Source organism: Sorex fumeus, unplaced genomic scaffold (assembly GCF_029834395.1).
Source record: "Sorex fumeus unplaced genomic scaffold, SorFum_2.1 ptg000070l, whole genome shotgun sequence".
Classification (NCBI taxonomy): Eukaryota; Metazoa; Chordata; class Mammalia; order Eulipotyphla; family Soricidae; genus Sorex; species Sorex fumeus.
Window position 1 is genome coordinate 3,836,898 of NW_026606127.1, and position 72,089 is coordinate 3,908,986.

General features: G+C 38.9%; 2 pseudogenes; one reads left to right on the forward strand and one right to left on the reverse strand.

Annotated features, from left to right (window-relative positions):
- Positions 1–15,920: 15,920 nt before the first annotated feature.
- Positions 15,921–16,031, reverse strand: LOC130036947 (uncharacterized; annotated as a pseudogene).
- Positions 16,032–22,619: 6,588 nt separating this feature from the next.
- Positions 22,620–22,716, forward strand: LOC130036970 (uncharacterized; annotated as a pseudogene).
- The last annotated feature ends 49,373 nt before the right edge of the window (positions 22,717–72,089 follow it).

The following is a 72,089-nucleotide window of genomic DNA, read 5'->3' on the forward strand; positions in this document are numbered from 1 at the left end:
CTGGGCCTTACGCAAACAGGATGAGAACTCTATTCAGGTTTCCAAAGAAGAATAGAAAGAGCTATGCTTGGAATATCACGTTTCACTCAAATGAGAGAAAGAATCTGGAGTTATGACATCTGTTGACGATCATGAATCAAGGACGCTGTCTCTTTTGCCAAGGTGTCGAAAATCAGATGGGCTGGTCACGGAATGAGATTTAAAGACGACCGCTGGATTAGAGCTGTTACCCACTGGATGCCACGGAATGTCAAAAGACCGCATGGCCACCCACCTACTAGATGGTCAGACTTCTTCGTCAAGATCACGTATGATCGATTTGAGGCCCTTCATGTTCCCGGAGAGAACAGATGCCATTGCGCTACACTAGCCCGTGACAGGGACAAATGGAGACATTACTGGCACCCGCTCGAGCAAATTGACGACTAACGAGAAGTTAAGTGATTAAGTGATCATGTACACTAAGGAAATCCAGACAAATAATTCTTAGCACTGACATTCTTGGAAATTTAAGTAGTAATCAGATTTTTATAGTTACGTTGTTATGATTTCATAGGCAGTGTTTCTTTCCTTAACCAACCTGGAATGTCTTTAAAAGACCAAATATAGGAACATTCTTTCATTTTTAATTTAATATAGAAAATACTGAATATACAGGTTAAATAGAGATGAATATCTTTTTCAATAGTCTCTTTGGGACACTGTGCTTTACTTGTTTTATTAGGAACTAAATGTGGTACCCTATAATCTCTAATTCCATCCCTAGTCCTCCCTTCTCTACTTGTACCAATCAAGACAAACTTCAATTTAGACCGAGTTTTCAGTAATCTCAACTAAACATTAAAGTAAAAAATAAGTCTGATCATATAATTCTGTTATCCAACAGTTGTTTAAGATGCTTACACAAATGAACAGAATATTGAGAAAGAAATGAACACTCCAAATTGTGTTTTAAGAAGGCAAAAATACATGTTGTAATTTTCCATATAAAAAAAGAAAATTAAAGTAAATTCCTTGGTAAATTCTGGTATTCTTGGAACCATGTTGCCCATAGAGTAGTCAGCTAACTAAGTCTTCATTAACTTGGTTTTCCTTGTTCACATCCCTGATATTGCTATTTTCCTCCTCAGATCCCATTCCCAGTAGATCATGTTCCCACTAGATCTTCTTGTTTCAAGCTTTGTTTTCGCCAAATTTCAAGCCCTTCCTTTTACCCTTATTGTCTCTTTTCTCATCAATTCAGACTTTTCTCCCAGCAATTTTTCCTCAGTTAATACAACTTTCTTTCAAGGGAGTTGAAGCTTGTTAGTTTTGAGAGTTGACTGGGATCATTTTCCTCTAGCCATACATTAAAGGTAGCAAAACACTTTTCACGTTTTTTTGTTCCCAGCCAGTCAACTACCCTTTCCTGGGAATATCTATTAACAGGTTCTTCTCAGGTCAGTCAGAAACTGCGTTCATTTCCCCCCATTTTCAACAAAGTATTTACTGGTACCAAACAGAGTTAGTTAAAAATATGTTCCTGTTAACATATATTTGCACTTGGGATCCATGTGAACACCTTCCACCTGGCTTTTTTTGAAGGTGGTCATCCAGTTTGCTTTTCTGGTGGCATTCTGTTTCTCACTATTCCTCTCCACAGCTAAGTGATGTGAAAGTAACATATTTAGTAAATGGTATGTTTGAAAGCTCCAGAATGAATGTGAGCCCTTTCAGCTCTCTCGGTCTTATATGTAACCTGTTCTTTGGAACCTATCTTATTTTCGTATTTTTGTTTTGAATATTATTTACAAATAATATTTAACGTATTTGAAAAACATCCACCAACTATCCCATGATGATCACCAGCTGTCCAGTTCTCTACCCGTCCCGGTTTCCTTTCCATTCATCCATCACCCGATTGAGACTCCTAGGGCCATCTCTTTCCACCAACACCTTCCCGGCTGAAGGAGAACCGGTACCTACTGCTTTGGAAGTGGTGACCTAGTGCACATGTCTTAGTCCAGTACCTCTGGCAACGCAGCCCCAAAGCCATTTATAACGTTGGTTCTTGTGTGAGCTGCAGTTAACAGCGATGTTTAGAGCAGGTTACAGGAACCAGGCACGATGGAAGACCAAGGACCAGTCCTTCAAGCTAATATAATTTGAGCTCCCGCACCAGAAATTTCCTGATAACTGGCTTGGCTACCTTGGGGAGTTTACAAATCCAAAGACTAACAGAGGCAATGGACCGCATTGTGAAAACACGCTAGTGAAGTGTCACCGTAACAGCAACTCTGAATATTGCTGGGAATAAGTGAAATGTTGCAGCTACGGGTGCTGAACAGAGGCCCCGAGGACATTGGTACTTATCTTTGCATCTCCCAGGAGCTGATCTTCAGGCTTCATGCTTCAATTGTTCTCTTGGTTTTGTCCCTGTTAAGAGTCATCCTTGAATGACTCTGAGGGCATTGATCACTCATCAGGTAGGTTTATTCCCCAGTGTATGAGTTCGAATCCCCCAGCCATCATTTATGGATAGACCACCAAAACCTTTTAGTGATGTGTCTCAAATTTGGTTATTTTCCAAAAGTGGCCAGGAGGCGTAAACACAGCCTCCATGGAAGAATTTTTACTTTTCTTCTGGTCATCTTAGACTCATCTGCCTTCCTCAGCCTATTCCAAAATTATTCTTTTAACCAAACACTGCAGATCGTGCCATTTCTCCCAATTTTTTTGTGGAGGACACCAGGTATGGGGAATACTTGATTGTGCTATGATCTTATCTCTGGATCTGTGCTCAAGTTTCAGATCTGGTGGGTCTCTGGGGACCATAAAAGACTGCAAGAAATGAACTGAGTCCTTCTCGTTTGCAGAGCAAATGCCCTGTAGGCTATAATGTTCCTCTGACCCTACCCCACTCTTCATCATACCCATGCAATTTCTCATCTGATGGGCTTTATAACCCTGGACCAAGTTTGTATTTCGTAGAGTCTTGTCTATTCACCCTTTTTCCTATCTCTAACTTCCCATTCTTTCCCATCCCATCCTTCAACCCCCAGCCACTCCCAAAAACAACCACAGTTGACAGCATCTAAAAATTCATAACTTTTATTAACAACCAATTAACTATGATGCATCTCTTTAATTTGAAAAAATATATTAGAATAAATAAAATGAGTATGGCATGTCAGTGTTTGCCTAGGAAAACCATCTGGTACCTCAAGTGGAACCTACCGTTCCAGCTACTCCCATTACGTAGCCATAGTAGAAAGAGATGTCCATCTCTTTTTCCCTCTCAATAAAGTTCTGAACTTTCACCCAAAGATGTGTGTTTGGCAGCGTTCTCACGCTCCTTCTGAGCCTTCCTTTTCATAGCCTCACGCTCTGGTCTCTGCTCTTTGGTGATGGGCTTTGACATGACTGGCTCGGGAACATTGGGCTTTCTCCATGGAATCGGTTGGAAACGGAAGTCTTGAAGGAGAAACTGACTCTGACATTTGGTTGGCAACTGCCGCTTGTCCACAAAGACAGGAGGAGGTCCCAGCTGGAGGGAAATGCCAGCTGCTATTGTAGGGATCAGGTCTAGAAGCTGTGAGGTGACGAATAGTCCGGATAGTAGGGTTCTGCAAACCTGGTCGAAATGGGTGGTTGAAATGGACTGAGCAAGTTTGGGAGAATCGACAAAAATGGAGTGTTTGACCGGGAAGAATTGGCAGTAGTTGGCTGAGCTGCATTGATAGATTCGGGCTTGGCAGGGTAAGCTGCAGCAGGATGATGTGAGGCCACAGATTGTCGTCTCTGAGGAACAGGTCTAGCTTGGGGACTCTTCATGGTAAGAAACGGCAAAGGTACCAATTTGACCTCCCAGGAGGTGGCAGCTCAGACTTGGATGGAGATGAGCGTTTTTCAGCACGGCTACTTGGTTTCTGTGCTTTGACCTGAGTTTTCTCAAGGCCTTTTCTATCCCCTGTAGCACCTAGCTATGACTTGACAGCTGAGGATGGCTTGACATCTTTAGGCTTCTTTGAGCTACTCAGGACCTGGGAGGAAGAGATACCAGGTTTTGGATCACTCTTCTTCCCCAGAGCATGAAACACTTGGACCGAATCCAGCATGTGTATGCCTAGGTAGCGGCGGGGCTTTTTAACGGCCTCTTGGAAAAACTCAGGTTGACTTTTCTTGCATTTCATCTTGCCAATGGTGGACTTTTCTTCTGCCTTGACCTTGTTCCCTGGCTGCTTACACTAATTAGCTTTCTTAGACTTTTCTCGGGTGTTTTTTGTCTTCTGCTGCTCATGCCTCTTTTTCTTCCTGATCCTGCTGGAGGCAGCTTTTTGAGATTTGCTGTTAGTTTTGGCCGTGGTCACAGGACACCTATCACTGACTGCAGCATTACGAACAGTCCCCCTCCCCCTAGCAAGCATTCTAGGACTTTTGGCTGGATTTTGGCCTTGGCTTCTCCCTCAAGAGTTTCAGAAGCCTCCTTTTTGTTCTTCCTTTCTGCATCGGAGGCCCCCTTGGTGCCACTTGAATTTTCTTGCACCTGCTTCAGAGTGATGGTGTCAGTGGTGTTCATTACCTGCAGATCTTTGCATTGTTCTAGGTCTACGGGGATCTGGTAGGTCTCGAGAGGTTTTGAAAGCCCAGTTTTCATCTGATCAAAATTCTTAACTTTTTGTTCCTGAGTTGGAGTTGGGGTCAGCGGCAGGTTACTTTGGCTGGAGATATTATGGGAACTTCCCGAAACTCTGGTGGTGGATTACTCACAGGTCTTTGAATCCTGCTACTGCAACATGGGGGCAATTCGGAAATTTGTGTCAGACCAAATGTCTTACCTGAAAGTTGTGATAACAGGGAAGTCTCTATCCCCAGGAAATTCATCACTAAAAAGGAACCAAGGAAGAAATCAGTGTCTGCGAAATGAGATATTCGGTCCACAAAACTAGTGGTGCAACAACTGTGCACCTACCAGCAATAGGCAGTGGATTGTTACTGGGTATTCTATGGATAATGGACAAGTCCTGTGCTTGAAGATTGGAGGTAAATGTTGTAGTTCTTACTGTTTGTCATGTAGTGCTCTTGTTTTTTGGTTTTCTTTGTATTTTAAGAATTTCTGTGTAAACTAACTTGAAAAATAAGAGACTTGGGAAGAGTGATAGTACATTTGTTAAGGCAATGGCCCTGCACACACCTGACCTCACTTTGATCTTTCGCATCACCTATGATCTCCTAAGCATCTTCAGCAGTGATCCCCAGCACAGATCCAGGAGTAATCCCTGAGCACTTCGGTCTATGACACAGATTCAACGTCCTCCAAACAAAAGTTTTTTTTTTTTTTAAGTAATTATAGATTTTCAAACTAATACAGCTGGAGCGATAGCACAGCGGGTAGGGCATTTGCCTTGCACGCGGCCAACATGGCCAACCCGAGTTTGATTCCTCTGCGCCTCTCGGAGAGCCCAGCAAGCTGCCGAGAGTATTCGATATGCCAGACACAGTAAAAACAAAGTCTCCAATGGAGACGTTACTGGGCCCGCTCGAGCAAATTGATGATCAACGGGAGGGCCTTTACTTTACTTTTACAAACTAATAAGTGCCATATAGAGCTTAGCTTTGTAATGTATTGTACTGTCAATTTATTCACTTTCATGAACAAATAAAAGGCCGTTAATATCATAGAATAAGAGTATGAATGAAGCACTAATTCAGCATGATATTTGTGCTGAGGTACAGATTCTAGGTTTCATGATTTGAGTCAGAATCTCTGAACCACAAGTGTATTCAGAACCTTGCTGTTCATTTATGGAAGGGAAAGTTAAAGTGGTACCATTACAATTAGAGTTCTGAAACTTCTTAAGAAAATAACAAAACACTAGTTTAAGAAATGTATTTTACTTTTAGTGTGGTAATTCTTGAGGCCTGCTGACATAGAACAGTGAAAAATGTAGCATTTCCTGCCACAGAGGCTGAGTGGGATGGGGGGTATGGGTGGTAGGAGGAATACTGGGACCGTGGTGCTGGAGAATGGGCACTGGTGGAGGGATAGGTACTCCATGATTGTATAAATGAAATCGAATCACAATAATTTGTAAGTCTACAACTGTCCCTCATGACGTTTAACTAATAAAAATTAAAAAAATGAAATAACAAGGGAAAAAATGTGGCATTCTTTTCTCTGCTCCTGACATTTCATTATAAGAAACTTAGATGTCCATTATACTATCATAACTTCCAATCTCCATTAGGAGCTCTTATGTTGAGTGTGAAAATAACATGCTGTAAAATGAGTGAGGGGAGTAAACATGAACTGAGATTTTTTTAATTTAAAAATCTCAGTGTATATGAATACCACCTCTCTACGATCAGTTTTCCTCTTATTTGACCCCAATTTTTGAATTTTCTTTCTCTTCTCTCCGTTTTCCTCACCTTGATAACTCAATTCTGTGATAGGTTGAGCAGACAGAGAGAAGTCATTCCAGAGTAGGAGTCTGGTATTTGGTTATTTGCGGGCTGAACCTCCTTGAGACCCATAACCATCTCTCGCGATGAGTTGCTGTAAGATTGGGGGCAGAGCCATTTAGCCCTGTGTATGAAATGGAGTCATAGAACAGCAGACCGGAAAGGAGAGTTCCCAGATTGCCTGGATGATAGTAATACACCTGGCTTCCTTCCTGGTAGGGAAGTGACAGGCTTTGACTCTGATGTGGAACCAGAAATGGTGTTCTTTCCACAAGACTGGCAGAAAGTGATGGGTACACAGACACCGTGTTGTTGGTATCTAGGATTTTCTCATAGCGAGCTGCCATAGATATGGAAGAGCCAGCGGTGTCTTGGTCAAGAATAGTCACAGAAAAGTCTCCCATGGAAGATTTCTCTTCAGCACTTCCTGCAATATCCCATTCCAAAACACTCAGGTAGGAAGCAGCTGAGGTGGATATATGACTCTGGTGAAACACTCCAGACAGCATTGTTGTGCTGAAATGTTGGTAAAGATAGGCACTACCCATCAGTGGTTGGAAAGAGGTGCCAGAGGCTGAGGGCAGGAGCCAAGCAGAACTACCAGCTGGAGCAGATACTCTGGAGTAGTTGCAGACACTTCCTGTTAGGGAAGCTGCATTGTTCACCACGGGAAGGGAAAGCTGCAGAGTATGTGCAGTTCCCAATACAGATGGATTTTGAAAATTTTCTGTAAGGAACAAGAGGGTGATGAAAAAAATCTGTGAGACTAATAATCTCCTTCAACACTGAGAGGAACAATATGAACTTAAAATTTAAGCCATCGAGATGCTTCTAGTACCAACAGTCAACTGAGTTTCCAAAATTCCAACAATTTGGGGTGATTCAAAGCCTGGAACTTTTTGGCACTTTGTGCATTTCGTATCGTGCTCCCAAAGTGAACACAGAACTGTAGAAGAGCCAGGTGATCATGTCTGTACCTGGATTTCTTGCTTACAGACAGTTCTCCTTACCCTAGAAATTCCTGTAGATTGCCTCCTACTGAGTCCTATGCTGTTTCCTAGAATGGAACCTTTTTCAAATTAAGAAGTCTAAGAGAAAGGAAAACATTCAGTGGACAAGAAGAATCCTGAGGCCCAGAGATGGCAAAGAGATTTCCTATATTCCAATAAATTTTGTTGGGCGGGGCGTAGGGTGGTGTAGAGTTTGGACCAACAACTGACAGTGATCTTGGGTTCTTCCTGGCTCTGCACTCTGGAGTGACCCCTTAGAACATTCGGGAGAGTGTATGCCGTGACAGAGATTCAACTGGATTGGCTGTGTACAACACAAGTGCCTTATGCCCTCCAGTACTATCTCTCTCAGTGCCTTTTGAATTTCCAGGTTACACATCCTAAAGCATGTGGACTTTTGGCCAGGACCCTGCATGATCACTACAAGTCCAGAAACCAGAAGGAAGATACCTTACATTAATTTAGACATTTGGGGTCTTTACAACTATTACCATTGTAATCATCAGGTTTCCATTTTACTTGTGCCATGAGTACCTGTTACTTACTGTTCACATACGACTTACTCTTGTGGATGCATTGAAGTTTACCCTCATTTTTGATCCACTTCAAAAATGACAACTTGAGTTTTTTCAAAGAAATGTTTTTGAAGCAAAACTTTATTTAAACTCTGTGTCTTAAACTGTTTGTCTAAAATGTAGTTATTAATAATTCTAAGAAAAATAATGCATACATGAATATAATTTTTCTATTTCATGTGATTTACATAGGAGGAAGGGTAAAGAAAACATCATGAAAAATATGTATCACATAACTGAAAAAGAATATAGATATTTATGAAATCTGGACTCCGTGGCAAGTAGCGTAGTACAGTATGTTATGGAGAGCAGACCAAAGAGTAGGCCTTGAAAAACAGTGGCTGTTATCCCAAACAAAACCAAATAAAACAGTGCAATAAGGTTATTAATAAATTTTTCCACATATACAATATGTAGACAGTATTCTATTTTACAAAAAACTTCTAGCCAAAAAATGGAATAGAAGGTGATTTTTGAGTGCACACTTTACCAGTCCATTAAAGAGAAAGGATTTATCAGTAACTACATAACAAAAAGAAAATAGGATTATGCGTGATTGTATTTCATAGACAAGAAATGTTTTAAATGAGTGAAATACAGAAAGAAGTTTCGAAAGTACAAAAAATTATTCTCATCAGTACCTTTGAATATTAACCAGCAAACAACACGTGTTTAACACAGCATAGGATTTCACTTGATCACACAAGACACAGAAAAGACCATTTAAAAAGTGATCACAAAATATTGCAAATTTACTTTCAACCCCTAGATTAGAATTAGCTTTATCAACCAGGAAAACGTTCTTCTCAATGTTTAATAAATGAGCACCAAAATCCAATAAAATATCTTTAATGTAGGAAAAATCTTAATTCACAAATATGACAAAAATGTGTAATTAGATCTGTGAGAATTGATTTTTCTTTTTCCTCTTAGGATTTAAAACAGAAGTTCACTATTATCAAAATACTTTCATGTTAGGAAGAAAAAATCACATGAAATAATATTTGTAAAGATGAGAAGCCGCTTTAACCTGGAACCTACTTACCACACAAATGAATCAAATCTCCTTATTCAAGTTAGAATATACCAATTTTTAATTTTAACAGGAGCGTGTACATGTACTTAAAACCATAACGTAATAAAAACATTGAAGATTATGTGTCTTCCACCGCCCTAGATCAGCACTATTAGCTATTTATGGGAAGCATCATTTCTGAAGCGTCTTTATACTCAAATTGTCAAGAACCAAGTACTGTGTTCTAAGAGATAATAAGGAAAAATGCCAGCAAGGATGGCTTTCTGATAATCTGCTTTACCTACTAGTACCTTTCTTTTTTGATTTTAAATCTGTGGTTCTCTTCAACATTCTGAACAAACGTTTTCCCCTTCCTTGATAATCGACGTCCCTATGCTTGCTTGCTTGCTTGCTTTCCTTCTTTCTTACTTTCTTTCTTTCGTTCTTTCTTTCGTATTTATTTCTCCGTCATCACGTCTAGCTTTCGATTGGTCTATGTTTGATGAAAGTGTTCCCAAACTTTCTTACCTTTGAGGGCTTGCCTCCCTACCCTCAGCACTCCACACCTTACTCATGCCCCATATTTTCTTATTACCTGGCTAAAATCAAATCTCAAAGATCAATGATTATTACTTTGTAATATCACTATATTTAAAATACTGAAGTATGAATACAAGTGGAGAGACCATTACAGAGAACACATACTAGTATATATTAACAGTTTTCCACAGCATTTATATTTTGTTTCTGTAAAAATACGGTATCTGATTTACTTGTTTTCAATGGATATCATGAAAAATTCACTATTAAAAGGAAAAAGAAACACAGACAATCAACACTCATATATATACATATATATGTATTTATGTATGTGTGTGTATTTGAGCTCCTAAGTATGTCTAAAATATAATGTAATCAATGAGGAAAAACACTTTGTATGTGAGAGAAAGTAAGCCAATGTCTAAAATCACACAGCAAATGTCAAAGTCAAGCTAAAATGAGGCTTATAAAATTCTACTTGAATATATTCTTTCATTACTATGTGCTGTTTTTCCTTGACTGCTAAGTTAAGGGATGATAAATCTAATGAAAAGCTTTGAAAAGTATTATTCCTTACCTGACATGGTCAGAGAAGAGGAAATACCGATGAAAGGTAGACGAGAAGAGGAGACGGTACGAGAGTACGTCTGAACACTGCAGCGGCTTAAGACCACAAGTGTTCAGTACAAACGACTGCTCACTGGTGATTGGTCATTGGTCACTCATCACTTGCCATGCTGATTCAAATTTGTTTACACACTACTACATGGGACTGCCAAGATTCTATCAGTTGGTGGTTGGTTTGGTGGGAGAATGATGTCATAAAGTAGGCAGTTGAAAGGTAGAGGCTAGCCAATCAGGAGGTCAGAATCCCAAGAAGAAGACCGGATTGGATAGAGAGCGGGGTAGAATGAAGCAGGCTAGGGAGATGGAATCCTACAAGACAGTTATAACAGTTTCACTTTCCTCAGACTCCTGTGTTAGAAAAATACTCCCATGTTACTCAAGAGCTTAGCTATTTCATTAACAAATCAAGAAAATTACTAAATAATCTTTTATATTGCACTGTTAAAGAAACAACATTTGTTATTACTAGTATATTTTAGATAACGTTCACAGCACAGCGGGTAGGGCATTTGCCTTGCAGGAGGCCAACCCTGATTCCGATTCCTCTGCCCGGAAAATTACCCAAAGTATCTCGTCCACATAGCAAAAGCCTGGCAAGCTCCCCATGACCTATTCGATAGGCCAAAATCAGTGACAACAAGTCTCACAATTTGGTGTAAGATGTTACAGGTTCCCGCTACAGCAAATAGATTAACCGCGGGAGGACAGTGCTACAGTGCTATGATTGAAAAAAATGGTGGTTTCTTTCAATATTACAAGACATACTAGGATAAATTGTAGATGAATCTAGATGTGTTAAAGTAAATCAAATGAGAAGAAATAGTAAATGCAAAGGTATTTTAATTGTACAAGACTAACAATTGTTCTCAGTTTAAAACTGTAGAAGATAAAGGAAAACATATGCTCACTTGTCCAAAATTTTACAATCTGAAAGAAAAGGACAAAAAGCAAATTAAGTGATCAAAAAACCAGCAACACCAACAAATACTGGCAATTATTATGATAGGCCAAGGATGAATGGTTTTAAAAAATTAGTGTTGTGAAATAAATCAATATTTCGCTATTAAACTTGATAGAAAAAATAAGCATAAACCATGATCATATAATGTCTATTGAAAGAAGTGTAAATGACTAGTAAACACAAGAGCAATTTTCTTTTTTTTTGAAATTTGTTTTGTTTTGTTTTGTTTTATTATGAAACACCATGAGGTATAGTTTAGACTTACAAGTTGTTGCACTTGGGTTTCAGTTATACAGTGATCGAGTACCCATCCCACCACCAGTGGCCAATCTCCACTCCCACCAATCCAAGTATCCCTCCTACTCCCCATCCCCCATCCCACCCTGCCTCTTTGGTAGGGCACTACCTTTTGTTCTATCTCTCCTTTTGGGTGCTATGACCTACAAAAGGGACATTGGGTGGCAATCCTGTTCGGTCCATAGACTAATTTCAACAGGCATCTCCCATCCTGGGCAGATCTTCCCAGCACCCTTTATTGGGTGCTCCATTCTCTATCTGCACTGCCTTTACCCCTAGAGAGTAAAGCTGGCCTCTAAGTCATGGAGTGAACAACCTGGTATTTATGACAGTTGTACTTGTGTGTTAGTGTCTTATTTTGTTACTTTATATTACCCAGATGAATGCAATCTTTCTATGTCTGTCCCTCTGTTTCTGACTCATTTCCCATAGCATAATATTTTCCATGTAGTACCACACAAGAGCAATTTTCAAGTTCACTGGTAGACAAAGAGCACAAAATAAAATGATAAATTAAAATGTCCCCCAAATTACGAGTATTGAAATATCAGGTGCTATCTTTCCCTAGCAAAGATGCTAGAAAATAGGCCTTTTAAAGTTATTTTATTGAGAAATAAATCTGTATAATAGTTAGGCAATATATAGCTTAAAGCAGTTTAATGTTCATTAAGTCAATGTCACTGTCACTGTCCTCACATTGTTCATCGATTTTCTTGAGCGGGCCCAGTTAGGTCTCCAGTGTGAGACTTTGTTGTAAGTTAGCTTTCGTGTGTGTATAAGAAAATTCAAGGATCAAACTCATAACCTCAGAAATGTGCGGCAAATATTTTACCACTGAAGCATATTTCCAAACACAGTTAATGATTTTGCTTTTGCTTCTATAGTGCTAAAAATAGAAACCAAAATTTCATACATGCAAGCCAAGTTCTTTTGTCCTGAGCTACATATCCAGTCATAAGTAAGTTAGCTTTTAAGTATTGATATTAAGGAAACAATTAGAAAAGTAGACAAATAGATATAAATGTCCACATCAATGTAATCTTAGCTTGAAAACATTACAATTATAATATCTCAATAAACAATTTATAGTAATAGAAATTGGATAATCTTCTCCATTGCCATTCTGGAGGATGTGATGGATCCATTTAGGACGTCAGAGGGCAGTCATCTTGGTCTTGTAGTTGGCGAAGGACAGGCGGGTGTTACGAATACTTTTCCCGGCTTCTGCCACATCTACCAGTACTTCTGCTCTTCTCTCTTTCAGGTCTTCCTTGATCGCATCTCTGCACTGCTTTGCGAGCTCGGATGTTAGCTTGCGGTTGCCTGAGGCATGCGCCAAACCATGCTGGCGAATTAGCTCAAGAGTTTTTGAAGAAAGGCGATTTTTTGTGCTTATCTCTCTCTTGGAATTCCTCGCCCATACATGGAGGTGCTGAACCAGTCGATCATATTCCTCGTCAATGTTGTCAACAATGGCATCTTCCCATGTTGCCGCAATAGTACCAAAGAGTTCACAGTTGGTGGTCATTCTGAGAGTTCTCTTTTTGAACTTTGTAGCCCTTTCTCCCTGCTCTGTGAAGTAGAATTTTGCACGAAGGAGACGGTGGTCCGATCCCGTTCGAAATTTTGGCACAACAGTGACATCTGTCAGGCAAAACCGTCAAGTGAATATGATGTGGTCTATTTCGTTGTGGAATCCTCCACCGGGAGACTCCCATGTCCATCGTTTAGATTCTGCCTTCTGGAACTGTGAGTTACCATGAATGGTCTTGGTCAACATGATGAACTCTGACAGTCTCTCACCCTGTTCGTTCCATTCTAGGCCATTGATCCTGATGTGAAGTTCTTCAGATGATCTTCTCGGTCCTATCTTGGCATTAAAATCACGCACAATGATCTTGTAGAAGGTGTGGTCTTCTTTATAGAACTTCTCTAGCTCCATGTAGAACTTCTCGATTTCTCTTTCATCATAATAAGATGTTGGTGCGTAGACAACGAAGATAGATGCTGGCCGACTTTGACCGTGAGTGTGGGAAGATAAAACTGCAGCTGAATCTTATGAAGTCAATGTTTATGAGAAGCAGCCTTGTTCCTGATGCCCCATTCGCTCTCAACGAAACGACCATCTCCGAAAGCATCAGGTATGTGCACCTAGTTCGAGAGGTCAACATGACAAATGACCTGGCACCCGAGCTGTGCAGGAGGAAGAGAGCGGCTTGGAATGCCTTCAAGAACGTCGAAGAAATAGCTAAGAGGATGAAGAACCTCCGGCTCTGGGCACATCTCTTTGATTCCACTGTTCTTCCTGCATTAACATATGCCTCAGAGACCTGGGCCCTACGCAAACAAGATGAGAATGGTATTCAGGTCTCCCAAGGAAGAATAGAAAGAGTTATGCTTGGAATATCACGTTTCACTCAATTGAGAGAAAGAATCCGGAGTTCTGACATCCATCGCCGATCAAGAATCAGGGACGCTGTCTCATTTACCGAGGTGTCGAAAATCAGATGGGCTGGTCACGTAATGAGATTTAAAGACGACCGCTGGACTAGAGCTGTTACCGACTGGATTCCTCGGGATGTCAAAAGACCGCGTGGCCGCCCAACTTCCAGATGGTCTGACTTCTTCGTCAAGATCATTAACGATCGGTTTGAGGCCCTTCATGTTCCCGGAGCGAACAGATGCCATTGGGCTACACTAGCACGCGCCAGGGACAAATGGAGATGTTACTGGCACCCGCTCAAGCAAATCGAAGACTAACGGGAAGTTAAGTGATTAAGTGATTAAGAATACAACATTCCTTCAAGAGAGTTGAAGCTTGTTAGTTTTAAGTGATTTCTGGGATCAATTCCCTCCAGCCATACATTAAAGGTAGCAAAACACTTTTCACGTTTTTCTGTTCCCAGCCAGTCAACTACCCTTTCCTGAGAAAATCTATTAACTGGTTAGTCTCATGTCAGTCAGAAACTGCTTTCATTTCCCCCCATTTTCAACAAAGTTATTACTGGTACCAAGCAGAGTTGGTTAAATATATGTTCCTGTTAACATATATTTGCACTTGGGATCCATGTGAACACCTTCCACCTGGCTTTTAATGAAGGTGGTCATCCAGTTTGCTTTTCTGGTGGCATTCTGTTTCTCACTATTCCTCTCCACAGGTAATTGATGTGAAAATAACATATTTAGTAAACGCTATGATTAAAAGCTCCAGAAGGAATGCCAGCCCTTTCAGCTTTCTGGGTCTTATATGTAAACTGTACTTTGGAACCTATCTTATTTTCGTATGTTTGTCTTGAATTTCATTTTCAAAAATATTTTAACGTATTTGAAAAAAATCCACCAATTATCCCATGATGATCACCAGATTTCCACTTCGCTACCCTTCCCGGTTTCCTTTCCAACCATCCATCACCACATTAACTCTCCTAGGACCATCTCTTTCTATCACAACCTTCCAGGCTCAAGGTCAATTCGTACTAACTGCTTTGGGAGTGGTGACCTAGGATGCATGTCTTTGTATGGTACCTACCACAATGGAACCACAACGTCATTTATAAAGTTGGTTCTTGTGTGAACGGCAGTTAAAAGCGATGTTTAGAGAAAGCTACAGGCAACAGGGACCATGGAAGACCAAAGACCAGCACCTCAAGCTAATATAATTTGAGCTCCCGCCACCAGAAATTTCCTGAAAGCTGGCTTGGCTAACTTGGGGAGTTTACAAATTCAAAGACTTACATAGGCAATGGACCGCATTGTTGAAACTCACTAGTAAAGTGTCACCATGATAGCAACTCTGAATATTGTTGGGAATAATTGAAATTGTGCAGCTAGGGGTGCTGAAAAGAGGGCTCGAGGACATGGTGTCTTATCTTAGCATCTACCAGGAGCTGATCTTCAGGCTTCATGCGTCAACTGTTCTCTTGGCTTTTTCCTTGTTAAGAGTCATCCTTGAATGACTCTGAGGGAATTGATCACTCATCTGGTAGGTTTATTCCACAGTGTATGTGTTCGCATTCCCCAACCATCATTTATGGATAGACCACCCAAAACTTTTAGTGATGTGTCTCAAATTTGCTTCCTTTCCAAAGGAGGCCATGAGGTGTAAACACAGCCTCTATGGAAGAATTTTTACTTTTCTTCTCATCATCTTAGACTCATCTGCCTTCCTCAGCCTATTCCAAATTTATTATTTTAACCGAAAACTGCAAACCGTGCCATTTCTCCCATTTTTTTCGAGGACACCAGTGATGGGCATACTTGACTGTGCTCTAGTCTTACTCTTGGCTCTGTGGTCAAGTTTCACATCTGGTGGGTCTCTGGGGACCATAAAAGATTGCAAGAATTGAACTGTGTCCTTCTTGCTTGCAGAGCAAATGCACTGTCAGCTTACTCTTCCTCTGACCCTACCCCACTCTTCATCAGGCCCATGCAATTTCTCCTCTTAAGGGCTTTATGCAGTCGAGTTTCCCACATTTGGGGAAATCGCAGGGGTCAGCACATCCCAAGTGCAATGGATGGGCCTCACCCTGGGAAAACCACCTACATGATCATGGTATCTCCCCTGCCCTGGACCATGTTTGTATTTCTTAGAGTCTTGTCTATTCCCCCTTTTTCCTCTATCTAACTTCCCATTCTTTCCCAGCTCCTCCTTCAACACTGAGCCACTCCCAAAATCAACCACAGTTGACAGCATCTCAAAATTCAGAACATTTATTAACAATCAATTAACTATGATGCATCTCTGGAGTGATAGCACAGCGGTAGGGCATTTGCCTTGCACACAGCCAACATGGCCGACCCGAGTTCGATGCATCTCTTTAATTTGAAAAAAAAAATTAGAATAAATAAATGGTGTATGGCATTTCAGTGTTTGCCTAGGGCAACCATCTGGTACCTAAAGTGGAACCTACCATTCCAGCTCTTACATTACGTAGCCATAGTAGAGAGAGATGTCCAACTCTTTTTCCCTCTCAATAAAGAACTGCACTTTCCCCCAAAGAGGTGTGTTTGGCATCGTTCTCACGCTCCTGCTGAGCCTTCCTTTTCATAGCCTCACTCTCTGGTCTCTGCTCTTTGGTGATGGGCTTTGACATGACTGGCTCGGGAACATTGGGCTTTCTCCATGGTTTAGGTTGGAAACGGAAGTCTTGGAGGAGAAAGTGACTCTGACGTTTGGGTGGAGACTGGCGCTTGTTCACACAGACAGGAGGAGCCTCCCGCTGTAGAGAAGTGCCAGCTGCTGTCTTGTGGGGATCAGGTCTAGAAGCTGCAGGCTGATGAGTAGGCCGGCTACTAGGGTTCTGCAAACCTGGTCGAGATAGGTTGGTTGAAATGGACTTAGCAGGATTGGAAGGACCAGTCAAAAATGCAGTGGTTGACGGGGAAAAATTGGCAGCATTTGGCTGAGCTGCATTGGTAGAGCCAGGCTTGGCAGGGTTAGCTGCAGCAGGAAGATGTGTGGCTTCAGATTTTCGTCTCCGAGGAACAGGTTCAGCTTGTGGATTCTCCATGGTAAGAAACGGCAAAGGTACCAATTTGACCTTCCCAGGAGGTGGCAGCTCAGACTGGGATGGAGATGAGCGTTTATCAGCACTGCTACTTGGTTTCTGTGCTTTGACCTGAGTTTTCTCAAGGCCTTTTCCATCCCGTGTAGCACCTAGCCATGGCTTGACAGCTGAGGATGGCTTGACATCTTTGGGGTTCTTTGAGCTACTCAGCACCTCGGAGGAAAAGATTCCAAGTTTTGGATCACTCTTCCCCAGAGCATGAAACATTTGGACAGAATCCAGCATGTGTATGCCTAGGTAGCGGCGGGGTTATTTAACTGCCTCTTGGCAAAACTCAGGTTGAGTTTCCTTGCATTTCATCTTGCCAATGGTGGACTTTTCTTCTGCCTTGACCTTGTTCCCTAGCTGCTTACACTCATTAACTTTCTTAGAGTTTTCTCTGGTGTTTTTTATCTTCTCCTGCCCATGGCTCTTTGTCTTGCTGATCCTGCTGGAGGCAGATTTGTGAGATTTGCTGTTAGTTTTGGCTGTGGTCACAGGACACCTCTCACTGACTGCAGCATTACAAACAATCCCTGCTCCCCTCAGCAAGCATTCTCAGACTTTTGGCTGGATTTTGGCCTTGGGTTATCCCTCAAGAGGTTCAGAAGCCTCCTTTTTGTTCTTCCCTTTTGCATGGGAGGTCCGCTTAGTGCCACTTGAATTTTCTTGCACCTGTTTCAGAGTGATGGTGTCAGTGGTGTTCATTACCTGCAGATCTTTGCATGATCTAGGTCTACTGGGATCTGGTAGGTCTCCAGAGGTTTTGAAAGCCCACTTTTCATCTGATCAAAATTCTTACCTTTTTGATCCTGAGTTGGAGTTGGTGTCAGCGCCAGGTTACTTTGGGCTGGAGATATTATGGGAACTTCCCCAAGATCAGGTGAGTACCTGTTACTTATGGTTCACATACAACTTAATCTTGTTGATGCATTGACGGTTACCCTGATTTTTGATCCATTTCAAAAATCATTACTTGAGTTTTTCCCAAGAAATATTTTTGGAAGGAAAACTTTATTTAAATTCTGTGTCTTAAGTTGTTTATCAACAATGTAGTTACTCATAACTCTAAGAATAATAATGCATACACGAATATAATTTTTCTATTGCATGTGATTTACATAGGAGGAAGTGTAAAGAAAACATCATGAAAAATATGTATCACAGAACTGAAAAAGAATTATGTAGATATTAATGAAATCTGGGCTCTGTAGCAAGCAGCATAGTACAGTATGTTATGGAGAACCGACCCAAGAGTAAGCCTTGAATAACAGTGGATGGCATCCCAAACAAAACCAAATAAAACAGTACAATAAGGTTATTACTAAATTGTTCCACATATACAATATGAAGACTCTATTTTATTTTAGTAAAAACTGCTAGCCAAAAAATGGAATAGAAGGTGATTTTTGAGTGACACTTTACCAGTCCATTAAAGAGAAAGGATTTATCAGTAACTACATAACAAAAAGAAAATAGGAATAAACGTGATTGTATTTCATAGAGATGAAATGTTTTAAATGAGTAAAACACAGAAAGAAACTTCGAAATTACAAAAAATTATACTCATCAGTACCTTTGAATATTAACCAGCAAACAACATGTGTTAAACATAGCAGAGGATTTCACTTGATCACACAAGAAACAGAAAAGACCATTTAAAAAGTGATCACAAAATAATGCAAATTTACTTTTAACGCCTATATTAGAATTATCTTTATCAAACAGGAAAACTTTCTTCTCAATGTTTAATAAATGAGCACCAAAATCCCATAAAATATCTTTATGTAGGAAAACTCAGAATTCACAAATATGACAAAAATGTGTAATTAGTCATGTGAGACTTGATTTTTCTATTTCCTTTTAGGATCTAAAAACAAAACTTGACTATTATCAAAGTACTCTCATGTTAGGAAGAAAAAATCACATGAAATAATATTTGTAAAGATGACAAGCAGCTTTAACCTGGAACCTACTGACCACACAAATGAATCAAACCTCCTGATACAAGTTAGAATATACCATTTTTTTTATTTTAACAGGCAGCGCATACATGAACTTAAAAACCAGAATGTAATAAAAACATTGAAGATTCTGTGTCTTCCACCGCCCTAGATAAGCACTATTAGCTATTTATGGGGAGCATCATTTCTGAAGCGTGTTTATACTCCAAATTGTCAAGTACCAAGTACTGTGTTCTAAGAAATAATAAGGAAAAAAGCCAGGAAGGATGGCTTTCTGATAAAGAGCTTTTCCTACTGGTACCCTATTGAAGGCATAGTATATTTCTAGTCCTGACATTTATTGAAGTAAAATTCTTTGACTTGCTCTCAGTGAATTATTCTCAGCATATTTCATATATATATTCTTTCTTTTTTGATGTTAAGTCTTTGGTTCTCTTCAATTTTATGTCCAAACCTTTTCCTCTTCCTTGATAATCGAAGTCCCTATTCTTTCTTTCTTTCCTTCCTTCTTTCTTTCTTTCTTTCTTTCTTTCTTTCTTTCTTTCTATCCTTCTTTCTTTCTTTCCTATTTTTTTCTCCCTCATATTGTCTTGGTGTCGATTGGTTAATGTTTGATGAAAGTGATCCCAAACTTGCTTACCTTAGAGGTCTTGCCTCCCTAATGCTCAGCACTCCGCACCTTCCCCATGCCCCATATTTTCTTATTACCTGGTTTAAATAGAAATCTCAAAGATCAATGATTATTACTTTGTAATATCACTATATTCACAATACTGAAGTATAAATACAAGTGGAGAGACCACTACAGAGAACACATGCTAGTATATATTAACAGTTGTTCACAGCATCTATATTTTCTATTTCTGTAAAAATACTGTCTCTGATTTACTTGTTTTCAGTGAATATCATGTAAAATTCAATATTAAAAGGAAAAAGAAACACAGAGAATCAAACCTCATATATATATATATATACATATATATAAATATATATGTTCGTGTGTGTGTGTATGTTTGTTTGTGTATTTGAGCTCCTAAGTATGTGTAAAATATAATGTAATCAATGAGGAAAAACACTTTGTATGTGAGAGAAAGTAAGCCAGTGTCTAAAATCACACAGCAAATGTCAAAGTCAAGCTAAAATGAGGCTTATAAAATTCTACTTGAATATTTTCTTTCATTACTACGTGCTGTTTTTACTTGACTGCTAAGTTTAGGGATGATAAATCTAATGAAAAACTTTGAAAAGTATTATTCCTTACCTGACATGGTCAGAGAAGAGGAAATACCGATGAAAGGTAGACGAGAAGAGGAGACAGTAGGAGATTACGTCTGAACACTGAAGCAGCTTAAGACCACAAGTGTTCAGTACAGACGACTGCTCACTGGTGATTGGTCATTGGTCACTCGTCACTTGCCATGAAGATTCAAATTTGTTTACAAACAACTACATGGGACCCCCAAGATTCTACCAGTTGGTGGTTCGTTTGGTGGGAGAATGATGTCATAAAGTAGGCAGGAGAAAGGTAGAGGCTAGCCAATCAGGAGGTCAGAATCCCAGAAGAAGATCGGATTGGATAGAGAGTGCGGTAGAATGAAGCAGGCTAGGGAGATGGAATTCTACAAGACGGTTATAACAGTTTCACCTTCGTCAGACTCTTGTGTTAGAAAAATACTCCCATGATGCTCAAGAGCTTAGCTATTTCATTAACAAATCAAGAAAATTACTAAATAATTGTTTATATTGCACTGTTAAAGAAACAACATTTGTTATTACTAGTATATTTTAGATAACGTTTACAGCACATCGGGTTGGGCATTTGCCTTGTAGGAGACCAACCCTGATTCCGATTCCTCTGCCCGGCAAGCTACCCAGAATATCTCGTCCACATAGCAAGAGCCTGGCAAGCTACCCATGACGTATTCGATAGGCCATAGCTAGTGACAACAAGTCTCACAATTTGTTGTAAGATATTACTGGTTCCCGCTCGAGCAAATGGATGAACCACGGGAGGACAGTGCTACAGTGCTATGATTGAAAAAATTGGTGGTTTCTTTCAATATGACAACACTTACTAGGTTAAGTTGTAGATGAATCGAGATGTGTGAAAATGTAAATAAAATGAGAAGAAATAGTAAATGCACAGGTATCTTATTTGTACAAAACAAACAGTTGTTCTCAGTTTAAAACTGTAGAAGATAAAGAAAAACATATACTCATTTGTGTCAAAATTTTTCAACCTGAAAGAAAAGGACCAAAACCAATTTAAGTAATCAAAAAACAAGCAAAACTAACAAATACTGGCAATTAATATAGGCCAAGGATGAATGTTCTTAATAAATTAGTGCTGTGAAAAAAATCAGTATTTAGGTATTAAACTTCAATATTAAAAATAAGCATAAACCATGATCATATATAAAATGTATTGAAAGAAGTGTAAATGACTGGTAAACACAAGGGCAAGACACTCGCAAATGCCTACCAGGTTCTCTCAGAGTGAGAACTGGACAGTAATTGTTGTCTTATCAACAAAATCCAGTCTCTGTATCTTGGCCATTGATGGGATTACATGGCTCCAGGGGCAGTTCATGGTTGTAACACTTAGCTACTAGGAGATGGGGGATCTGGTTGGAGGGGGCCCAGTCTTGATCTGAGCAGCCTTGGAGATCTCATCCCCCGGTTGCGCACACCTGGGTTCCTCTGTCAGATTCGTTCATGCATGAGGCTCCTTCAAGCTTGGGGAGAGTAGTCTAAAGCGTACCTATGGCTGGTTGCAGAGGTCTTCAGGTGCCGGGGCTCTGCTCGGCGCGGTGAGGGAAACTCAACACACCGCCTCCAAGGGACCCTGGTGAAGAAAGCCAGGTGTGGGGTCAGGAGACTGTCATTTTAGACATATTTGGAATTAATTTTAGATCAAAAAGTACACATCATTCTAACTACGTATGTGCTTAGTAATAAATTACTACACACTTGTTCAATCACCTAAGAAACCCCACTCTGCTCAGATAACTAGATTTTTAATTATAGGTCTGTTTTGCCTGTGTGTCATGACTGAGAATCACTATCATTAGATATGAAACTCACTATACACAAAGATGCACACAGGCTGCTTTGAGTCATCTGTGTTGTTAATGTGTGTTGGCCATTAAACTTCACTGAGACCCTTTATTCTGTCCTTTACAGGAGCCTCATAAGTGTCAACTTCCATTCAAGTTGAACTTATAATAATGTGGAATGAAATCATCAATATGATCCTCACCTCTTCCTTCAGGAGAAAAATCCTACTTATATTCAAGGTGGTCAAAGTGCAGACAACACCATCCACCTTTTCCTGGAGATGTACACGGGACTGAGGTGAGAACAGCAAAAGGCTCTAGTTTAATGGTCTTAATGAAGGTTTCAGGGAAGTGCATTAAACAGGACTCATATAACATCTTCCAAAAGAATTATTTTGTAAAACTGATGCCTTGATTATGGTAAAAGATAATATGGTAAAAACCATATTTTTCTTTCTGGGACATTAAAGTTCTAAATCTATCAAGCTGCTTTGAAATACTTTCTTTGATTAGGTACCACTGTCTGCCATAGGGTAAGTAAGGACAACACTCAAATTAATCAGAACAGAAAAAATAACTCCTACTAGGTTTGGTTACACATATACTAAAATTGAAATGATACAATGATGAGCATGGTCCTTGCACAGAGATGACATGCAAACTTGTAAAGAGTTCCATATTTTTGTTGCAAGAAGAACGAACATGGCTACTTTAAGCTAAGGCAATTCCCACAAGTACAAAAATTCTACATAAAGATAGCACAAATCCCCATAACAACAATCTCTCTCAATGTCTATCGACTAAATGTGCCAATTCAGAGGCACAGAATAGGAAGATGAATTAGAACACTGAACCCAACATTCTGATACCTGCAAGAAACATATCTGAGCAATCAAAGCAACCATGGGCTAAAAGTAAAAGGCTGGAAAACAAGTATTCAAGAAAAGAACACCTCCACAAAGCTGGAGTAGCCATACTAGTATCAGACCACATGGACTTCAGGCTAAAGGTTATAAGAGACAGTGAATGTCATTTCTGCATGATCATGGGATCTTTACATCAGAAAGAACTCACCCTCCTCAATGTAGATGCTCAATGACAGACCAGCAAAATACTTAAAAACAACTTCTAATAGACTTATAGAAAAACATTGATAGCAAAACAGTACTAGGTGGAGATTTCAACACTACTTTGTCACTTCTCAATAGATCAAACAGAATAAATCTCAGCAAGGAAATATTTTACTTAAGTGAAGGAATGAACAACCGTTGGCTTAGAGAAGAAATCAAAGAGGAAATAAAAAGGTTCCAGAAACAAATGAGAATGAGGACGCGAGCTACCAGAACTTGTGGGACACAGCAAAAGCAGTGTTAAGAGGAAAGATTATACCTCTGCCAGAATTTATCAGGAAGAAAGAAAGGGCCTACATGAATAAATTAGAGCTCAAGATTTTGGAAAATGACCAACAAAAGGAGTGCAAACTAGGCTGGAGCAAGGAAATAATAAAATTTATAGTAGAAATCAATGAGCTAGAAACCCAAAATACAATCCAGAAGACCAATAAAAGCAAAAGCTGTTTCTTTGAGAAAATAAACAAGATCAATAAACCTCTAGAAGCCTCTCAAAGAAACAGAAAGAATTCTAATAAATCGAATCAGAAATGCAAAGGGGGGTATCCTAATAGAAACTACAGAAATCCATAGGATCATCAGAGATTATTTTGAGAATCTTTGCAGCAGGAAATGAGAGAATCTTTAACAAATTGATAAATTAATGGATTCCAATTACCTCCCAAGGCTGAACCAAGAAGATTTGGAATACTTGAACCTATCACTACCAAGGAAATTGAAATGATGGTCAAAATATCCCCCCAAACAGAATCCTTGGCCCAGATGGATTCAATAGTGAAATATTTCAATCCTTTAAAGAGGAACTGCTGACAACATTTTTAAGATTTTCCAGGAAATTGAAGAAACAGAAATGCTCCCAAATAGCTTCTATGAGGCAAAGATCACCCTAATACTCAAAACAGACAGAGACACCACAAAAAATGAAAATTACAGACCTATTTCCTTGATGAATACAGATACACAGATTCTCAAGAAAATACCAGCAAAGAGAATCCAGAAACTCAACAAAATATCACACACTATGACCAAGTAGGTTTATCTTGGGGATGCAAGGATGGCTTAACATTCTCTAGTCAATCAACAGAATACACCATCTCAATAAAATAAAGATAAAAGTCATATCATCATATCGATAGATGTAGATAAAGCATTTGATGAGATCCAGCACCCATTCATGGTGAAAAACTCTCAAGAAAATGGGAGTTGAAAGTACTTTCTTCAATCTAGTCAAAGCAAACTACCACAAACCCACAGCAAGCATTATTCTCAACTGGGAGAAAACTAAAGGTTTGGAGCAGAAATCAATGAGCTAGAATCCCAGAATACAATTAGGCACAAAAGAAGTTACCCACTCTCACCACACCTATTCAACATAGTACTTGAAGTACTTGCCATAGGATTTCGGTAAAAAGAAAAGATATCAAGGGCATCCATATAAAAAAGGAAGAACTCAAGCTTTTACTATTTGGAGATAACATGATACTATACTTGGAAAATCCCAAAGAACCTACAAAAAAGCTCCTGGGAACAATAGATTTGTTTAGTAAAGTAGCATATTACACAATCAATATCCGGTAGTCCATGGCTTTCCCATATATTTCAAATGAAAGAGAAAAAAAGAGATAGAGAAAAACAATCCCATTCACAATAATACCTCAGAAAATCGAGTATATTATATTAGAATCAACTAAAATGTTAAGGAACTATACTTTGGTACTATTGCGGCAACATGGGAAGATGCCATTGTTGACAACATTGACGAGGAATACGATCCACTGGTTCAGCACCTCCATGAATGTGTGAGGAAAGCCAAGAGAGAGATAGCCACAAAAAATGGCCTATCTTCGAAAACTCTTGAGCTAATTTGCCAGCATGGTTTGGCGCATGCCTCAGGCAACCGCAAGCTAACATCTGAGCTCGCAAAGCAGTGCAGAGATGCGATCAAGGAAGACCTCAAAGAGAGAAGAGCAGAAGTACTGGTAGATGCGGCAGAAGCCAGGAAAAGTATTCGTAACGCCCGCCTGTCCTTCGCCAACTATAAGACCAAGATGACTGCCCTCCGATGTCCTGATGGATCCATCACATCCTCCAGAACGGCAATGGAGAAGATTACCATGACTTCTACTCAAATCTCTTCGATAACCATGTCCACTTGCCGACATACCAAATTACACAGGATGGATATGTCCTTCCCAAAGTTCTCCCTTCCGAAATCCGACACGCCATTTCGTTGGTAAAGAAACCAACAGCACCCTGCCCAGTCAAGGTCAGACCTGAACACCTGAAGAACCTGCCGTCAGTACTCATCAATACACTGGCTCGGCTCTTCACTCGCTACCTGTCTGAATGCAAGTTTCCGTCTCAATGGAAAACCAGCAGGACCGTACTACTGTTCAAGAAGGGAGACATCCATGACATTGGCAACTATCGCCCGATCTGCCTATTGTCTGTCATTTACAAGTTGTTCACTCGAGTCATCCTAAATAGGATTGGCAGAACACTAGATGAAGGACAACCATACGAGCAAGCAGGGTTCCGCAAAGGATTCAGCACCATCGACCATATCCACGCGATAACCAAGCTCATTGAGGTTTCTCTGGAGTTCAAGATGCCGCTGTTTAATGTTCATTGATTTAAACAAGGCCTTTGATTCTGTTGAGACGGAAGTGGTCATTGAAGCCCTAGCCAATCAGGGCATTCAAGACCAGTACATCAGGATCCTCCGTGAGCTGTATTACAGATTCACTAGCAGGATCTCACCATTCTACAAAGAAGTGATCGTTGATGTCAAGAGAGGGGTGCGGCAGGGTGATACCATTTCACCAAAACTCTTCAGTGCCACCCTCGAGAACATCATGCGACGACTGGAATGGGACGTAATGGGACTGAAGATAGATGCTCGGCAACTACACCACCTCCAATTTGCTGATGACATTATTTTAATAACACCAAACATCAGCCAAGCTGCACAAATGCTGGCCGACTTTGACCGTGAGTGTGGAAAGGTAGGACTACAGCTGAATCTTACGAAGACAATGTTTATGCGAAACAGCCTTGTTCCTGATGCCCCATTTGCTCTCAATGGAATGACTGTCTCCGAATGCAACCGCTATGTGTACCTAAGTCGAGAGGTCAACATGACAAATGACCTGGCACCCGAGCTGTGCAGGAGGAAGAGAGCGGCTTGGAATGCCTTCAAAAACGTCGAAGAAATAGCTAAGAGGAAGAAGAACCTCCGGCTCCGGGCACATCTATTTGATTCCACTGTTCTTCCTGCATTAACATATGCCTCAGAGACCTGGGCCCTACGCAAACAAGATGAGAATGGTATTCAGGTCTCCCAAAGAAGAATAGAAAGAGCTATGCTTGGAATATCAGGTTTCACTCAAATGAGAGAGATAATCCGGAGTTCTGACATCTTTCGCCGATCAAGAATCAGGGACGCTGTCTCTTATGCCAAGTTGTCGAAAATTGGATGGGCTGGTCACGTAATGAGATTTAAAGACGACCGCTGGACTAGAGCTGTTACTGACTGGATTCCCCGGGATGTCAAAAGACCGCGTGGCCGCCCACCTTCCAGATGGTCAGACTTCTTCGTCAAGATCATGAACGATCGGTTTGAGGCCCTTCATGTTCCCGGTTCGAACAGATGCCATTGGGCTACACTAGCACGCGACAGGGACAAATGGAGATGTTACTGGCGCCCGCTCGAGCAAATCGACGACTAAGGGGAAGTTAAGTGATAAATGATAAAATTTTAAGGAACTATAAAAAAAAAACCCTTAAAACTCTACTTCACGAAATAAGAGAGTATATTAGGAAATGGAATCACATCCCATGCTCATGGATTGAGAGGATTAACACTGTCAAAATGGCAATACACACCAAAGCTCTATAAAGATTTACTGCACTTCCTATAAGGATAGCCATAACATTTTTCAAAGAAATAGATTAAATACTCTTGAAACTCATACACAACAATAAACTCCCATGAAAAGCTAAAGCAATATTTGTTAAAAAGAAGAAGGGAACAGCTTCCCCAACTTGCAACCCTACTACAAAGTCGTAGTAATCAAAATATCATGATATTCAGATAAAGACAGGCCTCACATCAATGGAATATAGTCAAATATCCTGACGCTGGCCCTCAGATTATTATTACCTAATCTTTCATAAAGGCTCAAGAAATATAAAGTTGAGCAAGGAAGTCTCTTCAACAAGTGGTGCTGGGAAACCTGGACAGCAACAGGCAAAAAAAAAAAAAAATTGAACTCAGACCTCTTTATAGTGCCAGGCACAAAGTCAGATCAAATGTATTAAAAACCTCAATATCATACCTACATTCTTTTTTTTTATTTAAACTTTATTTCATTGAGTTTTTTCACTATGTCCCACCACTGTTTTCAGGCCATGTGGGTTTCATCAGAAAAATCAGCTGTAAATTTTAAGGATGCTCCTTTGTAAGAGATTTCTTTCTTTGATCTTGTTGCTTTCAGAATTTTGTCTCTGTCTAAGGTTTTGGTCATTTTGATCAGGATGTGTTGTGGGGTATTTTTATTTGGATTTCCTCTAGCTGGTACCCTTGGGGCCTCCTGAATGTGGTCACAAGTTTTCTTCAGCTCTGGAAACGTTATAGAAACAAGAGATGACTTAATAGAATACACATCTTGAGAGAAAAGACTGAAAAGTCATATTGCTTCAGGTGTGCAAACAAGGAGAGATGAACTGCTACTATAAATGATAAAACAGAGAAGTATATACCCTCACCCTCAAGAACATAAGAACTTTGCTGCTATATCATCCTCACATAAACTCTGGTTATTTAATATATCTAATCACTTTTCCCATGACAAGAATTTTTTAACCTCAACATTGATCCTAATCTTTTTAAAATTTTTTTTGTTCTTGTTGTTTTTATTTATATATTTATTTTTTTATTTTTTTAAATTGAGTCACCAATGAGATACAGATACAAAGCTATTCCTAATCAGGTTTCAGTCATACAATAATCCAACACCCATCCCTCTCCCAGTGCCCATTTTCCACGACCAATGGCCCCAGTTTCCCTCCTGTCAACTTCCCCAACCTACCTCTAGGCTCTGTGGCAGACATTTTCTTTCTATCCCCCCTCTGTCTCTCTCTCTCTCTCTTTATGTCTCTCTCTCTCTCTCTTTCTCTTCCTTTCACACTCTCACGTTTTTGCTTTTTCCAGACAAATACTTCAAAGACTTATTCCCCTCCTACATCTCATGTGAACTATCTTATAAGGAGCATGATGTCAAGTTCCTTCCTTGTCAAGTATACAAGAATGGAACTCTACTGTGGAGGGAATGTTTGCTTCCTACGACTTCCAAAAGCAAAGAAAAAATATATAACAGTGATATATTGAAACTGGCTCCAGTTTAGACATAGATTCTCAAAGTAGCACCTTTGCAGAATGGATCTTGTACATAAACTTAGATATGTACCATTTTCATCAACTTGGTCTCTAAAGGACTGATACAGGCATTTATTAGGATAGGGTCTGATATAGTATCACGGGGGTGAAGAGTAATAGACACTTTGCTGGTGGTGCTATGAGGTAACTTTATACCAAGACTATAAATGTTAATACCATTTTAAATATATGACCTTACCTATAATAAATTTTTTAAAGAAAAAGAATATCAAACATACCATCACTATCACCTATAATTCCAATGCCACCACTATCACTTGAATTTCAAGCTATCTCCAAAGATAAAAATTTCAAAACAACTTTATTATAAGCACATACCTGAATTCTTAAGATATATGGAGAAAAATGTGGGACGATCCCTCCATGACATTAAAGCTAAGGGAAACTTCTAGAATGAAACACCACTGACCAAGGAAGAGGAAATGAAGATAAACAAATGAGACTACATTAAACTAAGACGTTGCTGCAACTTAGAAAAAATGGTGACCATCATAAAAAGACAGCCCACATAATGGGGAAAAATTATTTATGCACTACCCATAAAATTAACCTCAAAATTCTGACTGCTGTATCGTTAAGAACACTAAATAGTTCCCGTGAATTTTATTCTTCTTCACATATATTTACTCTAAAATATTTTAGATTTCATTTTAAACCACAGGTAAAAAATAAAAATTATAATTTTTTTAAAATTAAAAATAACCCCTATGCATAGCCAGATGCGATCCAAAAAAAAAAAAACAAGAAAAACAAGCAAGCAAATAAGCAAGAAAGAAAGAAATTAAAAATTAAAAAATAATGCTGTTTGCAATGCTAAGGATCAATCCCAGATCATCATACAATGGAAGGCAAATGCTCTATCCCTGAGTTATATCCCTGACCTTAAACATTTAAAAAGGTCTTTTTTGATGTCTCATTGCATTTTATTTTTTAAAAAATGCTTTTCTTAGTATACCTGGTCGCCATCGTACCGCCTACTTCTTGACCTTTTCTTCACTTGTATATTTTACCTCTAAGATTCAGTTGTCATCTTATCCTTCCTATAGCCATGCTTTCCTTTGACAAACTTTCCAAGATCATGTCTGGCTTGCTTTAACATGGCATAAAATGGAAACGTTATTTTCTCTATGCTCTCACGCAAGAGGTGATGATGTTTTCGACCCAGGAGAACTCTTTTCTGGTGAGCTTCCTGGCTGTTTCTACTTGACTTCAAAATATCTAAAGGTAAGGCATCATCTTTTTGTTTTTGCATTTTTGGGTCACACCTGACGATGCACAGGTGTTACTCCTGGCTCTGCAGTCAGGAATTACTCCTCACGGTGCTTGGGGGGACCATACAGGATGCTGGGAATCTAACCTGGGTAGGCCGTGTGCAAGGCAAATGCCCTACCTGCTGTACTATAGCTCCAGCTCCACCCGCCTCCCAATAATTCATCATCTTGAGGGCCTCAGATTTTTACCTTCCATTTAGAAACTTCATCTTTACATTGACACAGTAAATTGAAACCACAGAATTGTTGAATGGCATGTTATAATGGTAGCAGCCATGAGCAAACATTGATAACCCATAAGTTGGCATGAATGAATTCTGTCTCAGAGGCTTCACTTCTAAGGATACCTGTCACTACCTCCTTTCTGTTACGTATCCCAGGATCAGAATCTAAATCAGGCCAGCAGTAGAAATTGTCCACCCAAAAGCTAGCCTTCCACTGGGATCAGAATCCTTGATGCATGTAACTTGTAATTTTTCATTCATGATTTGTTGACCTTGTTTCAGGCAGAGGCATCCAGAGCATAAACTCAGCTTTCCAGTAGTTTCCACAGGAAATCCAAATACCTAAGAATGTTATCATTTCTGACGCCACTCTTAAAGATTTTTTTTGGAATCCCACGGTAAGATACTATCATTAATGTTATAATATTACTGTTCTCCATAGTCCAGATCTCCCCAAAGAACTCTCTACCCTTCTCACTCAAAGTATAGACTCCAGTTTATCATTCTTCTGAACGTACTTCTATTTGTTTCACTCAGGTTCTCCCCTAAAGTGTACAAGTTAAGTTCATACCACTCCAAGTTCTTATTCCTAAACTACCAGAGTGGGCTTGGTCCTCAATCTTGTGTTCTTCCTTAAAGAAATACCGTACTTCCTTTCTGTATGTCACTCCTTGCTTGCTTTGTAAAACAAGTGTTCTCTCTTGAACATATATTCCATTCCACCCTATGCCTGTTTCACAAGTTTCTAAGTGTTGTTCAATAAAATCTATTTTTCTTCACAGCGGTAGGGCGTTCGCCTTACAAGCGGCCAACATGACCGACCCGAGTTCGATTCCTCTGCCACTCTCGGAGAGCCCGTCAAGCTACCGAGAGTATTCGATATGCCAAACACAGTAACAACAAAGTCTCCAATGGAGACGTTACTGGGCCCGCTCGAGTAAATCGACGATCAACGGGAGGGCCTTTACCTTTTCTTCACTGAACTAAAAATTTTAAAACACCAGAGCATTGTTAAAATCAATATTTGTATGTTTTAAACCCCAAATTTTGAAAATGAAAGGGTGTAAAGCAATGGAATCCTACTCAGTTATATGAAGTGAAATCTTCTTATTATTTGTATAGAAAAGCATAACATGAGGATAATATGTTTAGTGACATAAGCCAGGCAGGGAAAGATAGGCATCATACAAGTTCATGCATATGTGGCATATGGAGAAAACAAATTAAAAGAATAAAATGAGACAGACAAACGTCTAAAACAATATTAATATTCTATGATTTATAATTCAATTAACAATGGTTCCTCATACACATTATTACAACATGACACTCCTCATTGTCTCAAAAAATAAACCCTCCCTCTCCCCCAAACCCCCAGAATCCCTCCCTCCCAAACCCCTGACTCAACTGTGTGGATCAGTTCTCCCCATACATTGTCCTTGAACCTTTGTTGCTACCTTGCTGTGTGTCTTTACATCCCACATATGAGAAAAATCTCTCTGTATCTGTTCCTTTCCTTAAGGCTAACTTTACATGCATGATATACTCTAGTTTCATCCAATGTTAAAAATTGTATAATTTGGATCTTTTCAAAGCCATAAAAACAAACTTTAGAACTATAAGACTATTTAGTTACCAGATGGAAAGGTGTAATCAAAGTAGAAAAACTGAACAATAGTGAATGACAGAGGAGGCCTTTCAATTGTGAGTGTAATATGATACATGCATGTTGATTATCCATAATCTTAAAATTTATGAAATTCTAGTAATTCTATAATGTAATTTTAAATAATCAAAACAGTATTTAAATAATTTACATTTATCTATGATTTTGACTTATCTTTTGTGTCAAACTATCAGAAATAAAAATAATGTGAGAGAGATATGGTGTAACACTATACTTTTAAACAAGAGAAGTGCTGAAAATTTCTGTGTCTTGATGAACTGTCATATAAATTGACTCCAAAATCAAATTAATATACTCAAGGAAAAATAAAAGTCAACCGATTTAATCTTTTGCCTTCACTCAGGTTCCCATCTGCTGATCTCTGGCAGACGAAACAATTTTTATTTTATTTTATTTTTTTAAATTTTTATTAGTGAAACACCATAATGTACAGTTGTACATTTACAAATTTTTGTTCTTGGGTTTCGATTATACAATGATCAAATGCCCATTCCTCCGCCAGTGCCCATTTTCCACCACCATGTATTCCAGTATCCCTCTCACACAGATCCCCCCCATCCCACCCTGCCTCTGTGGCAGGGCATTTCCTTTTTTTCTCTCTCTCCTTTTGGGTGTTGTGATCTGCAAAAGAGGCATTGAGTGGCAATCATGTTCAGTCCATAGTCAGAATTATTATTTTCAAAGGATTTCTTGGCAGAGGTTTGGCAATCTTTGCTAGCAACCAACTCCTTTTCTTCTGCTTTTTTTTTTTTCTAGAAATATATACTTATACTCAGACTGACTAGTCATGGCACCAAATTGACAAATGTACTTGTTTTTACTTCAGATCTATTTCCTTATTATCACATATAATTAGCAGTGGATAGAAAATAACTAGCACAAAATTCGTGGGGGAAAGGGAAATGTTTATGCTTTTCTTAGTTTGGAAAATACCTGTCAATAGTATAGTGACATTCATCTAAATATGTAAACACAATGATTAAGAAGAGGTAAACCATGACTGCCATTTCAAGGAAGAACTGGCCTTCAGCAAATATCCTTGGTTTCAGAAGGATGGCTCTGGCTTGGATGGGGGGCAAACATGAGAGCTGTGAGCTACCTGCAGTTAACACATGCTCTGAGGCTATGTGGTGACACTGCTGAGAAATGTCGATAGCCCTGATTAGGTAGGGTCATGGGGGAGAATGGAATGATGACAAGAAAACAGAGCAACAGGACAAGATCATAGATTCCTTTGTATAAAAGTTTTCATCTCTAATGTATTAATCTGTGAAAAAGAGAAACAACTTCTTATCATTCTTCCTGGCAATATATTATCCTTACATAGAGCTTCAGGAAAAAACGCTTCCCTTGTTAATTATTATAGCATGAATATCTGTGAGGTATTTGAACTCTTTCTATGTATACAGTGCTGATGAATGAAACCAATCTCACTATTTAAGTATCTAAACTGCAATGTTCTCACCATTTAACTCTCTAAACTCTGATGGCTCCAAATCTTCTAAGATCAGTTTTCATCTCTTCCATTATATCCTGGCTTCTCTTCCCGACTGTCAACTCTCCCTTTCTTTCTCCCTCTCTCTACCAACTATGGTCTCCCTGCCAAAATTTGCCAAGATAAGCTTTCTTGAATTATAGACATAAGTTGACTTCTCTTTTATTTTAAATATAGGCAATTTTGATTTTCAAAGTCATTTATATTGGAGATTTGTCATACAATATTCCAATTCTAATCACACCACCAGTGTCTGCATCCCTCCACCAACAAATTACCCATTTCTCCCTGCATTCCCACCGATTTCCTTGACAAACACATTTTGAAGTTTTACTATTGTACTCTGGGTTCCATACTTATAGTAGTGTTGGCATTGGTGGTTAAGACATACACCTCAACTTTTTCATGCTGGCCTTCCTGGATCAATGCCCACTGACACCATGTAGGGGAAATATGTGAGAACAAATCATTAAGCTCCAAATTTTTCAAATAATCTTTAAACAATTCTGATCGAAATGAAAACAGTGTGAACTGGAGGGGACAACCCCCTGTCAGCCTGCAAAGTCTTTTCATTTTTCCACATTACAAAAGAAGAAATCAGTGAAGGAGGTCTGTCATTAGGCAAGTTAGGTGACCCTGCTGAGGTGTGGTCAACAGGGTGTTTTGTGCTCTTCTCTCCTTCCACCAGAAGTCCCAACCCTATGATTTTTGTCTCTTCAGTCCGCATAAAATGAAAAAAAATTTTACCACACAGACATCCATGTAATGAGCCCAGCCAAGTTGATAAAAATAAATTTCAGCAAATTCATAGGTTAGTCATGTTGGTAGAAACAAAATATCATGTTTTAATATTGAATCTGCAGGAGACACAAATTACAAACCTTTTCATGTCTCAGTTTCAATCATAGGATATTTTAACACCTAACCTCCACTAGTATACAGTTCCATTGCTAATGTCCCCAGTTTCTCTCCCACCACTCCCTCTCCCAACCCCAAACCCCACCTGACAGCCTGCTGTCTCTAAACTATGGCAGTCACCTCTCTCTCTCTCTCTCTCTCTCTCTCTCTCTCTCTCTCTCTAATCCTTTGGGCATTATGGATTGTAATACGGAGAATGAGAGGATCTCACGTTTATTTCTTTACCTACGTTCAGGACTCAGTTCTCACCCAGAGTAATCACTTCCAACTATCATTATCATAGCGGTCCCTTCTTTATTCCAAATGCTCGCCTTCAGCACTTGTGGCAAGCGTCAAACCATTGACCAGTTCTCCTGGCCTGTGTTTCTGCTATCTTTGGGTATTAGTCTCATATTCTGGTTTTTTATATACAAAAAATGGGGTAGTCCAATCAGTATACCCCTTTCCTTCTGACTGATTTCATTGAGCATGATATTCTTCCCTGTACATCCATTTATAAGCAAACTTCATGATGTGATTTTCCTGCCAACTGTGTAGTATTCAATTGTGTAGGCATACCATAGTTTCTTCTGGCTATTGTGAATAGTACTGCAGATGGTATTTCTGTTATAAATATCATGTTTAATGTAACTTACATAGGAAAATACTTCCCAGGTTCCAAACATACAGAATCCACTCACAAACACAAGTTTTTTTACTTTTTTTAAAAAAATAATTTATTATGATGCTTTCTAAAAAACGGAAGCTATTAACAAAACTCAGGGAAAGCATATTCTATTAAAGACAAAAAAATAACCTTAAGAAAGGACAACAGCTACGTGTTCTTGCTCCTCAAAAATCCAAGTGTTTCTTGATATATTGTCAATATCTTTCTATAGCCTTAAAATTCTTCAACTTCATTTCTAAACACTATTTACAGTTATATTAATTTAATAGGTGTAATCAGATTTATAGAATATTTATTTGATTCTTTCAAATTTTGCATAAACAACGTTTGAATTAACCATAGCACCGTAGCACTGTCCTCCCATTGTTCACTGATTTGCTCGAGTGGGCACCAGAAACGTCCCTATGGTGAGACTTGTTGTTACTGTTCATGGCATGTTGAATAGATCACAGGTAGCCTGCCAGGCTTTGCCATGAGGGAGGGTTACTCTCAGTAGCATGCCGGGCTCTCTGAGAGGAGCAGAGCAATCAAACCCAGGTTGGCCGCATGCAAGGCAAATGTCTTACCCACTGTGCTATGGCTCCAGCCCATATATATATTTATACATATATATGTGTATTTACACACACATATATATCTATATATTCCTCTTACACGGCTCTTAAGCTCCAACTCATATTTCTTCCTCCTCCAATTCTTTACTACCTCTCTCCCCATACTTTGGGCTCAACTAATTTCCGAGTGCCCTCAGATACATTTCTGAGGCCATGATAAAGGAATGCATAACATATACATGCAAGGAAGGCACAAAGCATATGTAGGTAAATTTCATATGGACATATAATTGTGATGACTAGTTTACAAACTGTATTCGCTTCAAGTACAGAGTTCCTCATCTCAGCAACTCTGTATTCATACTCCATGCACTGTCAAATATCCAGCTACTGTCCACAACCAAGTAACAACATTCCCCTACCCATTTCAGTCATTTAATTCCCCTCCTATAAGGACTATTTTGATGTCAGAGTGTAAAGGTTTGATTTTGCTTTTGTTTTATTCATCCATTTAATTTTTTTCTTTGTGTTCCAGAAACAAATCAAATATTTAAAAAAAATAAAGGACAGGAGGTGATATCAGGCAACAAATGAAATAGTTGATGTGGCTGAGAATCAACAAGAATCTTGCAGGTCAGTGTGAGGAAAGGAACATCCAGTTGTCCTTCCCAGCATATTTCCAAAGGGCTGGCTTGGAGTAGGGTACATGCTGGGAAGAACCGCAGGACAGTAGTAGTGTCTTGAACATATAGGGGCCTATGTTCTTCTTTGAAAATGTAATAGTATTGACCTCCATTGCAAACCACAACACCGTAAAACAAAGAAAAAGCAAAAGGGAATGCCCTGAGGTGGGGCGAGTGGGGGGTGGGAGGATCACTGGGTTCCTTGGTGGTGGAGAATGGGCACTGGTGGAGATATGGGTACTTGATTCTTGTATAAATGAAACCCAGGCACAAAGGTATGTAAGTCTACAACTGCACCTCATGGTGTTTCACTAATAAAAATTAATAAATAAAAATTAAAAAATTAAAAGTACTATCAGCTGGTATAAGAAAAAATGTAATGGTGTTGACTAGATTACATCAAGATTATTTTTTCTATAGAATGCTATGATTCATCTTTGATTCACTGATTGACACTTTGAAATTTCCCAGTTCATTCTCATTCAGAGAAGTCATTTATTTCTTCAAGTACTGATTTGTATAGGGAATTCCTCACAAAATACTTTATATAATGTATATTCAGGGACTCAATGATAATGTACTTCTTACCATTTTCAAAGAATACCAAAATACACTTTTAATAAGTTTTTCTTGGTTCTCTATCTAAAAGCTAAATGACAACAATTAGGTTTAACTCAATATTTTCTAAAGCGAATCACATTAGTACTTGAAAAGAAATTTTAATAGACTCTGAGAGAGGGGAGGAGGAAAAGTCATGGATCTATAAGGATTAGTACAAGTCTTTGGGTGTGTGGGGCATGGGAGTGTGTAGAAAAGTTGAGATCACACTCAGCTATGTGATCTAATCTCTATATATCTATTCTCTAAATTAGATACCAGCGATATAGCCACACAGGTCTATTCATATGACTATCATGTACACTTGTGAGATCCAGGGAAATAATTCTTAGCACTGACATTCTTGTAAATTTAAGTAGTAATCAGGTTTTTATGATTAAGTTGTTATGATTTCATAGGCAGTGTTTGTTTCCTTAACCAACCTGGAATGTCTTTAAAAGACCAAATATAGGAACATTCTTTCATTTTTAATTTAATATAGAAAATGCTGAATTTACATGTTAAATAGAGATGAATATCTTTTTCAACAATCTATTTGGGACACTGTCCTTTACTTGTTTTATTAGGAACTGAATGTGGTACCCTATAATCTCTAATTCCATCCCTAGTCCTCCATTCTCTACTTGTACCAATCAGGACAAACTTCACTTTAGGCCCAGTTTTCAGTAATCTCAACTAAACATTAAAGTAAAAAATAAGTCTCATCAAATTATTCTGTTATCAAGCAGTTGTTTAAGATGCTTACACAAATGAACAGAATATTGAGAAAGAAAAATTCTGCTTGAAGAAGGCACAGAATTCACTTTCTAATTGACCATTTAAAAGAAAGAAAATTAAAGTAAATTTCTTGTAATTTCTTGTAGTCTTGGAACCATGTTGACCATGGGCTAGTCAGCTAGCTAAGTCTTCCTAAACTTGGATTTCCCTTGTTCACATCCCTGATATCACTCTTTTCCTGCTCAGATCCCATTCCCAGTATATCATGTTACACCCAGATCTTGTTGTTTCAAGCTTTGTTTTCAGAGGAACCCAAATTTCAAGCCCTCCTTTCACACTTATTGTCTCTTTTCCCATCAGTTCAGACTTTTCTCCCAACATTTTTTCCTTAGTGAATACAACATTCCTTCAAGAGAGTTGAAGCTTGTTAGTTTTAAGAGATTACTGGGATCAATTCCCTCCAGCCATACATTAAAGGTAGCAAAACACTTTTCACGTTTTTCTGTTCCCAGCCAGTCAACTACCCTTTCCTGGGAAAATCTATTAACTGGTTAGTCTCAGGTCAATCAGAAACTGCGTTCATTTCCCCCCATTTTCAACAAAGTAGTTACTGGTACCAAGCAGAGTTAGTTAAATATTTGATCCTGTTGACATATATTTGCACTTGGGATCCATGTGAACACCTTCCACCTGGCTTTTATTGAAGGTGGTCTCCCAGTTTGCTTTTCCGGTGGCATTCTTTTTCTCACTATTCCTCTCCACAGCTAAGTGATGTGAGAATACCATCTTTAGTAAATGGTATGATTGAAAGCTCCAGAAGGAATGCCAGACCTTTTTAGCTCTCTCGGTCTTATATGTAACCTGTTCTTTGGAACCTATCTTATTTTTGTATTTTTGTCTTGAATCTCCTTTACAAAAAATATTTTAACTTATTTAAAAACATCCACAAACTATCCCATGATGATCAGCAATTTTCCACTTCCCTACCATTCCCGGTTTCCTTTCCATCCATCCATCACCCCATTAACTCTCCTAGGGCCATCTCTTTCCACCACAACCTTCCAGGCTCAAGGTCAACCGGTACCAACTGCTTTGGGAGTGGTCACCTAGGATGCATGTCTTAGTATGGTACCTACCGCAATGCAGCCACAACGCCATTTATAAAGTTGATTCTTGTGTGAGCTGCAGTTAAAAGCGATGTTTAGAGAAAGCTACAGGCACCAGGAACCATGGAAGACCAAAGACCAGCCCCTCAAGCTAATATAATTTGAGCTCCCCCCACCAGAAATTTCCTGAAAGCTGGCTTGGCTAAATTGGGGAGTTTACAAATCCAAAGAGTTACAAAGGCAGTGGACTGCATTGTTGAAACTCACTAGTAAAGTGTCACCATGATAGCAACGCTGAATATTGTTGGGAATAAGTGAAATGGTGCAGCTACAGATGCTGAACAGAGGGCCTGAGGACATATGACTTATCTTTGCATTTCCCAGGAGCTGATATTCAGGCTTAAAGCTGCAACTGTTCTCTTGGCTTTGTCCCTGTTAAGAGTCATACTTAAATGAATCTGAGGGCGTTGATCACTCATCTGGTAGGTTTATTCCCCAGTGTTTGTGTTCGCATCCCCCAGCCATCATTTATTGATAGACCACCCAAACCTTTTAGTGATGTGTCTCAAATTTGGTTATTTTCCAAAGGTGGCCATGAGACGTAAACAGAGCATCCATTGAAGAATTTTTACTTTTCTTCTGGTCATCTTAGACTCATCTGACTTTCTCAGCCTATTCCAAATTTATTCTATTAACCAAAAACCGCAGAATTTGCCATTTGTCCCATTTTTTTTCGAGGACACCAGGGATAGGCATACTTGACTGTACTCTGGTTTTACTCCCTGCTCTGTGCTCAAGTTCCACATCTGGTGGGTCTCTGGGGACCATCAAAGTCTGCAAGAAATGAACTGAGTCCTTCTTGGTTGCAGAGCAAATGCCCTGTCAGCTATACTCTTCCTCTGACCCTACCCCACTCTTCATCAGTCCCATGAAATTTCTCCTATGATGGGCTTTATAACCCTGGACTAAGTTTGTATTTCGTAGAGTCTTGTCTATTCATCCTTTTTCCTGTCTCTAACTTCCCATTCTTTCCCATCCCATCCTTCGACCCCCAGCCACTCCCAAAAACAACCACAATAGGCAGGATCTCAAAATTCAGAATTTTTATTAACAAACAATTAACTATGATGCATCTCTTTAATTTGAAAAAATATATTAGAATAAATAAATGGTGTATGGCATGTCAGTGTTTGCCTAGGAAAACCATCTGGTACCTCAAATGGAATCTACCATTCCAGCTACTCCCATTACGTAGCCATAGTAGAGAGAGATGTCCATCTCTTTTCCCTCTCAATAAAGTACTACACTTTCCCCCAAAGAGGTGAGTTTGGCAGCGTTCTCACGCTCCTGCTGAGCCTTCCTTTTCATAGCCTCACGCTCTGGTCTCTGCTCTTTGGTGATGGGCTTTGACATGTCTAGCTCGGGAACATTGGGCTTTCTCCATGGAATCGGTTGGAAACGGAAGTCTTGGAGGAGAAACTGACTGACGTTTGGGTGGCGACTGCCGCTGGTTCACAGAGACTGGAGGAGGTTCACGCTGGAGAGAAGTGCCAGGTGCTGTTGTAGGGAGCAGGTCTAGAAGTTGTGGGGAGACGAATAGGTCGGCTACTAGTGTTCTGCAAACAGGGGTCGAGATGGGTTGGTTGAAATGGACTTAGCAGGTTTAGCAGAACCCGACAAAAATGCAGTGGTTGACCGGGAAGAATTGGCAGCGGTTGGCTGAGCTGCATTGGTAGAGCCAGGCTTGGCATGGTAAGCTGCAGCAGGACCATGTGAGGACACAGATTGTCGTCTCCGAGGAACAGGTCGAGCTTGTGGATTCTCCATGGTAAGAAAAGGCAAAGGAACCAATTTGACCTTCCCAGGATGTGGCAGCTCAGACTTTGCTGGCGATGAGCGTTTTTCAGCACTGCTACTTGGTTTGTGTGCTTTGACCTGAGATTTCTCAAGGCCTTTCCCATCCTGTGTAGCACCTAGACATAGCTTGACAGCTGAGGATGGCTTGACATCTTTAGGCTTCTTTGAGTACTCAGGACCTGGGAGGAAGAGATTCCAAGTTTTGGATCACTTTCCTTCCCCAAAGCATGAAACACTTGGACAGAATCCAGCATGTGTATGCCTAGGTAGCAGCAGGGCTTTTTAACTGCCTCTTGGCAAAGCTCAGATTGAGTTTCCTTGCATTTCCTCTTGCCAATGGTGGGCTTTTCTTCTTCCTTGACCTTGTTCCCTGGCTGCTTACACTCGTTAGCTTTCTTAGAGTTTTCTCTGGTGTTTTTTATCTTCTCCTGCCCATGGCTCTTTGTCTTGCTGATACTGCTGGAGGCAGCTTTGTGAGATTTGCTGTTAGTTTTGGCTTTGGTCTTAGGACACCTATCACTGACTGCAGCATTACGAAAAATCCCCGCTCCGCTTTAGCATGCATTCTCGGACGTTTGGCTGGATTTTGGCCTTGGGTTCTCCCTCAAGAGTTTCAGAAGCCTCCTTTTTGTTGTTCTGTTTTGCATGGGAGGTCCCCTTAGTTCCACTTGAGTTTTCTTGCACCTGCTTCAGAGTGATTGTGTCAGTGGTGTTCATTACCTGCAGATCTTTGCATTGATCTAAGTCTACTGGGATCTGGTAGGTCTCCAGAGGTTTTGAAAGCCCAGTTTTCATCTGATCAAAATTCTTAACTTTTTGTTCCTGAGTTGGAGTTGGTGTCAGCGCCAGGTTACTTTGGCTGGAGATATTATGGGAACTTCCCGAAGCTCAGGTGCTGGATTACACTCAGGTCTTTGAATCCTGCTACTGCAACGTGGGGGCAATTCGGAAATTTGTTGCAGACCAAATGTCTTCCTCCCCAGGAAATTCAATACTTAAAAGAACCATGAAAGAAATTAGTGCCTGCAAAATGAGATATTCACTCCACAAAACTTGTGGTGCAACAACAGTGCACCTACCAGCAATAGGCAAGGCATTGTTACTGGCTATTCTAAGGAAAATGGACAAGTCCCTGTGCTTGAAGATTGGAGGTAAATATTGTATTTCATACTGTTTGTCATGTGGTGCTCTTGTTTTTTGGTTTTCTTTGTTTTTGAAAGAGTTTCTGTGTAAACTAACTTGAAAAATAAGAGACTTGGGACAGAGGAATAGTACAGTTAGTAAGGCAATGGCCCTGCGCACAGCTGACCTCAGTTTGATCTTTCGTATCACGTATGATCTCCTAAGCATCTTCAGCAGTGATCCCTAGCACAGATCCAGGAGTAATCCCTGAGCCCTTCGGTCTCTGACACAACTTCAACGTCCTCCAAACAAAAGGTTTTTTAAAAAAATATATAGATTTTCAAACTAATAAATGCATACAGAGCTTAGCATTGTAATGTATTGTACTCTCAATTTATTCACTTTCATGGAAAAATAAGAGGACGTTAATATCATAGAATAAGAGTATGAATGAAGCACTACTTCAGCATGATATTTGTGCTGGAGTACAGATTCTAGGTTTCATGATTTGAGTCAGAATCTCTGAACCACAAGTGTATTCAGAACCTTGCTGTTCATTAATGGAAGGGAAAGTTAAAGTGTACCATTACAATAAGAGTTCTGAAACTTCTTAAGAAAATAACAAAATACTAGTTTAAGACATGTATTTTACATTTAGTGTGGTAATTCTTGAGGACTGCTGAAATAGAATGTGAAAAATGTGGCATTCCCTGCCACAGAGGTTGAGTGGGATGGGGGTTATGGTGGTGGGAGGAATACTGGGAACCGTGGTGCTGGAGAATGGGCACTGGTGGAGGGATAGGTACTCCATCATTGTATAAATGAAACCAAGCACAATAATTTTAAGTCTACATCTGTCCCTCCTTATGTTTAACTAATAAAAATTAAAAGTAAATTAAATAACTAGGGAAAAATGTGGCATTCTTTTGTGTGCTCCTGAAGTTTCATTATATGAAACCTAGATGTCTAGTTAACATCATACCTTCCAATTTCCATTAGGAGCTCTTATGTTGAGAGTGAAAATAACATGCTGTAAAAGGAGTTACGGAAGTAAGCATGAACTGAGTTTAGTTAAGTTCTTTTCATAAACTTAAAAATCTCAGTGTATATGAATACCACCTGTCTACGGACAGTTTTCCTCTTTTTTGATCCCAATTTTTGAATTTTCCTTCCCTTCTCTCCGTTTTACTCACCTTGATAACTCGATTCTGTGATGGGTTGAGCAGACAGAGAGAAGTCGATTCCAGAGGAGGAGGCTGGTATTTGGTTATTTGGGGGCTGGACCTCCTTCAGAGCCATAAATATTTCTCTAGATGAGTTGCTGTAAGCTTGGGGGGCAGAGCCATTTTGACCTATGTATGACATGGAGTCATAGGACTGCAGGCCAGAAAGGAGAGTTACCAGAGTGTCTTGATGATTGTAATACACCTGACTTCGTTCCTGGTAGGGAAGTGACAGGCTTTGACTCTGATGTGGAACCAGAGATGGTGTTCTCTCAACAAGACTGGCAGAAAGTTATGGGTACACAGACACCGTGTTGTTGGTATCTAGGATTTTCTCATAGCGAGCTGCCATAGACATGGAAGAGACAGCGGTGTCTTGGGCAAGGACCGTCACAGAAAAGTCTCCCATGGAAGACTTCTCTTCAGCACTTCTTTCAATATCCCATTCCAAAACACTCGGGTAGGAAGCAGCTGAGGTGGCTATATGACTCTGGTGAAACACTCCAGATAGCATTGTTGTGCTGAAATGTTGGTAAAGATAGGCACTACCCATCAGTGGTTGGAAAGAGGTGCCAGAGGCTGAGGGCAGGAGCCAAGCAGAAATACCAGCTGAAGCAGATACACTGGAGTATTTGCAGACACTTCCTGTTACCGAAGCTGCATGATTAACTATGGAAAGGAAAAGCTGCAGAGTATGTGCATTTCCCAATAAAGATGGAATTTGAAAATTTTCTGTAAGGAATAAGAGGGTGATAAACAAAATCTGTGCGAATAACAATCTCCTTCAACGCTGAGAGGAACAATATGAACTTAAATTTTAAGCAATCAAGATGCTTCTAGTACCAACAGTCAACTGAATTTCCAAAATTCCAACAATTTGGGGTGATTCAAAGCCGGGAACCTTTTGGCACTTTGTGTATTTGGTATCGTGCTCCCAAAGTGAACACAGACATGTAGAAGAACCAGGTGATTGTGTCTGTACCTGGATTTCTTGCTTACAGATAGTCTCTCCTTACCCTAGAAATGCCTGTAGCTTGCTATCCTATTGACTCCTATGCTATCTGCGAGAATGGAAGCTTTTTCAAACTAGGAAGTCTAAGAGAATGGGAAACATTCTCTGGACAAGAAGAAACCTGAGGCCCAGAGATGGTAAAAAGATTTCATATATTCCAATAATTTTTATTGGGAGGGGCATGGGTTGGTGTAGAGTATGGACCAATAACTGACAGTGATCTTGGTTCTTCCTGGCTCTACACTCTGGAGTAACCCCTTATAACATTCGGGAGAGTGTATGCTGTGACAGAGATTCAACTGGATTGGCTGTGTACAAGGCAAGTGCGTTATCCCCTCCAGTACTATATCTCTCTCTCCCTTAGGAATTTCCATGTTACACAAACTAAAGCATGTGTTCTTTTGGCCAGGACCCTGGATGATCACTACAAGGCCAGAAACCGGAAGAAAGATACCTTACATTAATATAAGCATTTGTGCTCTTTACAACTATTACCATTGTAATCATCAGGTTTCCATTTGACTTGTGCCATGAGTACCTGTTACTTTCGGTTCACATAGGACTTAATCTTGTGGATGCACTGAAGTTTACCCTCATTTTTGATCCACTTCAAAAATGACTACTTGAGTTTCTCCCAAGAAATGTTTTTGGAAGGAAAACTTTATTTAAACTCTGTGCCTTACGTTGTTTATCTACTGTGAAGTTACTAATAATTCTGAGAATAATAATGCATACATGAATATAATTTTTCTATTTCATATGATTTACATAGGAGGAAGTGTATAGAAAATACCATGAAAAATATGTATCACAGAACTGAAAAAGAAGTATATAGACAGTAATGAAATCTGGGCTCTGTAGCAAGCAGCATAGTACAGTAAGTTATGGAGAGCAGACCCAAGAGTAAGCCCTGAATAACAGTGGATGTGATTCCAAACAAAACCAAATAAAACAGTACAATAAGGTTATTAATAAATTGTTCCACATATACAATATGAAGACAGTATTCTATTTTAGAAAAAACTGCTAGCCAAAAAATGGAATAGAAGGTGATTTTTGAGGGCACACTTTACCGCTCCATTAAAGAGAAAGGATTTACCAGTAACTACATAACAAAAAGAAAATAGGAGTAATCGTGATTGTATTTCAGAGACAAGAAATGTTTGAAATGAGTAAAATACAGAAAGAAATATCGAAAGTACAAAAAATTATTCTCATCAGTACCTTTGAATATTAACCAGCAAACAACACGTGTTAAACATAGCAGAGAATTTCACTTGATCACACAAGACACAGAAAAGACCATTTAAAAAGTGATCACAAAATATTGCAAATTTATTTTCAACCCCTAGATTAGAATTATATTCATCAACCAGGAAAACGTTCTTCTCAATGTTTAATAAATGAGCACCAAAATCTAATAAATTATCTTTTATGTAGGAAAAATCATAATTCACAAATATGACACAAATGTGTAATTAGACATGTGAGACTTGATTTTTCTATTTCCTCTTAGGATCTAAAAACAGAAGTTGACTATTATCAAAATACTCTCATGTTAGGAAGAAAAAATCACATGAAATAATATTTGTAAAGGTGACAAGCAGCTTTAACCTGGAACCTACTTACCACACAAATGAATCAAATCTCCTGATTCAAGTTAGAATATACCATTTTTTTATTTTAACAGACAGCGCGTACATGTACTTAAAAACCAGAAAGTAATAAAAACATTGAAGATTCTGTATCTTCCACCACCCTAGAGAAGCACTATTAGCTATTCATGGGAAGTATCATTTCTGAAGCATGTTTATACTCAAATTGTCAAGTACCAAGTACTGTGTTCTAAGAGAAAATAAGGGAAAAAACCAGCAAGGATGGCTTTCTGATAAACTGCTTTTCCTAATGGTACCCTATTCAAGGCATAGTATCCTTTCTAGTCCTGGCATTTATTGAAGTATATTGCTTGGACTTGCTCTCAGTGTATTTATCTCAGCATATTTAATACATATTCTTTCTTTTTTGATTTTAAATCTTTGGTTCTCTTCAACATTCTTTCCAAACGTTTTCCCTTTCATTCATACTTGACGTTCCTTTTCTTTCTTTCTTTCTTTCTTTCTTTCTTCCTTTCTTTCTTTCCAATTTTATTGTCCCTCATATCATCTTGGATACTATTGGTCAATTCTTGATGAAAGTGATCCCAAACTTTGTTACCTTTGAGGGCTTGCCTCCCTACCGCTCAGCACTCCACACCTTTCCAATGCCCCATATTTTTTATTACCTGGTTTAAATAGAAAAATCAAAGGTCAATGATTATTACTATGTAATATCACTATATTGAAACTATTGAAGTATAAATACAAGTGGAGAGACCATTACAGAGAACTCATGCTAGTATATATTGACAGTTTTCCATAGCATCTATATTTTCTGTTTCTGTAAAAATACTGTCTCTGATTTCCTTGTTTTCAATGGATATCATGTAAAATTTACTATTAATAGTAAAAAGATACATAGAGAATCAACACTCATATATATGTGTGTGTGTGTTTGTGAATGTGTGTATTTGGGCTCCTAAGTATGTCTAAAATATAATGTAATCAATGAGGAAAAACACTTTGTATGTGAGAGAAAGTAAGCCAATGTCTAAAATCACACAGCAAATGTCAAAGTCTAGCTCAAATGAGGCTTATAAAATTCTACTTGAATACTTTCTTTCATTACTCCGTGCTGTTTTTACTTGACTGCTAAGTTTAGGTATAATAAATCCTTACCTGACATGGTCAGAGAAGAGGAAATACCAATAAAAGGTAGACAAGAAGAGGAGACGGTACAAGAGTGCGTCTGAACACTGAAGCAGCTTAAGACCACAAGTGTTCAGTACAGACGACTGCTCACTGGTGATTGGTCATTGGTCACTCGTCACTTGCCATGATGATTCACATTTGTTTACAAACAACTGCATGGGACCCCCAAGATTCTACCAGTTGGTGGTTGGTTTGGTGAAAGAATGATGTCATAAAGTAGGCAGTTGAAAGGCAGAGGCTAGCCAATCAGGAGGTCAGAATCCCAAGAAGAAGACCGGATTGGATAGAGAACGGGTTAGAATGAAGCATGCTAGGGAGATGGAATCCTACAAGACAGTTATAACAGTTTCACCTTCCTCAGACTCTTGTGTTAGAAAAATACTCCCATTATATTCAAGAGTTTTCATATCTCATTAACAAATCAAGAAAATTACAAAATAATTGTTTATATTTCACTGTTAAAGAAACACCATTTGGTATTACTAGTATATTTTAGTTAACATTCACAGCACAGAGGGCAGGGCATTTGCCTTGCAAGAGCCCAACCCTGATTCCGATTCCTCTGTCGGTCAAGCTACCCAGAGTATCTTGTCCACATAGCAAAAGCCTGGCAAGCTCCCCATGACCTATTCGATAGGCCAAAACCAGTGACAACAAGTCTCACAATTTGTTGTAAGATATTACTGGTTCCGCTCCAGCAAATGGAAGAACCGCTGGAGGACTGTGCTACAGTGCTATGATTGAAAAAATTGGTGGTTTCTTTCAATATGACAACACTTACTAGGATAAATTGTAGATGAATCGAGATGTGTTAAAATGTAAATAAAATGAGAAGAAATAGTAAATTCACAGGTATCTTATTTGTACAAAACAAACAGTTGTTCTCAGTTTAAAACTGTAGAAGATAAAGAAAAACATACGCTCATTTGTCTCAAAATTTTACAATCTGAAAGAAAAGGACAAAAACCAAATTAAGTGATCAAAAAACAAGCAAAACCAACAAATACTGGCAATTAATATGATATATGATGGGCCAAGTATGAATGGTTTTAATAAATTTATGCTTTAAAAAAATCAGTATTTAGCCATTAAACTTGAATCAAAAAATATGCATAAACCATGATCATATAATCTCTATTGAAAGAAGTGTAAATGACTAGTAAACACAAGCGCAATTTTCTTTTTTTTTTAATTTTTTTTTTTGGTTTTGTTTTATTAGTGAAAAACCATGAGGTACAGTTATAGACTTCCAAGTTGTTGCGCTTGTGTTTCAGTTATACAGTGATCGAGTATGCATCCCACCACCAGTGCCCAATCTCCATTCCCACCAATCCCAGTATCCCTCCCACCCCCCAACCCCCATCCCAGCCTGCCTCTTTGGTAGGGCACTCCCTTTTGTTCTATCTCTCCTTTTGGTTGCTGTGGTCTGCAGAAGAGACATTGGGTGGCAATCCTGTTCGGTCCTTAGACTACTTTCAGCAGGCATCTCCCATCCTGGGCAGATCTTCCCAGCACCCTTTATTGTGTACTCCATTCTCTATCTGCGCTGCCTTTACCCCTAGACAGTGCAGCTGGCCTCTAAGGCATGGAGTGAACAACCTAGTATTTATCACAGCTGTTCTTGGGTGTTAGACTCTTATTTTGTTCCTTTATGTTACCCAGAAAAATGCAATCTTTCTATGTCTGTCCCTCTCTTTCTGACTCATTTCCCATAGCATAATATTTTCCATGTAGTACCACACAAGAGCAATTTTCAAGCTCACTAGTCGACAAAGAGCACAAATTAAAATGAGAAATTAAAATGTCCCCCAAATTACAAATATTGAAAAATCAGGTGTTATCTTTCCCTAGCAAAGATGCTAGAAAATAGACCTTTTAAATTTATTTTATTGAGAATTAAATCTGTATAATAGTTAGGCAATATATAGTTTAAAGCAGTTTAATGTTCTTTAAGTCACTGTCACTGGCACTGTCCTCCCGTTGTTCATCGATTTTCTCGAGCGGGCCCAGTTAGGTCTCCAGTGTGAAACTTTGTTGTAAGTTAGCTTTTGTGTGTGTCTATGGAAATTCAGGGATCAAATCCATAACCTCAGAAATGTGAGCCAAATACTTTATCACCGAGGCATATTTCCAACCGAAGTTCATGATTTTGCCTTTGTTTCTATAGTGCGAAGAATAGAAACCAAAGTTTCATACATGCAAGCCAAGTTCTTTTGTCCTGAGCTACATATCACGTCACAAGTAAGTTATATTTTAATAATTGATCTTAACTAAACAATTACAAAAGTAGACATATAGATATAGATATAGAGTTCACATCAATGTTATCTTCTCAGTAAAACATTACAATTATAAAAGCTCAATTAACATTTTATACTAACTAAATTGATTATTTAAAAATCATACTTATATATAGACTAATATAAATACATAATTGAAAGACTCCAAAAAATGTACTTCCATTTTACTTATATGTTTATTGTGGTTCTATTTTCTTCTTAATATAGTTATCCCATGAACAATACAAATTTGCACTTCTGTGAGATTTTTTTTCAATAATTATATTTTAAAAATTTTTGACATTGGTATGGATGTGAAATAATTAAAGATGATCAATATATCCTTCACTTCACTTAATCACTTAACTTCCCGTTAGTCTTCGATTTGCTTGAGCGGGCGCCAGTAACGTCTCCATTTGTCCCTGTCGCATGCTAGTGTAGCCCAATGGCATCTCTTCGCTCCGGGAACATGGAGGGCCTCAAACCGATCATTCATGATCTTGACAAAGATGTCTGACCATCTGGTAGGTGGGCGGCCACGCGGTCTCTTGACATCCGGTGGAATCCAATCAGTAACAGCTCTAGTCCAACGGTCGTCTTTAAATTTCATTACATGACCAGCCCATCTGATTTTCGACACCTTGGCATATGAGACAGCGTCCCTGATCCTTGATCGTCGACGGATGTCAGAACTCCGGATTCGTTCTCTCCTTTGAGTGAAACGTGATATTCCAAGCACAGCTCTTTCTATTCTTCTTTGGGAGACCTGAATGGCGTTCTCATCTTGTTTGTATAGGGCCCAGGTCTCTGAGGCATATGTTAATGCAGGAAGAACAGTGGAATCAAAGAGATGTGCCCGGAGCCAGAGGTTCTTCGTCCTCTTAGCTATTTCTTCGACGTTCTTGAAGGCGTTCCAAGCCGTTCTCTTCCTCCTGCGCAGCTCGGGTGCCAGGTCATTTCTCATGTTGACCTCTCGACCTAGGTACACATAGCTGTTGCATTCGGAGATGGTCGTTCCATTGAGAGCGAATGGGGCGTCAGGAACAAGGCTGTTTCTCATAATCATTGTCTTCGTAAGATTCAGCTGTAGTCCTACCTTTCCACACTCACGGTCAAAGTCGGCCAGCATTTATGCAGCTTGGCTGATGTTTGGTGTTATTAAAACAATGTCATCAGCAAAGCGGAGGTGGTGTAATTGCCGACCATCTAACTTCACTCCCATTCCTTCCCATTCCAGTCGTCGCATGATGTTCTCGAGGGTGGCACTGAAGAGTTTCGGTGAAATGGTATCACCCTGCCGCACCCCTCTCTTGACATCAACGATCACTTCTTTGTAGAATGGTGAGATCCTGGTAGTGAATCTGCAATACAGCTCATGGAGGATCCTGATGTATTGGGCTTGAATGCCCTGATTGGCTAGGGCTTCAATGACCGCTTCCGTCTCAACAGAATCAAAGGCCTTCTTTAAATCAATGAATGTTAAGCAGAGCGGCATCTTGAACTCCCGAGAAACCTCAATGAGCTTAGTTACCGTGTGGATATGGTCGATGGTGCTGAATCCTTTGCGGAACCCGGCTTGCTCGCATGGTTGCCCTTCATCTAGTGTTCTGCCAATCCTATTTAGGATGACTCGAGTGAACAGCTTGTAGGTGACAGACAATAGGCAGATCGGGCGATAGTTGCCAATGTCATGGATGTCTCGCTTCTTGAACAGTAGTACGGTCCTGCTGGTTTTCCATTGGGACGGAACCTTACATTCAGACAGGTAGCGAGTGAAGAGCCGAGCCAGTGTATTGATGAGTACTGACGGCAGGTTCTTCAGGTGTTCAGGTCTGACCTTGTCTGGGCCGGGTGCTGTTTGCTTCTTTACCAACGAAATGGCTTGTCGGATTTCGGAAGGGAGAACGTTAGGAACGACATACCCATCCTGTGGAATTTGGTATGTCGGCAAGTGGACATGGCTATCGAAGAGATTTGAGTAGAAGTCATGGATAATCTTCTCCATTGCCATTCTGGAGGATGTGATGGATCCATCAGGACGTCGGAGGGCAGTCATCTTGGTCTTATAGTTGGCGAAGGACAGGCGGGCCTTACGAATACTTTTCCCGGCTTCTGCCGCATCTACCAGTACTTCTGCTCTTCTCTCTTTGAGGTCTTCCTTGATCGCATCTCTGCACTGCTTTGCAAGCTCGGACGTTAGCTTGCGGTTGCCTGAGGCATGCGCCAAACCACGCTGGCGAATTAGCTCAAGAGTTTTCGAAGATAGGCGACTTTTTTTGGCTATCTCTCTCTTGGCGTTCCTCGCACATTCATGGAGGTGCTGAACCAGTCGATCGTATTCCTCGTCAATGTTGTCAACAATGGCATCTTCCCATGTTGCCGCAATAGTACCAAAGAGTTCCCAGTTGGTGGTCATTCTGGGAGTTCTCTTTTTGAACTTTGCAGCCCTTTCTCCCCGCTCTGTGAAGTAGAATTTTGCACGAAGGAGACGGTGGTCCGATGCCGTTCGAAATTTTGGGACAACAGCGACATCAGTCAGGCAAAACCGTCGATTGAATATGATGTGGTCTATTTCATTGTGGAATCGTCCACCGGGAGACTCCCATGTCCATCGTTTAGACTCTGCCTTCTGGAACTGTGAGTTACCATGAATGGTCTTGGTCGACATGATGAACTCAGACAGTCTCTCACCCTGTTCGTTCCATTCTAGGCCATGGGTCCCGATGTGAAGTTCTTCAGCTGATCTTCTCGGTCCTATCTTGGCATTAAAATCACCCACAATGATCTTGTAGAAGGTGTGGTCTTCTTTATAGAACTTCTCTAGCTCCATGTAGAACTTCTCGATATATCCTAGAAATATAAAAAGTCTAAGGAAAATTATGCCATGCATGTATAAAATATATTCAGATAGTTTATTTGATTGAAACCCAGATTTAGTATAGGGGTTAAAGCACTTACCATGCACACAGTCAACCAAATTAATGGCTGGCACCACCAGGAATGACCCTTGAGCACAGAGTCTGAAGTCCCAAGCAACACATACTTTGGCCCAAATACCCCACAAAAATAGAATTATAAATTATCACTTACTCTCATAAAATACAAATTTATTTTAAAGTCTATTATAAAATCCATTATAAGTTTTTAAATGTATCAAAATTCACAGATTGACAGGCCACACATATCAGTACTTGCAGACAATGGAATTAAATACTATTAGAAAACCATCTTCTTGGTCAATAGCAGACTATCTATTAAATTTGGGGGTTTTCAAACGTTATAGAGGAGTTAGCACGCTTAAGATCTGAGTTGCTCAAGAATCAGTTATATGTTTTTCTTTTCTATTCTTCCTTTTATGTGGGGAGAGGACCGCACCCAGATGAGCTCCGGGCTCACTTCTGACTCTGTATCCAGAGATCACCCCTGGTGGGCTCAGGGTTCTGGGACTTGAACTCAGGTTAGCTGCATACAAGGTAAACACCCTCTACATGCTGCACTAGCTCTTTGGCCTATATGTTTCTTTTAGAAAATTACATGTGAATAAAGCAATTTTAATAATTAAAAATCATTTCTAATAAAACTTTTAATTTAAAAGTTTAATGCAGGCAAATACGGTTTTAATCATTAAATTTAAAAATTAGAATAATACTTGGTAAAGCATAGAAAACTAGCAAGCAATAGGTGGCATATATCTTATTTGCAAATTGGTAACTGTAACACATTGTCCTTTTCCATTTCAAGGATGAGAGGAATCCATAGAGTAGATTTGTTCACTCACAATGCTATATTCTCTCCTGGATACTTATTTAAAAATTCTTGCCAAAGTACCTGTTTCTCAACGTTTTGAGTACTATAGTCCTCTTTGCTATTGTTAGATCTTTCTCTTGTTTTATTTTTACTTTATGTTCCAATTTTTTTATTTTTAATTTCTAAATTTTTATTACTGAGACACCATGAGGTACAGTTGTAGACTTACAAATTTTTGTGCATGGGTTTCAATTATACAATGATAAAATACCCATCCCTCCCCCAGTGCCCATTTCCCACCACCAATGGGTCCCAGTATCGCTTCAATCCCCCATCCCCTCATCCCACCCTGACTCTGTGGCAGGGCATTCCCCTTGGTTCTCTCTCTCCTTTTTAGGTGTTGTGGTTTGCAAAATAGGCATTGAGTGACAATCATGTTTGGTCTAATAGTCTATGTTCAGCATGCTCTCCCATCCTGGGAGGATCCTCCGAACACCCTTTATTTGGTGCTCCGTTCTCTATCTGAGCTGCCTTTTCTGCTAGCGAGTGTGGTTGGTCTCCAAGCTATGAAGAAAAATTCCTGACACTAACCTCGGCCACCCTTGGAGTTGGTCTCCTATTTTGTTATTTTATGTTCTCCTGGTGAATGCAATCTTGCCCTGTCTGTTCCTCTCTTTCTGACTCGTTTTGCTTAACATGATACTCTCCATGTAGTACCAATTGTATGTAAATTTCATGACTTCATCTTTTCTAACCCCTACATAGTACTCCATTGTGGCAATGTACCAATGTTTCTTTAACCAGTCTTCATTTATGGGGCACTCAGGTTATTCCCAGATTCTGGCTATCGTAAAGAGTGTGTGCAGCTCACTCTTATGGCTGGGGACACAACAGGGGTTTTGCTTCTGACTGCTTCAATATGGGAATTTTTGAAATTTTGAAACTGACCTCTCTGAAAGTATTGTTGCTCAAGCAGTGAGGTTTCTGCCAGAATGCCTGTTTCGTCAGAAATCTCTCAAATTTTTCATTTGAAATCTTATTTTTTTCCTTAAAATTTTTAAATTAAATGCACAATTACACAGATACACAGCTACAAAGTTGTGATTGAGTTTCCATCATAGTGTTCCAACACCCATTCCTTCATGATAGTGTACATTTCCAACCTATAATGTCCCCATTTTCCCTCCTGCCACCCACCCCCAGCCAGCCTCTGTGCTCTATGGCAGACTCTTTTCTTCTCTCTCTGACTCTGTCTATCTCTCTCTCTCTCTGTCTGTCTCTGTGTCTGTATGTCTCGCTGTCTGTCTCTTTCTCCTGCCCCCCCCCATTCTTTCCTTTTGCACATTATGGTTTGTAATACAGGTACTGAAAGATTATCATGCTTATCCTTTTCCTCCTTTCAGCACTCAGTTCTTTATGTGACCTTCATTTTAAATCCCAAGGCATTTTCAGATTGGTAAGAAACCCTAAATCAATTTCTGAAATAAGATGGCACCAAACCCATCCAAGAGACCCTGCTGCTGAGCTGCTCTTCCTGCCTGAAGACGTCTCTCTGGCTTCTTGAAAGAACAGCATGCATCCTGGGAGGATCCTCCCAACACCCATTATTTGGTGGTCCCGTTTCTATCAAAAAAATAATAAAAAATAAAAAAAATACAAAAACAATCAGTTTTGATTCACTTGAAATATGGAAATTCTGAATTTCCCGAGTAAGAGATTTTCCCTGGCTTAACTGAGAGGATTAAAAATTAAATTGCATAAAAAAAGCTTTGTAATGGCCCATCTTATGGTGATTCAATTAAAAAATAAATGAATAAAATATAAATCACTCATAAAGATTAAAACTGCCACACCAAATACATGCACCTTGATTTGAAACAGATAACTCACATTTGAAAATAGAGAGAGAAGGACTAAAACAAAGTGAAAAAAGCAAATGACTCCTTAGGAGGTCATATATATAGTAATTAATGTGGGAGGAGCTAGTGCTGGAACATATGGAAAGGTATTTATGATTCAAGGATTCACACCCAGAGATGTTATTGCAAAATTAAGAAAATATATATAACTATTTCACAATACCCACAACCATGTATGGTGAGACTCTAAATTAGATACCAATTATTTATTCACACAGATGTATTCATATGCCTATCATATGCACTAGTGAGATCAACGGAAATAATTCTTAGCACTGACATCCTTGGACACTTCAGTAGTAATCAGGATTTTATGATTAAGTTGTTATGATTTCATTGGCAGTGTTTGATTCCTTAACCAACCTTGAATGTCTTTAAAAGACCAAATACAGGAATATTAATTCATTTTTAATTTAATATAAAATATGCTGAATTTCCATGTTAAATAGAGATGGATGTCTTTTTCAATATGCTATTTTGGACACTGTCTTTTACTTGTTTTATTAGGAACTGAATGTGGTACCCTATAATCACTAATTCCATCCCAGTCCTCGCTAATCTACTTCTACTAATCAAAACAAACTTCATTTTAGACCTAGTTTTCAGTAATCTCAACTAAATATTATAGGAAATAGTAAGTCTGATCAAATAATTCTGTTATCCAGCAGCTGTTTAAGATGCTTCCACAAGTGAAAAGAATATTGAGAAAGAAATGAACACTCCAAATTGTCATTGAATTATGCAAAGAATACATGTTGTAATTGACCATATAAAAGAAAGAAAATTAAAGTAAATTCCTTGTTAAGTTCTTGTAGTCTTGGAACCATGTTGCCCATGGGGTAATCAGCTAATTAAGTCTTCCTTAATTTGGATGTTCCTTGTTCACATCCCTGATATCACTATTTTCCTCTCAGATCCCATTCCCAGTAAATCATGTGCTCACCAGATCTTGTTGTTTCAAGCTTTGTTTTCAGTGGAACCCAAATGTCAAGTCCTTCCTTTTGCACTTATTGTCTCTTTTCCCATCATTTCAGACTTTTCTCCCAGCATTTTTTCCACATTGTATACAACTTTCCTTCAAGGGAGTTGAAGCTTGTTAATTTTGAGAGTTTACTTGGATCATTTTCCTTTAGCCATACATGAAAGGTAGCAAAACACTTTTCAAGGTTTTCTGTTCCCAGCCAGTCAACTACCCTTTCCTGGGAAAATTTGTTAGCAGTTTATTCTCAAGTCTGTCAGAAACTGTATTCGTTTTCCTCCATTTCCACAAAAGTAGTTACTGGTACCAAGCAGACTTAATTAAATATATGTTCCTGTTAACCCACTTGCATTTGGGATCCATGTGAACACCTTTCACCTGGCTTTTATGAAAGGTGGTCATCCAGTTTGCTTTTCTGGTGGCATTCTGTTTCTCACTATTCCTCTCCACAGCTAAGTAATGTGAAAATACCAACTTTAGTAAATGGTATGATTGAAAGCTCCAGAAGGAATGCCAGCCCTTTCAGCTATCTCTGTCTTTTACGTAACCTGTTCTTTGGAACCTATCTTGCTTTCATATTTTTGTTTTGCTTATCATTTCTGAAAAACATATTATCGTAATTAAAACACATCTACCAACTCTCCTATGATGATCACCAGCTGTCCAGTTCCCTACCCTTCCCGGTTTCCTTGCCATCCATCCATCACCCCATTAACTCTCCCAGGACCATCTCTTTCCACCACCACCTTCCAGGCTTAAGGTTAAGCGGTACCAACCGCTGTGGTCGTGGTAACCTAGTGCGCATGTCTTAGTCCAGTACATCCCCCAAGGCAGCCCCAACGACACTGATAACGTTGGTTTTTGTGTGAGCTCCAGTTAACAGCGATGTTTAGAGAAGGCTACAGGCACCAGGGACCACGGAAGACCACAGAGCAGCCCCTCAAGGTAATATAATTGGAGCTTCCCCTGCCAGAAATATCCAGATGCCATTGCCTGAAAGCAGGCTTGCCCACAGCGGGGAGTTTAAAATGCAAAGACTTACAGAGTCAATGGACCTCACTGTTGATACTAGCTAGCAAAATGTCACCGTGATAGCGACTCTGAATATTGTTGGGAATAAGGGAAATGGTGCATCTAGGGGTGCTGAAAAGAGGGCTAGAGGACATGGTGACTTATCTTTGCATCTCCCAGGAGCTCATCTTCAGGCTTCATGCTGAAACAGTTCTCTTGGCTTGGTCCCTGTTAAGAGTCATCCTTGAATGACTCTGAGGCCGTTGACCACTCATCTGGAAGGTTCATTCCCCAGTCTATGTGTTCACAACCCCCAGCCATCATTTTTGATTAGACCACCCGAACCTTTTAGAGATGTGTCTCAAATTTCGTTATTTTCCAAAAGTGGCCATGAGTCATAAACACAGACTCCATGAAAGAATTTTAACTTTATTTCCGGTCACCTTTGACTCATCTGCCTTCTTTAGCCTATTCTGAATTTTTTCTTTTAATCCTAATCCCCAGACTGTGGCATTTCTCCCATTTTTTTTTTGGAGGACACCAGGGATGGGGCATACTTGACTGTGCTCTGGTTTTACTCCTGGCTCTGTGCTCAAGTTTCACATCTGGTGGTTCTCTGAGGACCAGAAAGGATTGCAAGAATTGAACTGGGTCCTTCTTGTTTGCAGAGCAAATGCCCTGTCAGCAATACTGTTCCTCTTACTCTCCCACTCTTCATCAGGCCCATGCAATTTCTCCTCTTATGGGTTTATAACCCTGTACCAAGTTTATCTTTCTTAGAGTCTTGTGTATTCCCCCTTTGTCCTCTCTATAACTTCCCATTCTTTCCCATGCCATCCTTCAACCCCCAGCCTTTCCCAAAAACAACCACAGCATCTCAAACTTCATAACTTTTATTAACAACCAATTAACTAGGATGCATCATTTCAGTTTGTTAAAATTATATTAGAATAAGTAAAATTTGTATGGCATTTCAGTGTTTGTCTAAGGTAACCATCTGGTACCTAAAGTGGAACCCACTATTCCAACTATTGTTCACTGGTCACTTGCCAGGATGATTCAAATTTTTTACAAACAACCGCATGGGAACCCCAAGGTTCTTCCAGTTGGTGGTTGGTTTGGTGGGAGAATGATGTCATAAAGTAGGCAGTTGAAAGGTAGAGGCTAGCCAATCAGGAGGTCAGATTCCCAAGAAGAAGACCGGATTGGATAGAGAGAGGGGTAGAATGAAGCATGCTAGTGAGATGGAATCCTACAAGACAGTTATAATAGTTTGAAGTTCCTCAGAATATTGTGTTAGAAAACTACTCCCATTATACTCAAGGGCTTACATATTTCATTAATAAATCCAGAAAATTACTAAATAATCATTTATATTGCACTGTTCACCAACATCATTAGGTCTTATTATTAGTATATTTTATATAACGTTTACAGCACAGTGGGTAGGGCATTTGCCTTGCAGGCTGCCAACCTAATATTTTATACATGCAACCCAAGTGCTTTAGCCCTGAGCCACATACCCTGTCATCAGTCAGTTAGCTTTTAACTACAGATCTTAAGTAAACAATCAGAAAAATAGACAAATATATATATAAATGTTCACATAAATATAGACTTAGCAGTACAACATTACAATTAACAAAACTCCAAAATTTTATTGTCACTGAAATTTATTTTTTAAAAATTACACTTGTATATATACTAATATAAATACATAATTTAAAGACTCCAAAGAAATGTACCTTCATTTTACTTGTATGTTTCTTGTGGTTCTATTTCTTCTTAATATAGTTATCTTGCGAACAACAGAAATTTGAACTTCTATATGATTTTTTTCAATAATTATATTTTGAAATATTTTTGGACATTGGTATTGATGTGGAATAATTAAAGATGATCAGTATATTCTAGAATAATTAAAAATCTAAGAAAATTATGGCATGCATGTATAAAATATATGCAGATAATTGATTTGATTGGACCCCAGGTTTAGTATAGGGGTTAAAGCACGTACCATGCCCACAGTCAACCCAAATAATGGCTGGCTCCACCAGAAATGACCATTGAGCACAGAGTCAGAAATCCCAAGCACCACTTACTATGGCCCAAATAACCCACAAAGTAGAGATATAATTTATCACTTATTAAACATAAAATACCAATGTATTTTAAAGTCTATTATAAAATCCATTATAAATTTTTTAAATGTATCAAATTTACAGATTTACAGACCACACATAGCACCACTAGCAGACAATGTAAGTAAATACTATTAATAAACCATCTTCTTGGTCAATAGCAGACTCTCTATTAAATTTGGGAGTTTTCAAACGTTATATAGGAGTTAGCACCCTTAATCTCTATTTTACTCAAGAAACAGTTATATGTTTTCTTTTCTTTTCTTCCTTTTTTGTGGGGAGGGGAGTGCACCTAGATGTGCTCCGGGCTCACTTCTGATTTTCTATCCAGAATTACTTCTGGCAGGCTCAGGGTTTTGTGGATTTAACTCAGATTAGCTGCATACAATGTAAACACCCTCTACACACTGCACTAGCTCTTGGCCCCATATGTTTCTTTTTTTAATAACTTTTAAAAATTTTTTTAATAGTGAAGCACCATGATGTACAGTTGTAGATTTACGAATCTTTGTGCTTGGGTTTCAGTCATACAATGATCAAATACCCATCCCTCCACCAGTACCCACCATGGATAATATCCCCCCCATCCCCCCACCCTGCCTCTTTGGCAGGGCATCCTCTTTTGTTCTCTCTCTTCTTTTGGATGTTGTGGTCTGCAAAAGAGGCATTGAGTGGCAAACATGTTCAGTCCATAGTCTACTGTTAACATGCATCTCCCCTCCTTGGAGGATCCTCCAAACACCCTTCATTTGGTGCTCCTTGCTCTACCTGAACTGCCCTTTCCCCTAGAATACCTGGCTGGCCTCTAAGCTATGGAGTAATCCTCCTGTTGTTGATCTCAGCTATTCTTGGGTAATAATCTCATATTTTGTTACGTTATATCCCCCATTTGAATGCAATTTTTCTATGTCTATCCCTCTCTTTCTGACTCTTTTCGCTTAGCATGATACTTTCCATGTTGTACCACTTGTATGTAAATTTCATGACTTCATCTTTTCTAAGAGCTACATAGTACTCCATTGTGTAGATGTACCAAAGTTTCTTTAACCAGTCATCTGTTCTTGGGCACTCAGGTTTCTTCCAGTTTCTGGCTATTGTAAAGAGTGCTGCAATGAACAAATAAGTGCAGATGTCACTTCGACTACACAGTTATACCTCTCTGGGATATATTCCCAGGAGTGCTGTCACTGGGTCAAATTGGAGTTCAATTTCTAATTTTTTGCGAAACGTCCATACTGTTTTCCAAAAGGGCTGAACTAGTCGGCATTCCCACCAACTGTGAAGGAGTTTCCCTATCTAGCCACATCCGCTCCAGCATTGGTTGCTTTTGTTCTTTTAAATGTGGTCCAGTCTCTGAGGTGTGAGATGGTATCTCATTGTGGTTTTGATCTGCATCTCCCTGATGATTAATGATGCAGAACATTTTCTCATGTGCTTTTTTGCCATTCGGATTTCTTCTTTGAGAGAGTTTCTGTTCATTTCATTGCCCCATTTTTTGATGGGGTTGGATGTTTTCTTCTTGTGGAGTTCAACCAGTATTTTGTATATCCTTGATATCAACCCCTTGTCAGATGTGTATTCGGTGAATATCCTTTCCCATTATGTAGACTGTCTTTGTATTTTGGTCACTGTTTCTTTGGAGGTGCAGAAGCTTCTTAGTTTAAGATAGTCCCATTTATCTATCTCTGTTTTCACTTGCTCAGACAGTGGCGTGACATCTTTGAAAATACCTTTAAATAACATTTTAATAAAACATTTTTAAAAATTTTTTAAAAAACATTTTTAATAAAACATTCCATTAAAAGTTTAATGTTGGCAAATACTGTTTTAATCATTAAATTAAATATAAAATTAGAATAATACTTTGCAAAGCATAGGAACACAGCAGAAATAGATGTTATATATCTTATTTGTAAATTTCTAACTGTAACACATTGTCCTTTTCCATTTCAAGGATGAGATTAATCCATAGAGTAGATTTGTTCACTCACAATACTATATACTTTCCTTGATGCTTTTTAAAACTAATTGCCAATGTGCCTGTTTCTAATTTTTTTGAGTACTATAGCCCTCTTTGCTATTGTTAGATATTTCTCTTGTTTTATTTTTACTTTATGTTCCAATCTTAATGGTACCACCATCTACTCAGTCAACCTAGCTATACATAGCTAGCTATATATAGATAGTTTCTCCTTACCCTAGCAATGCCTGTAGCTTGTTCTCCTATTGACTCATATGTTATTTCCTATAAGGCAAGCTTTTCCAAACTAGGAAGTCTAAGAGAATGGGTAACATTCTCTGGACAAGAAGAAACCTGAGGGTCAGTAATGACAAAGAGACTTCCTGTTTTCCAATAATTTTTAATGGGCATTGTAAGGAGTATAGTTTCGACCAATAACTGACAGTGATCATGGGTTCTTTCTGGCTCTGCACTGTGGAGTGATCCCTTGTAATATTCAGAAGAGTGTCTGCAGTAACAGGGATCCAACAGATTGGCTGTGTACAAGGCAAGTGCCTTATCCCCTCCAGTACTATATCTCTGCCACTTATGAATTTCCAAGTTACGGACCCTAAGCATGTGGACATTTTTCCAGGACTCTGCATGATCACTACAAGGCCAAAAACCGGAAGGAAGATACCTTACATTAATATAGGCATTTGGGGTCTTTACAACTATTACCACTGTAATCATCAGGTTTCCATTTGACTTGTGCAATGAATATCTGCTAGTACGGTTCACTTATGACTTAATCTTGTTGATGCATTGAAGGTTACCCTGATTTTTGATCCACTTCAAAAATGATTACTTGAGTTTTTCCCAAGAAATGTTTTTGGAAGGAAAACTTTATTTAAATTCTGTGTCTTAAATTGTTTATCTACAATGTAGTTACTAATAACTCTAAGAATAATTATGCATACATAAGTAAAATTTTTCCATGTCATGTGGTTTACATAGGAGGAAGTATAAAGAAAACGTAATGAAAAATATGTATCATAGAACTGAAAAAGTAGTATATAGATATCAATGAAATCTGGGCTCTGTAGCAAGCAGCATAGTACAGTAAGTTATGGAGAGCAGACCCAAGAGTAAACCCTTAATAACTGTGGATGTGGTCTCAAACAAAACCAAATAAAACAGTCCAATAAGGTTATTAATGAATTGTTCCACATATACAATATGAAGATTGTATTCTATTTTAGAAAAAACTGCTAGCCAAAAAACGGAATAGAAGGTGATTTTTGAGTGCACACTTTACCAGTCCATTAAAGAGAAAGGATATAGCAGTAACTACATAACAAATAGAATAGGAATAAACGTGATTGTATTTATAGGTAAGAAATGTTTTAAATGAGTAAAATAGAGAAACTTTGTAATTACAAAAAATTATTCTCATCAATACCTCTGAATATTAAACACCAAACAACACGTTTTAAACATAGCATATGATTTCAGTTTATCACACAAACAACAGAAAAGACCATAGAAAAAATGATCACAAAATATTGCAAATGTACTTTAAAAACCTAGAGTAAAATTAACTTTATTAACCTGGAAAACGTTCTTCTCAATGTTTAATAAATAACCACCAAAATCCCATTAAATATTTTTAATGTAGGAACAATCAAAATTAACAAATATGACAAAAATGTGTAATTCGACATGTGAGGCTTGATTTTCCTATTTCCTCTTAGGATCTAAAACAGAAGTTGACTACTATCAAAATACTCTCATATTAGGAAGAAAAAAATCACATGAAATAATATTTGTAAAGACGACAGCAACTTTAACCTGGAACCTAATTACCACACAAATGAATCAAATCTCCTGAATCAAGTTAGAAAATACCATTGTTTTAATTTCAACAGGCAACGCGTACATGTACTTAAAAACCAGAACGTCATAAAACATTGAAGATTCTATTTCTTCCACCCACCTAGATAACCACTATTAGCTATTTATGGGATGCATCATTTCTGATGCATGTTTATATTTCAAACTGTCAAGTACCATGTACAGTGTTCTAAGAGATAGTAAGGAAAAAAGTCATCAAGGATGGCTTTCTGATATACTGGTTTTCCTACTGGTACCCTACTCAAGGAACAGTATACTTTCTAGTCCTGGCATTTATTGAAGTAAATTGCTTTGACTTGCTCTCAGTGTATTTACCTCATCATATTTAACATATATTCTTTCTTTTTTGATTTTAAATCCTTGGTTTTCTTCAACATTCAATCCAGACGGTTTCCCCTTCCTTGGTAATTGCCGTCCATATTCTTTCATTCTTTCTTTCCTATTTTACTCTCCCTCATATCGTCTTGGTTTAGATTGGTCAATGTTTGATGAAAGTGATCCCAAACTTTCTTACCTTTGAGGGCTTGTCTCCCTATCTCTCAGCACTCCACACCTTCCCCATCCCCCAAATTTTCTTATTACCTCTTTTCAATAGAAAACTCAAAGAAAAATGTTTATTACTGTGTAATAGCACTATATTTAAAATACTGAAGTATAAATACAAGAGGAGAGACTATTACAGAGAAAACGTGCGAGTATGAATTAGCAGGTTTCCACAGCATCTACATTTTCTTTTTCTGTAAAAATACTGTCTCTGATTTACTTTTTTAAAGGATATTATGTAAAATACACGATGAAAAGTAAAAAGAATCCCAGAGAATCAACATATATGTTTGTATTTGAGCTCATAAATATGTCTAAAATATAAAGTAATCAATGAGGAAAAAGAGTTTGTATGTGAGAAAAAGAAAGCCAATGTCTAAAATCACACAGCAAATGTCAAAGTCAACAAAAATGAGGCTTATAAAATTCAACTTGAATACTTCCTTTCACTACTACATGTTGTTTTTACTAGACTGCTAAGTTTACGGATGATAAATCTAATGTAAATCTTTGAAAAGTATTATTCCTTACCTTACATGGTCAGAGAAGAGGAAATACTGATGAAAGGCAGACAAGAAGAGGAGACAGTACGAGAGAAAGTCAGTAAACTACAGCGGCTTAAGACCACAAGTGTCCAGTACAGATGACTGGTCAATGGTGATTGGTCATTGGTCACTGGTCACTTGCCGGGTTGATTCAAATTTTTTACAAACAACCGCATGGGAACCCCAAGGTTCTACCAGTTGGTGGTTGGTTTGGTGGGAGAATGATGTCATAAAGTAGGCAGTTGAAAGGTAGAGGCTAGCCAATCAGGAGGTCAGATTCCCAAGAAGAAGACTGGATTGGATAGAGAGAGGGGTAGAATGAAGCAGGCTAGGGAGATGGAATCCTACAAATCAGTTATAACAGTTTCAAATTCCTCAGACTATTGTGTTAGAAAACTACTCCCATTATACTCAAGAGCTTACATATTTAATTAATAAATCGAGAAAATTACTAAATAATCATTTTTATTGCACTGTTAAAGAAACAACATTTGGTATTCCTAGTATTTTTATATAACGTTTACATCACAGCGGTTAGGGCATTTGCCTTGCAGGAGACCAACCCTGATTCCTATTCCTCTGCCCGGCAAGATACCCAGATACCCAGAATATCTTGCCCTCATAGCAAAAGCCTAGCAAGCTACCCATGACGTATTCAATAGGCTAAAACCAGTAACAACAAGTCTCACAATCTGTTGTAAGATGTTACTGGTGCCCACTCGAACAAATGGACGAACCACGGGAGGATAGTGCTACAGTGCTATGATTGAAAAAAATGGTGGTTTCTTTCAATATGACAACATTTACTGTGATAATTTGTAGATGAATCGAGATGTGTTAAAATGTAAAAATAGTGAGAAGAAATTGTAAATGCACAAGTATCTTATTTTACAAAACAAACAGTTGTTCTCAATCTAAAACTGTAGAATATAAAGAAAAACATATGCTCATTTGTGTGAAAATCTTACAATCTGAAAGAAAAGATAAAAAGTAAATTAAGTGATCAAAAAACAAGCAAAACAAACAACTAATGGCAATTAATATGATAGGCAAATGATGAATGTTTTTAATAAATTACTGCTGTGAAATAAATCAGTATTTAGCTATTAAACTTGTATAGAAAAAATAAGCATAAACCATGATCATATAATCTCTATTGAAAGAAGTGTAAATTCCTCGTAAACACAAGAGCAATTTTCAAGCTCACTAGTAGACAAAGATCCCAAATTAAAATGACAAATTAAAATGTGTCCCCAAATTACAAACATTTAAATATCAGGTAACATCTTTTCCTAGCAAAGATGCTATAAATGGATCTTTTCAAGTTATTTACTGAGAATTAAATCTGTATAATTGTACGGCAATATGTCCTTGGTTTAAAGCAGTTTAATATTCTTTAAGTAAATTAGCTTTCGTGAGCGTATATGGAAATTCAGGGATCAAACCCATAACCTCACAAATGTGAGGCAAATATTTTACCACTGATATATGTTTCAACCACAGTTAGTGATTTTGTTTTTTTTTCTATAGTGTGAGGAATAGAACCCAAAATTTCGTACTTGCAAGCCAAGTGCTTTAGCCCTGGGCTACATACCCAGTCATAAGTAAGTTAGCTTTTTTTTTTCTTTTTGGGTCACACCTCGCGATGCACAGGGATTACTCCTGGCTCTGCACTCAGGAATTACCCCTTGCAGTGCTCAGGGGAACATATGCTGTGCTGGGAATTGAACCCAGGTCAGCCGCTTGCAAGGTAAACATCCTACCAGCTGTGCTATCGCTCGAGCCCTAGTAAGTTAGCTTTTAATATAAGATATTAAGTAAACAATCAGAAATGTAGACAAATAGATATAAATGTTCACAACAATATCATCTTAGCAGTAAAACATTGCAATTATAAAAAACTCAATAAAATGTTATAGTACCGGAGATTTATATTTTTTTTATTTTTTTATTTTTATTTTTTATTTTTTTTTCCCCTTTATTTTATTTCATTTTTTTAAAGTTGTAGATTTACAATTTTTTGTGCTTTGTTTTCAATTATACAATGATCAGATACCCATCCCTCCACCAGTGCCCATTTTCCACCACCATGGATAATATCCCTCCCACCCCCATCCCCCCATCCCCCTTGTCTCTGTGGCAGGGCAATTCCCTGTGTTCTCTCTCTCCTTTTGGGTGTTGTGGCCTGCAAAAGAGGCATTGAGTGGCAAACATGTTCAGTCCATAGTCTACTTTAGACATGCATCTCCCCTCCTGGGAGGATCCTCCAAACATACTTTATTTGGTGCTCCCTTCTCTATCTGAACTGCCCTTTCCTCTAGGATACCTGGCTGGCCTCTAAGTTATGGAGTAATCTTCCTGGTGCTGATCTCAGCTATTCTTGGGTATTAATCTCATACTTTGTTACTTTATATCCCCCAGATGAATGCAATCTTTCTATGTCTATCCCTCTCTTTCTGACTCATTTCGCTTAGCATGATACTTTCCATATTGTACAACTTGTATGTAAATTTCATGACTTCATCTTTTCTAACAGCTACATAGTACTCCAATGTGTAGATGTACCAAAGTTTCTTTAACCAGTCATCTGTTCTTGGGCATTCAGGTTTCTTCCAGTTTCTGGCTATTGTAAAGAGCGCTGCAATGAACAAACAAGTGCAGATGTCACTTCGACTATACATTTTTGCCTCTCTGGGATATATTCCCAGGAGTGGTATTGCTGGGTCAAATGGGAGCTCAATTTCTAATTTTTTGAGAATCGTCCATACTGTTTTCCAGAAGGGCTGAACCAGTGGACATTCCCACCAACAGTGAAGGAGTGTCCCTTTCTCGCCACATCCACGCCAGCATTGGTTGCTTTTGTTCTTTTGGATGTGGGCCAGTCTCTGAGGTGTGAGATGGTATCTCATTGTGGTTTTGATCTGCATCTCCCTGATGATTAATGATGTAGAGCATTTTCTCATGTGCTTTTTTGCCATTCGGATTTCTTCTTTGAGAAAGTTTCTGTTCATTTCATTGCCCCATTTTCTGATGGGGTTGGATGTTTTCTTCTTGTGGAATTTAACCAGTATTCTGTATATCCTGGATATCAACCCCTTGTCAGATGTGTATTCGGTGAATATCCTTTCCCATTCTGTAGACTGTCTTTGTATTTTGGTCACTGTTTCTTTGGAGGTGCAGAAGCTTCTTAGTTTAAGATAGTCCCATTTATCTATCTCTGTTTTCACTTGCTCGGCCAGTGGCGTGGCATCTTTGAAGATACCATTAGCTTCAATGTCATGGAGGGTTTTGCCAACTTTATCTTCAATGTACCTTATGGTTTCTGGTCTGATGTTGAGGTCTTTAATCCATTTTGATCTTACTTTTGTACATGGTGTTAGGCAGAGTTCTGAGCCTATTTTTTTGCATGTAGCCGTCCAGTGATGCCAACACAATTTATTAAAGAGGCTTTCCTTACTCCACTTCACATTACTTGCACCTTTATCAAAGATTAGATGAGCATATGATTGAGGAGAGATGTCAGTGTATTCAACCCTGTTCCATTGGTCTGCAGTTCTGCCTTTGTTCCAGTACCATGCTGTTTTAATTATTACTGCTTTGTAGTACAGTTTGAAGTTCGGGAGGTTGATTCCTCCCATTTTCTTTTTCCCAAGAATTGCTTTAGCTATTCGTGGGGGCTTATTGTTCCATATAAATTTCAAGAGTGTTTGCTCCATTTCTTTGAAGAATGTCATGGGTATCCTTATAGGGATTGCATTGAATTTATACAATGCTTTCGGTAGTATTGCCATTTTGACAATGTTAAGTCTCCCGACCCATGAGCAGGGGATATCTTTCCATTTCCTCATGTCCTCTTTTATTTCCTGAAGTAGCGTTTTGTAGTTTTCTTTGTACAGGTCCTTTACTTCCTTAGTTAAGCTGATTCCTAGGTACTTGATTTTCTGGGGCACAATTGTGAACGGGATTGTTTTTTTCATGTTGCTTTCTTCTCTCTCACTGTTTGCGTATAGGAAAGCCACAAAGAAAGAGAATTTACAAACCGATATCCCTGATGAACATATATGCAAAGATCCTCAACAAACTACTAGCAAATAGAATCCAACTACTCATCAAAAAGATCATACACCATGACCAAGTAGGATTCATCCCAGGGATGCAAGAATGGTTTAACATTCGGAAATCAATCAACATAATCCACCATATCAACAAAAGAAAAGATAAAAAGCATATGATCATATCAATAGATGCAGAGAAAGTATCTGAGATTTATATTTTAAAGATTATACTTGTATATATACAGATATAAATACATAATTGAAAGACTCCTGCATTTTACTTGTATGTTTATTGTGGTTCTATTTTCTTCTTAATTTAGTTATCCCATGAACAATACAAATTTGGACTTCTATATGATTTTCTGTCAATAATTATATTTTTAAACTTTTTTGGAGATTGGTATTCATGTGAAATAATTAAAGATGATCAATATATCCTAGAAATATCAAAAAATCTAAGACAAAGTATGCCATGCATGTATAAGATATATGCAGATAATTTATTTGATTGGCCCCCAGAATTAGTAGAGGGGTTAAAGCACATACCATGCACACAGTCAACCAAACTTATGGCCGGCATCACCAGGAATGACCCTTGAGCACAGAGTCAGAAGTCCCAAGCACCACATACTATGGCCCAAATACCCCACAAAAACAAAAATACAATTTATCACTTATTACTCTAAAATACAAATTCATTATAAAGTCCATTATAAAATCCATTATAATTTGTTTAAATGTATCAAAATTTACAGATTTACAGGCCACAAATAGCACTAATTGCAGACAATGTGAGTAAATACTATTAAAAAACCATCTTCTTGGTCAACAGCAGACTATCTCTTAAATTTGGGGGTTTTCAAAAGTTATATACCAGTTAGCACCATTAACCACTATGTCACTCAAGAATCAGTTATATGTTTTTCTTTTCTTTTCTTTTCTAACTTTTTTGTGGTAGGGGAGCGCACCCAGATGTGCTCTGGGCTCACTTCTAACTCTGTATCCAGAGATCACTCCTGACAGGCTCAGGGTTCCGGGAACTGAACTCAGGTTAGCCGCATACAAGGTAAACACCCTCTATATACTGCACTAACTCTTTTGCCTATATGTTTCTTTTTAATAATGACATGTTAATAAAACATTTTTTTAATTAAAAATCATTTCCAAACAAAAGCAACCGATGCTGGCGCGGATGTGGCGAGAAAGGGACACTCCTTCACTGTTGGTGGGAATGTCGACTGGTTCAGCCCTTCTGGAAAACAGTATGGACGATTCTCAAAAAATTAGAAATTGAGCTCCCGTTTGACCCAGCAATACCACTCCGGGGAATATATCCCAGAGAGGCAAAAATGTATAGTCGAAGTGACATCTGCACTTGTTTGTTCATTGCAGCACTCTTTACAATAGCCAGAAACTGGAAGAAACCTGAATGCCCAAGAACAGATGACTGGTTAAAGAAACTTTGGTACATCTACACAATGGAGTACTATGTAGCTCTTAGAAAAGATGAAGTCATGAAATTTACATACAAGTGGTACAATATGGAAAGTATCATGCTAAGCGAAAAGAGTCAGAAAGAGAGGGATAGACATAGAAAGATTGCATTCATCTGGGGGATATAAAGTAACAAAATATGAGATTAATGCCCAAGAATAGCTAAGATCAGCACCAGGAGGATTACTCCATAGCTTAGTGGCCAGTCGGACATTCTAGAGGAAAGGGCAGCTCAGACAGAGAAGGGAACACCAAATAAAGGGTGTTTGGAGGATCCTCCCAGGAGGGGAGATGCATGTCGAAAGTGGACTATGGACTGAACATGTTTGCCACTCAATACCTATTTTGCAGACCACAAAACCCAAAAGGAGAGAGAGAACACAGGGGATTTCCCTGCCACAGAGGCAGGGGGGGATGAGAGGATGGGGGTGGGGGGGATATTATCCATGGTGGTGGAAAATGGGCACTGGTGGAGGGATGGGTATCTGATCATTGTATAATCAAACCCAAGCACAAAAAATTGTAAATCTACAACTGTACCTCATGGTGTTTCACTAATAAAAAAAATTTTAAAAAATCATTTCCAAATTGTTTTTGAAGAAGGCAAAGAATACATGTTGTAAGTGACCATATAAAAGAAAGAAAATTAAAGTAAAGTCCTTGGTAAGTTCTCGTAGTCTTGGAACCATGTTGCCCATGGGGTAGTCAGCTAGCTAAGTCTTCCTTAACTTGGATTTCCCTTGTTCACATCCCTGATATCACTCTTTTCCTCCTCAGATCCCATTCCCAGTAAATCATGTGCTCACCAAATCTTGTTGTTTCAAGCTTTGTTTTCAGAGGAACCCAAATTTCAAGTCCTTCCTTTTGCACTTATTGTCTCTATGACCATCATTTCAGACTTTTCTCCCAGCATTTTTTCCTCACTGAATACAACTGTCCTTCGAGAGAGTTGAAGCTTGTTAGTTTTAATAGATGACTGGGATCATTTTCCTCTAGCCATACATGAAAGGTAGCAAAACACTTTTTAAGTTGTTCTGTTCCCAGCCAGTCAACTACCCTTGCCTGGGAAAATTGATTAGCAGTTTAGTCTCAGGTCTGTCAGAAACCGTATTTGTTTTCCTCCATTTCCACCAAAGAAGTTACTGGTACCAAGCAGACTTAGTATAATATATGTTCCTGTTAATCCACTTGCACTTGGGATCCATGTGAACACCTTCCACCTGGCGTTTATGAACCGTGGTCATCAAGTTTGCTTTTCTGGTGGCATTCTGTTTCTCACTATTCCTCTCCACAGCTAAGTGATGTGAAAATACCATCTTTAGTAAATGGTATGATTGAAAGTTCCAGAAGGAATGCCAGCCCTTTCAGCTCTCTCGGTCTTATATGTAACCTGTTCTTTGGAACCTATCTTATTTTCGTATTTTTGTTTTGCTTATCATTTACGAAAAACATGTTAACGTACTTAGAAAATATCTACCAACTCTCCCATGCTGATCACCAGCTGTCAGTTCCCTACCCTTCCCGGTTTCCTTCCCATACATCCTTCACTCCATTAACTCTCGTAGGACCATCTCTTTCCACCACCACCTTCCAGGCTCAAGGTCAAGCGGTACCAACCCCATGATTCTACCAGTTTGTGGTTGGTTGAGTGGGAGAATGATGTCATAAAGTAGGCAGTTGAAAGGTAGAGGCAAGCCGATCAGGAGGTCAGATTCCCAAGAAGAAGACCAGATTGGATAGAGAGAGAGGTAGAATGAAGCAGGCTAGGGAGATGGAATCCTACACGACAGTTATAACAGTTTCACCATCCTCAGACTCTTATGTTAGAAAACTACTCCCATTATACTCAAGAGCTTACATATTTCATTAACAAATAAATAAAATTACTAAATAATCATTTATTTTGCACTGTTCACCAACATCATTAGGTTTTATTAGTAGTATATTTTATATAAATTTTACAGCACAGTGGGTAGGCCATTTGCCTTGCAGGAGGCCAACCCAAAGTTTCATACACGCAAGCCAAGTGCTTTAACCCTTAGCCACATAATCAGTCATCAGCCAGTTAGCTTTTAACTACTGATCTTAAGTAAACAATCAGAAAATTAGACAAGTAGATAAAAATCTTCACATCAATATAGACTTAGCAGTAAAACATTTCAATTATGAAAAACTCCAAAATTTTATAGTCACTGAAATTTATTTTTTAAAAATCATGCTTGTATATAGACTAATGTAAATACATAATTGAAAGACTCCAAAGAAATGTAGCTTCATTTTACTTGTATGTTTCTTGTGGTTCTATTTCTTCTTAATATAGTTATCCCACGAACAATACAAATTTGAACTTCTATATGATTTTTTTCAATAATTACATTTTGAAACATTTTTGGACATTGGTATTGATGTGGAATAATTAAAGATGATCAATATGGGGACGGGGACGGAGGCCCAGCTCTGGTCAACCAAGCTGAACGGCTCCTATTACAACCAGGTACAGCCTGCCCCCAAGGGCCTGGGACCCTCTGTGCGCATGCACAGCTAGCTCCACCTCCTAGAAAGCCTGTTTCACCCCTGATCTGCGCGGGATGGGCACGCAGGCCCAGCTCTGGGCAACCAGGCTGAACGGCTCCGATTTCAACCAGGTGGAGCCCGCCCCCAAGGGCCTGGGACCCTCTCTGCGCATGCACAGCCAGCTCCATCGTCGTTCCCAACTCCTCGCTCAGTGCCAGGGACTCTTTCCGGAGCCGCGGCCGCATTAGCGGCCGCGAAATATTTTCCCACTACATATGCCATAGGAACCATAAGCAACCTTCTTCGATGGAAAATTCTCTAGTTTAGCTCAGTCACTAGAAACACAGTAGCCAATAACTCATAAGCCTATCTTAACTCACACTGCATATCAAGCAGAATAGTAACAGTGAATGTTAAGGACTAAACCA